The 72,089-nt window shown below is 37.5% G+C and overlaps 1 protein-coding gene and 1 non-coding gene across 2 annotated transcripts; one reads left to right on the top strand and one right to left on the bottom strand.

Annotated features, from left to right (window-relative positions):
* Positions 1 to 23,889: 23,889 nt before the first annotated feature.
* LOC111763029 (U6 spliceosomal RNA) lies at positions 23,890 to 23,995 on the top strand. Its single transcript, XR_002795994.2, has one exon. It is a non-coding gene; the product is annotated as a U6 spliceosomal RNA (small nuclear RNA).
* Positions 23,996 to 27,495: 3,500 nt separating this feature from the next.
* Positions 27,496 to 28,323, bottom strand: LOC131275975 (olfactory receptor 6M1-like). The gene has a single exon (XM_058287841.1). It carries the CDS (start codon positions 28,321 to 28,323, stop codon positions 27,496 to 27,498), a length of 828 nt encoding a protein of 275 aa, XP_058143824.1.
* Positions 28,324 to 72,089: the final 43,766 nt, after the last annotated feature.

Consider the following 72,089-nt stretch of genomic DNA (forward strand, 5'->3'; position numbering starts at 1 on the left):
TGGCTATCACATTGTCAGTCCAGAGATTCAAATCCCCTAAATATATCTTAAACCCCAACATTAACTGCACCTCCAGCACATTGGCATGAAAGTCTTATGAAGGGAGATCCCATCTGAGTCCAGATTCATCACACATAAACACCATTTCCAAAGAGGGGCCATCTGCCCTGGTAGTTAACCCCATCGGCCATGACCATAACTCCCGTGGGTCTCTTTAGCCCTCAAAGGAACCAATATCTGGGGGTTGTATCTGCTTTATCTGTCTCTCTGACTCTGCTCAGTTGTGCATGAGGGCAAACCTTCTGCCAGCCTCCAGACTCTTTTTTAGAAACTCGTAGCCATATAAACTCATTTCTCCTTTCCATTTCCCCCTTACTTTAGGTCAAACAGCATTTTAAAGTCATGGTATTTTATGTAGACATGGATATTCTGCTGATCCGCATTGAACCTTCCGTATAAGGTCATTTTCCAGTTGCATCATCAGTTGGTAGTTGATAGTGGTCCCTCGTTGCCAGGGAGGCTCATCCCCGGGTGTCATGTCCCACGCTGGGGGGAAGGCATTGCATTTACGATCATAGACTTTTAATGATTAAATATTTCAGTGATAATAACATTACAAATTTGATATATTTTAGAAATGAGAGTTAAAAAGTTGCTACCAAAAAGGTTTGGAATGGGTTTTTTAGGGGTTTTTTTTAGTAAGAAATTTTATGTTTAAATCCAAAAATGTGAAAAGTCATCACTTAAATAAGGTGTGAGGGTATTCTTTTCTGGTATAGGGTGTAATTCATCATTGTATATAATAAAATTTAAAAAGAGATAGGCATATTTAAAGGACTCAAGAAAACCTGAGTTAGACTAGGGTCAAGAATGGTATAGTAGTTATTGACAGTGAAGGAGCAGTAGGTGAGTCAATATACAATCAGGTAAAGGTACATATTTGTTTTTATTTTGAACACAAAGAGAAATCCCTGAAGAAATTTGAGATAATGTGTATGAATATTCTTGAGGAACATGAAGTGATAAGAAGTTAAAATAGACAAAGTGATTTAGAAATATCCATTATGAAGGAATGAAGAGAAAAGAAGGACACCAGGTATAAGAATTAAGAAAGTTTGGGGAGATATAATAGTGGTTATTAATAAGCATTGTGGCAGAAAACAAAAATGCATTTTAAGTATATTTTGATGCATAAATATAGGGCAAATGTAGAATTACTAGGCAAGAAACCTGCCAAATTTTTTGGATGTTTTTATTGAAGTTCTTGTGTATTGAGGTGTAAACACTAGAGTCAAAAGCTAAGTGACTTGCTTTTGGTAAAATATCAATTTAGTCACAGAATTACAATTAAGGCTTAATTTTACCACATTTTAGGCTAATATTTCTAATTCATTAATTCTCAACAATGATTTCCAAAGGCAATTAAATTGTATTGCTAATTTTATATATAATTAAATAATATTTTTCTATACTGAGGATTATAGGAAACCCTCAAGTTCAAAAACTGTCTTCTTCAGGGACTCTATGACTATCTGATTTCTCAAAGAATAGATAAATGGATACTACAAGAGTGTCACAACTTTATTCATAAAAGTGCCTAATTTGTTAAATGGCAAGAAATTGTTCTTAGATGGTTGGACATAGAGGAAACTGAAAACCCCATAAAATATAATGACAACAATCATATGAGAAGCACAGCTGGAGAGAAACTTCCACTGTGCCTAGGCAGAGGGTATCCTGACAACCATAAAGCCAATGAAGATATAAGGTGCTGAGTAAAGAAGTGGGAGTTCAGAGGGAGAAATGCAGAACAGATGAAATTAACCATCTCCATCATGTGGATTTCCCCACACACCAATTTTAACATGGGGCAGTGTCACAAAAAATGTGGTCTATTACATTGGAATCACAAAGGAGTAATTTTGTTACAATAGAAGACAGAAGAATGTAAAATAACACTCCCACCCAGGAGGCCATGGTCATTTACCAGCAAATCTGGGGTCTCATGATGGAGGTTCTCTCAAAGGGTTACAGATGGCAACATATAGCTTGAATTACATAATTGTCAGGATGTAGAACTCTATTTTCCCAAAGAAAAAATAGAAGAAAGATTGGGTGATACAGTCTTCAAAAGATGTGGTGTTTATTTTTGAAGTAGTGATGGTCAACATCTCAACAGTCATGAAGGATGTGAGCATCATTTCTAGAATGATGAGGTTTTCAAGGAATAAATATAAGGGTGAGTGAAGGTGGTTATGACTCCACACAAGTAGGATGATGGTAACATTGCTGAGAATTTTCAGCACATACAAAGTCAGGAAGGTGAAGAAGAGGAAGATCTTCTTATCCCAGGTAGTATGAAACCCAAGAAGGATAAATTTGGTCACTAATGAGGTCTGATTGTTAAAGCCATTCCCTAGGAAAGCATTATCTGTAAAATTCCTCCATTATAAAGGATTACAGTAAGGACTAAGATCCACTTTGGGTCAAAGAATCCATTCAAAGCCCCTTCACTAAAGCACTTTAGTCAAAAGTTCCCACATAAAATAGTTTTACATTCACAGGAATGAGTTAATTTAAGAACAAGGTTTTGGGGGTCCACAAAGTTTCAAACTGCTTCACTTGCCATAACCCAGTTTACTTTTTAAAAACTTTATTTTCAAAGAAGACTTAGATTACAGAAAGGTTACACCAAAAATATAGAGATTCCCATACATCCCTCCATCTCCCTCTCTCACATTGTCCCCTGTAAACAACATTTTACATTATTGTGGCAAATTTGTTACTACTGACAAACAAATATTGAAGCATTGCTAATAACAATGATCTATAGTTTACATTATGGTTTACACTCTGTAACATACAATATTTATATTTTAACAAAATGTATAATGGCCTTTATCCATCATTGCAATCTTATTTGGACCAATTCCAAAGCACTGAAATTGCCTTATGTTCCACCTATTCTTCCCTCTCCTTCCCTTTAAACACTTTGGAAACCACTGTTATTATATTAATGGTACAAGTACTTCCATTGCTACAATAATAGTAAGTCTCCTTTTTGTAAGATTGCATTCTCCCCTTGTGCTTTTTCATTCCTCAATTCTTGAGAATTTTGATAGAATATTGTAATATACTTTCTCATTTTTAGTTCGAACATAAAACACACAAGCAATAATCATTTCTTGGTGAAACTACCCCCAAAACAATGTGATTTCATTCTATTTTTATTAAATCTTCGTATATAAAGGTCTCAATCATGTTTTAAAATAAATGTTACCACCTTATAAATTAGTTTCCTGACAATAGAATTTTTCCAACTCACTCATTAACCTGTAGGTGCCAAAGTTGTTTTCCTGTAGTAGACAGAATTTGAGGAAACTCTTTAGATAGAAATGTTTCACTTGTTCCTTATTTGTAATAAATTGTCCTACATTCCTCCCTGCTCAGTCACAGATATTGCTAATAGCACTTTGATACAGAAATAGAGAGTCCAGACTTAAAGGGGATCAAATTAAATTGATCAATATCTGAGTGTTTAATGGAGAGATAGGAATTAGTGGACCTTACTCAAGACACCAGCCTCACCCTGGCCAACTGATACAATGCCTTTCTGAATCTGCTTAATTTCCCATAGCATCAAGATACTGCTTCTCTTTAGATTGATCATGCAGTCATATTTTCATTATGTGGGATACAGTATCCCTACAATTATATTTATTATTTTATTGATTGAATTAGTCATTGTTTCATTGTACATTGCTTTTATTTGTAACCATAAGAAGTTTACCTAAGTTTCCTATCAATCAGCCTCTTATTATAGACTCTTATTATAGACGCGCTGGGCGTCCGTCTACCACATGGGAGGTCCGCGGTTCAAGCCCCGGGCCTCCTTGACCCGTGTGGAGCTGGCCCATGCACAGTGCTGATGCGCGCAAGGAGTGCAGTGCCACACAGGGGTGTCCCCCGCGTAGGGGAGCCCCACGCGCAAGGAGTGCACCCATAAGGAGAGCCGCCCAGCGCGAAGGAGGGAGCAGCCTGTTGAGGAATGGTGCCGCCCACACTTCCCGTGCCGCTGATGACAACAGAAGCGGACAAAGAAACAAGACGCAGCAAAAAGACACAGAAAACAGACAACCGGGGGAGGGGAGGGGAATTAAATAAATAAAAATAAATCTTTAAAAAAAAAAAAGTTATTTTTAACATCTGATTCTGACACCCTTCTCTGGATAGTAAACCAGTTTCAAACATTAATGTCCTGTCTCAGCAATGACTTACTGTTCCTCAAAGACTGTATAGTCTTCTGGGACTTGCCCAATGTATGCACTTTGTCTGCACTTGTAATTTCCCTAACTTTCTCCAAACTGGTTCATACAAACCTTAAAATCTGAGAGAGTAATTACTTCTGGATGTTTAAAGATTTTTCACAAAATCTCACACAATGTCATCATTTATCTTGTTTGGATTCCAAAAATTTAAAATAGTATCTTCTTGTTTATATTTATGGTTATTAAATTAACATATGAAATGTTTTTACCAGAATAACTGTAATATATGTTTTTCTGAATTCATTACTGTTTGCCTACTACAATAAAAGCAATTCCTAGTACTCACAGCCATACAACTTCTACTATGGTTAAAGTCAATATTTACATCATTTTGACATTTCAACATCATAGATATTTTCTAAATAATGGGTTTTTTTTTTTTTGCAAAGTATTGTTAACAGAATAAAATGAACCACAAAAGATTCAGGAGGATTAGTTCTATCCACCATGTGGTAAATTTATATCAAGAAAGTTACAATGCTAAATGAATAATTATTCAAATTGAACATATTAACTGTAAAAAAAGTTGCTTAAATATTATCTTTAGTTAGTATAAATACTGAGTTTAATTATTACTTGCTAGATGAATTATTAAATCTCTGCAATATATAGTTGTTGATTGGAATATAACAGGAGGCTGATTAGCCATTCATTTTACTTCATGCACATTTCATGAACTGCCACTAAAAAGTCATTCACTTTCTCTTATATTTTCTGAACAGTTGAGAGGAGCAATTCGCTTTTCAAAATATGTTTTAAGAAATGCATAACAAAATCCAATTTATAAACAAAAAACATGTATCTATACATCTTCCATTAAATATCATTTCTTGAAAAGTGTATAATATGTATTCTAGTGATTTGGAATCATTAGGACAAATACACCAAAACATTTGTTCCTTGATGATTCTATCAGTCTCATTATTTTGCAAATTCAGTAACCATTATATTCAATAATTCTATTTTAAAATTCATGACATTGATTTACTGAATTTAGTTAAAATAGTATATGCTTCATTTAGGAAATACATGATTATTCTTCAGAACTTAATATATGCAAGTATTGTTTCTGAATAATTGTGATATTTCTGGCACAAATTTTGAAAATATTCTTATTTATTTCTGAGGTAAAATCAAGCATTTTAATGTTAAACTTAACACTCCAAGACATCATCAATGCATGTAATAAAATAATGGTTCAGTTAACAAAACTTATATGTCTATTTAATGTTGTTTAGTTTCAACTTAACAATTTTAAGTTTTTTGCAGAGTTGATCTTATCTTTACTTAACCTGTTTACAGAATTAAAACTTACCATATATTTTCAGAAGTTTCATCTTTTGACAGATATGGTCAATAAAGCTTTTGAATTATTCTGTGCCTTCCATAATTAACACATATGATTGCAGATTGGTTGGCTTCTTTGGAAATTGGCAGTCCATTTTTTGAAGATGTATACCATTTGACATTTTTTAATTCATTCAATTTGTCTAATCAAGAAACTTTAAAGAAAAATAATACAGTGAAACAATCACTTCTGTCATGACAAAACAAGATTAGAGTAACCCCTCATATGAGTCTAAATCTTATCAAAATCTTTCTTCTGTCTAAGAAAAATTCTCTGCTTCCCATATACAGAAATAGAAATTAGAATGCCTAGGTCAGGAACAGAATGTGGCTGGAGAACAAAGGAAATATGAAAAATAATGAGTATTGGTGCAGACTTGAGGCACACATTCACTTTTATAAATAATTTAAAAATTTACTCCTGCATGAAATGAGCTAAGTAAAGATTGCAAATAATATATCTCAGGAAAATATTAAAGAAACATCTTGGGCAGTGGATGTGCCTCAAGCAGTTGAGCTCCCCCCTCCCATATGGAAGGTCCTGGGTTTGATCCATAGTGCCTCCTGAAAAAACAAAAACAAGCAGGCAAAATAAATGAAAAAAAAATTCAGAGAAGGTGATGAGGCTCCTCTCTTTCCCACATAAGAGGCCCTGGGTTCAATTCCCAGACCCCAGTTTCTCAGACAGAATAAAAGTCTCAATAGATTTTATTTTTTATTTTTCATTTTAATATGTCTGAAACTGTTTAGAAACACCTAATATTAAATATTTAATCTTATTATATAACCACTTCTTATGAGTTTTTATATGTCTGTATATTTGTATTATGTAATCATGTGTTTGTGGAAGTCCTTTGTAATTACAAATGTCCACCAAGTTTAGAGTTCATTGCCATTCTCTTGATACATTTCTTATCATTCTTAAGCATAAATTGTACTTTCCACCTATGTCAGTAATGTGGTATTTCCTTCATAGATTCTTGAGAGTTATGATAATGCTAATATAGCTAGTTGATAAAATACAACCTTAACCTCAGTATTCTGAGGTGAAGAGAGTTTAGGTAGACAGCATCCATCTTATTGTTAAGAAAATTTTATCATTAAGAGAAATAAGGAGTGTCAGGTTATTTCAGGGACTCAAAGAAAACTGGATTAAGCAGAGATTCTCTTGAGAATTAACTTTCCTGGAGGGCTATTACACCCAAGAACTCTAACTTCATGCTATGAATAGGATCAAAGAAATTAACTAGAAAAAAGTGGTTGACCAATCTTTGAATAATTTTATTCTCAATAATAGGAATAATAATTTTGGTGTTCTTTGAATCAATAACTAATAGATTTTCATTCAGTATGTTTTATCTCAAGGATATTCATACATTTTTCTTAAAAGAATATGCTGACTCTTATTTGAAAACACTTAAAGAGGAAATAAATGAATCAATTCTCACCATTAAAATTACCCTATAAAATTAAAATCATACCAAAATCCACACCTATCTTTTTCAATATTCTAATTAAAGTCTTTGGGTTTGAGATTGAAATTCACTTCATAATCCTGGGTTTGTGCCATTTGATCAATGGAACATTAATCAGGTGTTTATGAAATCACCTGCTTTATTAATGAAATGCCTAGCTTGAGGATGTAAGCTGAAGAGAAAGTCTAAATAAAATTATTAAACAAACCCATTTTCACTATAACCCTGTGTTTATTATTTATACACCTTTCCTGATGAAGTTTGCTATATACAAATTTTAAATGAGGCTACCCACCAACCCTGCACCCTCCATAGTTTGTAGCTTAGAAAAAATACACCTGGAATGAGGTTCTGTTTCTGTACCAAAATCCTTGAGGAAACTTCTAGCCTGGCCTGAGCAATATTAATATCCCATAATTACTGTAAGGTTGTAATTCTCCTTCTATGAACAAGACAAATCTAGAGGTGTAAAAAAGAAAGAATATTCATTCTGAATACTTCCAGGGAAAAAAATTGAAAGAAGTTGTATTACTCAGTGTTTTCCAGTGAAACTGAAATAAGAGAATATGAATAAGAAAATATGCAAATATTATTAGATTTTTGATATGAAGTAGCTCATGAGGCTGTAAGGATTGGCAAGTCCAAATTCCATAGGATAAGGTACAACCTGGAAACTCAAATGAAGGTTTCCAATGAATTCTCCAGGAGAAACTGGTAAGCTGAAGTAAATATGGGAATTCTCCCTCTGACTGCTGAAATCATCACTGCTCTTTTCAAAACCTTCAAGAGATTGGAAGAGTCTTCTCTCATCACTGAATACAATTGCCTCAGTTGATTGTAACTGTAACCAGCCATGGATACTATCAGCTTAATGATTATTTAAATCCATGAAATAGCCTCATAGTAATAATCATGTCAGTGTTTGCTTGACCAAACCACTGTACACCTTAAGCTGGCCAAGTTGGCACATGAACTTGATGATCTCAGTCCACAACCTATCGAGTTGACATCCAAGCACAGCTCCTTAAAGCAAAATCATTAAATAAAAACAATGTCAGGAAGCAGCCATGGCTCAATTGATTGGGCTCCCATCTACCATATGAGAGGCCATGGCTCTATTGTGAAGGCAAGCTGGCACATACCCTTTGAGAGCTGATGGCCTGCACCCACAGAGAGCTGGCACAGCAAGATGATCCAACAAAAGGAGAAAAGTAGACAAAGAAGAACATGTAGCGAATGGACACAGAGAGCAGACAGCAAGCAAATCATGGTGGGGGGGATGGAGAAATAAATAAATAAAATAATAAATCTTTAAAAAAACAAAAAAGTCATATATTTTATTAATAACACTCAGTGGAAGAGGCAGGGCAAGATGGCATCTGAGTGAGCACACCTCATAATCTCTCCTCAAAGAAGTGGCTGAGTAGGGTTAGAGTCCTGCTGGACAAGGCTGTTTCAGGTGTTTGCAGGGCAGGATGTGTCTGTACATCAATTTGGTGGGATGGTGACAGAGAAGATTCTTTTAAGAGGTAGAATTTTGGGTCTCTTTCACAGAGGTAGGGGTTGTGGGTGTGACCCTTCCCCCTGGGGCCAGCAGCCCGGCGGTGGGGATTCCTAAAGGCTTTGCTGTCCTGGGGAGCTCCCAAGCCCTGAGCAGTCTGTTTCAGGGGCTTGCAGGGAGGAAGGTGTATGGAAGTCAATTTGGTGAGACAGTGACGGAGGAGATTTTTGCGAGAGGTGGAATTTTGGGTTTCTGACTCGGAGGTCAGAGGTTCTGGGTGGAGCCCCTGCCCCTAGGGCTGGTGGCTGGGCTGTGGTGATCCCTGATAACTTTGCTGTGTGCAGTGTTACCAAACTCTGAGCAGGCTATTTTGGGGGCTTTCAGGGTAAGAAGTGTCTGGATGTCGATTTGGTGAGACAGTGACAGAAGAGATTCTTGCAAGAGGTGGAACTTTCGGTTTCTGACATGGAGGTCAGAAGTTCTGGGTGTAACCCTTCCCCCAAGGGCTGCCAGCCTGTCTGTGGAGGTCCCTGAACTCTTTGTAGTGCAGCGGCAACCCGAGCAGGCTGTTTCAGGGGCTTGCAGGGCAGGAGGTGTCTGGATGTTGATTTCGTGAGACAGCGACAGAAGAGATTCTTGTGAGAGGTGGAATTTTGGGTTTCTGACAAGGAGGTCAGAGGTTGCAGGTGGGACCCCTCCCCCTAGGGCCGGCACCCAGCTGCAGGGACCCCTGAAGGCTGTGTTGTGCTGCAGTGCTCCCAACCCCTGTTAACCAGATGCATGGTTCTCAGGTCTGTGTCCCCTAAACCCTGGTGGACCACCCTCCAGAGACTCACACACCTTGAGTCTGCAATATCACAGACTTCCCATCCCTGAATCCACCATGTCCTGAGGTCCATCTGAGGTCCTTGATTACCCTAGCCCTTGGCATTTGTGTTTTTGTTTTTGTTCTTTTCTTTTCTTTTTTTTTTTTTTTTTTGGTCTTCATTGCTAATATTGCATTGTCTCCTGATCTTTTCTCCCGTTTATCCCCCAAGGTCCATTTTCATTTATTCAGTTTTTTTATTCCTTTTCTTTTTCTTGCTTGTTTCCCTCCATTTCCTTTGCCCACCCCCTTTTTTTCTTCTCTCTTTTCCTTTTTCTTTTCTTTTCTTTTCTTTATATTATAGGAGCTGCAGGGAGCGCTTCACATTTGCTGTGTTTCCTCATCCTCCATTTCCTCTTTTCTGCATGAATTAATATTGGCCACCTACACTATCTCCTTTCCCCCACATCCTGCTATCCTCCATCATCTACTGTTTCTCTTACATTCCACCTCCCTTTCTTTGGCACCCAAATTGTCTGACTTTAAATTTCTAATACCTTTGTTCTATTTTCTGTCTTTTATCCACTCTTGATATTATTGTCCTTCTTTTCTCTTTTCCTCTCTCATGAAAAACTGGCCTTTAAATTCATACTATATTCCTCCCCATATTCAGTTAACGGTCTCATTATAGGTACTCAACTTACTGCTATAACTCTACACACCTTACATGAGTCTAATAACCATTCTCCTAGATCTCACATTGTTGCTCTGTTAATATTTATTACCAATACTACTTTATACATTTTATTTTCTTACTCATTTTGATTTCCCTGGCCCTAATATTATCCTTCAAAGTGACCTTAGCCAGCAACAAGAAAATAGAGTAAGAAGAATAAAGTGACAAAGAGAAGACATAACACTTATGCAAGAACAACTAATTAATCCCCAAGAGTAAACAAAGAAGCTAAGGAACTGATTAAACCCATCAAGAAAAAATGATGACCAGACAGCAGCAAAAAATTGCAAACCAAACCAATAAACAGGAAAACATGGCTGAATCCAATGAACAAACTAAAAACCAGGAGGGGAGCAGAACATCGGACATGTAATTAAATATCTCAAAATATATATTAGAGACCAACTTAATGAAGTAAAGGAAGAGATTAACAATATGAAGAAAACACTTGAAGAGGAAATTGCAGACATATGCAAAAAGATAACAGGTACAATGGGGATGAACACCACAGTTCAAGAAATCAAAAATACACTCACAGCAAATAGCAGCAGATTAGAAGAGACAGAGGAGAAAATTAGTGACTTGAGAGACAGCACATCTGAAATGAAACAGATAGTACAACTGACCGATAAAAAGATAGAAAAAATCCAGCTAGGACTTAGGGACTTGAATGACAATGGAAAATGTACAAACATTCATATTATAGGCATCCTAGAAGGAGAAGAGAAGGGAAAAGGGACAATGGTTGAAAACTTCCCAAATATACTGAGAGAGATGGATGTACATGTCCAGGAAGCACAACATACCCCAAACACCATAAATCCCAACAGGCCCACCCCAAGACATATACTTGTCAAATTATCTAATGCTCAAGAAAAAGAGAATATTCTAAAAGCAGCAAGAGAAAAGAAAACCATCACATACAAGGGAGGCTCCATAAGATTAAGAGCTGATTTCTCATCTGAAACCATGGAGGCAAGAAGGCAGTGGTATGATATAGTCAAGGTACTAAAAGAAAAAAAATTCCAACCAAGAATACTCTACCCAGCTAAACTACCATTCAAAATGATGGAGAGTTCAAACCATTCACAGAGAAACAGAAATTGAAAGAGTATGCCAAAAAGAACCCTGCCCTTCAAGAAATACTAAAGGGAGTTCTGCAGGAAGAAAGGAAAAAAACAGGAGAGGCAGAGTGGGAGAAGAGTGTAAGAGCAACAAAAAAGACAAAAAGAGAAGGAAAAAAACAAAATATGACAAACACAAGTCCAATCAAAATATGGCTAACATAAATAATTCCTTGAAAGTAATAACACTGAATGTCAATGGATTAAACTCACCTATCAAATGATTCGGTCTGGGAGACTGGATAAAGAAATATGACCCATCTATATGCTGTCTACAAGAAACACATCTTAGACTCAGGGATTCATGGAAGTTGAAAGTGAATGGCTGGAAAACAATCTTACAAGCAAACAATAACCAAAAAAGGGCAGAGTAGCTATATTAATAGCAGACAAAATAGACTTTATATGTGAAACAATTCTGAGAGACAAAGAAGGATACTACATATTAGTGAAAGGGACAATCTCTCAAGAAGAATGAACAATCATAAATATTTATGCTCCTAACAAGGGCACCTCCAAATAAGTGAGGCAAACACTGGAAAAACTAAGTGAAAGAATAGATACCTCTACTATTATAGTGAGAGATTTTAATACACCACTATCAACTTTGGACAGAACATCTCAAAAGAGAATCACTAAAGAAAGAAAAACTTTGAACAGTATATTAGAGGAGCTGGATCTAATAGATATATACAGATCATTACACCTGAATACAGCAGGATATACATTTTCTCAAGTGCACATGGATCATTCTCCAAGATAGACCATATGCTAGGCCACAAAGAAAGGCTCAATGAATTCAGAAAGATTCAAATCATACAAAATAATATCTCTGACCACATTGGAGTGAAGCTGGAAATGTGCAAGTGCCAGAGGGCCAGATTTCATATTAAGATATGGAAATTAAACAGCACACTCTGGGAAAAACAGTGGGTCAAAGAGGAAATCTCAAAAGAAATTAATAACTACCTTGAAACTAATGAAAATGATAAAATAACATCCCAAAACTTATGGGATGCAGCAAAAACAGTACTGAGAGGGAAATTTATAGCCTTAAATTCATACATCAAAAAAGAAGAAAGAGCAAAAAGTGAAGAACTAACTGTGCATTTGGAGGTATTAGTGAAAAAACAACAAAGTAATCCCACAGGAAGAAGAAAGAAAGAAAGAAAAAAGATAAGAGCAGAACTAAATAAAATAGAAAATAAGAAAGCACTTGAAAAGATAAGCAAAACCAAGAGCTGGTTCTTTTAGAAGATCAATAAAATTGACAAACCCTTAGCTAGACTAACAAAGAAAAAAAGAGAGAAAGTGAAAATACACAAAATAAGAAATGAGAGGAGATTTCACCATTGACCCCACAGAAATAAAGACTATCATAAGAGGATACTTTGAAAAACTATATTCCAACAAAAATGAAAATTCAGAGGTAATGGACAAATTCCTAGAAACACATAAGCAGTCTATATTGATGAAAGAAGAATTTGATGATCTCAAGAAACTAATCACAAGTAAAGAGATAGAATCATTCACTAAAAACCTCCCAACTAAGAAGAGCCCAGGGTCAGATGGCTTCACAGGTGAATTCTACAAAACATTCCAGAAAGAACTAACACCAATCCTGCTGAAACTCTTCCAAAAAATCAAAACAGAAGGAACATTACCTAACTCATCCTATAATGCCAACATTACCCTAGTACCAAAGCCAAACAAAGACACCACAAGAAAGGAAAATTACAGACCAATTTCTCTAATGGACCTAGAGGTAAAAATCCTCAACAAAATACTTGCTAACTGTATTCAACAAAACATTAAATGAATTATACACCATGACCAAGTGGGATTCATTCCGGCTATGCAAGGAAGGTTCAACATAAGAAAAGCAGTCAATGTAATACACCACATAAACAGACTGAAGGAAAAAAATCACATGATTACATTTATATGATGCAGAAAAAGCATTTGACAAAATATAGCACCATTTCTTGATAAAAACACTGCAAAATATTGGAATAAAAGGAAATTTTTTGAACATGATAAAGAATATATATGAAAAAACTCACAGCCAAAATCCTTTACAATGGTGAAATCCTAAAATCCTTCCCTCTAAGATAAGGAACAAGACAAGGATGCCCACTCTCATCCCTTCTATTTAACATTGTCTTAGAGTACTTGCTCAAGTACTGAGGCAAGAACCAGATATAAAAGGCATTCAAATTGGAAAGGAAGAAGTCAAAATTTCATTATTTGCAGATGACATGATCCTATACATAGAAAACCCTGAGAGGTCTACAACAAATCTTCTAGAACTCATAAATGAGTTTAGAAAAGGCATAGGTTATAAGATCAATGTGCAAAAATCAGTAGCATTTCTGTACACCAATAATGAGCAAGATCAGGAGGAAATCAAGAAACAAATACCATTCACAATAGTAAATAAAAAAATCAAATACTTAGGAATAAATTTAAATAAAGATGTAAAAAACTTACACACAGAGAACTACACAAGACTGGTCAAGGAAATCAAAGAAGACTTAAATGAGAGTATGTTACCTGTTCATGGATAGGAAGACTAAATATTATTAAGCTGTTTATCCTACCAAAACTGATCTACACATTCAATGCAATCCCAATAAAAATCAACACAGCATTCTTTAAGGAACTAGAAAAACTAGATATGAAATTTATTTGGAAAGGAAAGAGGCCCCGAATAGCCAAAGACATTTTGAAAAAGAAAAACAAAATGGGAGGAAATACACTACCTGACTTGAAAAGATACTACAAAGCTACAGTAGTGAAAACAGCATGGTATTGGATTAAGGAGAGAAACACAGAGCAATGCAACCAAATTGAGAGTTCTGATATAGATCCTCATATATATAGTCATATAATATTCGATAAAGCCACCAAACCCTCTCAACTGGGAGAGAATGGCCTATTCAACAAATGGTGCCTAGAGAACTGGATATCCATATGTAAAAGAATGAAAGAGGATTACTATCTCACACTTTATACAAAAATGAACTCAAGATGGATCAAACACCTAAATATTAGAGCCAAGACCATAAAGACTTTGGAAAGCAGTGTAGGGAAGCATCTACAAGACTTTGTAATAGGAAATGGCTTCATGAATTTCACACCAAAAGCACGAGCAGCAAAAGAACAAATAGATAAATGGGACTTCCTCAAAATTAAAGCCTTCTGCACCTCAAAGGAGTTTGTCAAGAAAGTGAAAAGAGAGCCTGCACAACGGGAGAAAATATTTGGTAACCATGTGTCGAATAGGAGACTTATAACCTGCATATATAAAGAACTCCTATATCTTGAAAATAAAAAGATAAACAACCCATTTTTTAAAATTGGAAAAAGATTTAAATGGACACTTCTCCAAAGAAGAAATACAAATGGCAAAAAGCACATTGAAAAATGTTCCAAATCTCTAGCTATCAGGGAAATGCAAATCAAAACTCCAATGAGATACCATCTTACTCCCATAAGATTGGCAGCTATGAAAAAAACAGAAGACTACAAATGCTGGAGAGGATGTGGAGGAATGGGAATACTCATCTACTGCTGGTGGGAATGCAGTAGAATCCAGCCATTCTGGACGACAGTTTGGCGGTTTCTCAAAAAACTAGCCATAGATATGCCATATGACCCAGCAATTCCACTGCTGGGTATATACCCAATAGAACTGAAAACAAGAACACAAACTGATATATGCACACCAATGTTCATAGCAGCATTGTTCACTAATGCCGAAAGTTGGAATCAATCCAAATGCCCATCAGCAGATGAATGGATAAATAAAGTGTGGTATATACATACAATGGAGTACTCTTTGGCTATAAGAACAAATGCACTACAAACACACATGATAACATGGATGAATCTTGAGAACCTTATGTTGAGTAAAGCAACCCAGGCATTGAAGGATAAATACTACATGACCTCAATGATATGACATAAGTAAACAAAGCTTCCTCAGAGAGCTAGAGACTGGATAATAGGCTTACTGGAAATTGGGGGTAGAGGAAGGATGTAAGCTGACACCTACATGGTTGAAATCTATGATAAGCTGGAGGTAAGTATTTGTACAAGGAAGGGATAAAATGGGGGCATAGGGTTACCTTTGTGTGGGGTTTTGTGGGCTTTTGTATGGCTAGGGATGGGAGGATGGGTAATATGGCACAAGAAATTGGGAGGAGGGTGGGGCAACATACGAACATAGGAGATTGTCAGGTATTTGGTTGAGAGTATAATGCTGAGAAAACCTTTTCAAAAATATAATAAGGAAAGTCACCTGTTTAAAATGCTTAAAGGGGATAATCTGATGCAGGACAGGCTCCTAGAGAATATGTGACTGCTCATTTTGCCATAGTGGGTTATATCATGAATAGAGACCCTTATAATGAGAGTGAAGGTATACCCACATCCTGGGGAGGACTGATGCCCTCAAATAGAGGGAACTGTATCTCAAGAGAAATGGTGGCTCCCAGTTCATTAGGGCAGTTGAGCATGTCAAGCCCTCAACACTGTTGCAAGTATCTCTGAACATGGCCCTTCAAGCAATGAAGATTGACTCTGACTGTGGGCCCTAAGGGGAGGGGGAAAGAGGTATTGAATAGGTGAAACCAGTATAACTGTGTGGGCAATAGAACTGTTCCACAAGAGTACACAAGGATGTATATAAGACATGTAAAATTACACCAAAAATATATAGGGGCTGATAGGCTAAAATGTAAATCATAATGTAAAACATAAGATAACTAAAAATTTAGAAAATTGTATAGTCTAAAATATAAACCACAATGTAAACCCAAATGTTACCTTGTTTGAAAGCTATTGTCTCAGTATCTGTACATCAGTTTCAGTAAATATACTATGAATATGTAAAAAGATTATTGCTGTGGAAGGGAAAAGGTTTTATGTTGGATATGTGGAAGTACTGTATATTGTATATATGAATTACTGTGATCTAAAACTCTTGTGAAGATAAGCTTAATAATTAGAAAAAAGAAAAGAAAAAGATAGGATGTAGACACTGAGGAAAAGACGAAAGTAGTTGCTTTGCCAATTTGTATACAGTGTAACACTTATTGCAGTGATGAAAGGCAAAACATCAAAAACAAAGCTTTTGCATTTAAAAATTTATTGATACCCCAATTTATTTTTACCTTAATTTTTCCAAATTAATATATATTCTATATCTAACCTTTAAACTCATCACTATATTCCATTTTATTATTAATGGAACCTGGCAATTTATTGGGCTTCACTTTTCAGGAAGTTTTGGATCACAGAGAGTTTCAACAATGGCAGCAGAGGAATACTGGTGTGGGATGTTATTGACAGGGGACACATGTTTGGCAGGGAGTTCTACAGGGTATGTATCCAGGGTACATAAAAATGTTTGCATATTTTCATAGTGAATACAATTAAAAACAACAACTGAGGGAGTGCTGAGCTCCTAGCCATGGGAGCTCTATCACAGTCCCTAAAGGAACAGCAACAATCCCCCAAGTGCAATAGCAAAGACCAAAAAAAGAATGAAGGTCCAACAATGAGCCCTTAATACTAATGACTATGCTTGTGAGCCTGTGCACCTGAAATAAGAACAAGGCCTAGAGCTTCAGGGTACCTAAAAGTTACCTCCTGAGAGCCTCCATGTTGCTCAAATGTGGCCAGCCTCGAAGCTAAACTGAGAATGTAAATGCATTGCCTTCCCCCCAGTGTGGGACATGACTCCCAGGGATGAGCCTCCCTGGTGCCAAAGGATTACTACCAAGTACCAGCTGATGATGTAACTAGAAAGTGACCTTGAATAAAAGGGTCAACTCGGACCAGCAGAATATCTCAGTCTACATATAATACCAGGAGTTAAATTGCTTTTTGACCTGAATCAAGGGGGAAATAGAAAGGACAAATGAGTTGATATGGCTATGAGTCTCCAAAAAGAGCCAGGAGGTTATCAGAGATGTTGCCCTTATGCACACCTCATCAGAGTCCCAGAGACAGATAAAGGAGATACAACCCTGGGTATTGGTTCTTCTGAGGGCTACAGAGACCCACATGTTCTATGGTCATGGCAAACGGAGTTCAATGCCATGTCAGCTGGCCTTTCTTTGGAGTTTGTGTTTCTGTGTGATGGAGATCAACTCAGATTTGATCTTTTTTCACAAGCCTCTCCTGTCACTTTTACCAGAACTGTAGTTGGTGCTGGGGTTTAATATATACCCAGGGGACCTGAATCTCTGGACTGACCATATGATAGCCAGACCCTGAGTCACAACACACTTCAGCTCCTACACTCTGGTTTATTGGACTTATCCCACTCAGCTAACATGGAGTTGAACAAGGCCAACCACCACAGCATGGAGCCAAGAGTGCCTACAACTGAAAGCAGGAGGATTTCATCCAGCATCCATGTGGAATCTAAGCCCCCTCTTGATATAGATGAGGAGTGGACCTAACCATTCCAAGGTCCACAGGATGGAGGAATAGAATATGGATGAGAGTGGACTTACTGATATTCTATTCATGAACTATTGTGATTAGTAATCGAAGAAAATGTGGCATGGGTGTGGAGAAAGTGGCCATGGTGGCTGCTGGGGATGGGGAATGGGAAGAAGAGATGAGATGTGGAGGCATTTTCGGGACTTGGAATTGTCCTGGGTGATGCTGCAGGGACAGTTACCAGACATTGTATGTCCTCCCATGGCCCACTGGGTGGAACTTGGGAGAGTGTGGGCTATGATGTGGACCATTGCCCGTGAGGTGCAGCAATGCTCAGAGATGTATTCACCAAATGCAATGAATTTGTCACGATGATGCAGGAGATTGTTGCTATGGGGGAGGAGTGGGGGGAGGGGGGTGGGGGTTGTATAGGGACCTCATATTTTTAGAATGTAATATTAAAAAATAATAAATAACACTCAGCTGTCCTTTTTTATTTTATTTTATAATATTTTATTTTTGTTTTTATTTTTTAATGTTACATTCAAAAAATATGAGGTCCTCATATACCCCCCATGCCCCTCACCCCACTCCTCCCACATCAACAATCATGGGACATTTTTTGCATTTGGTGAATTCATTTTTGAACACTGCTGCACCACATGGATAATGGTTTACATTATAGTTTATGCTTTCCCCCAGTCCACCCAGTGGGCCATGGCAGAACATACAATGTCCAGCAACTATTCCTGCAGTACCACCCAAGACAACTCCTAGTCTTGAAAATGCCTCCACATCATATCTCTTCTTCCCTCTCTCCACCCTCAGCAGCTATCATAGTCACTTTCTCCACATCAATGCTACATTTTCTTCCATTCCTAATCACAATAGTTCCAGAATAGAATATCAGTAAGTCCACTCTAATCCATACTCTATTCCTCCATCCTGTGGACCCTGGGATGTTTATGTCCACTCCACCTCTATATTGAGAGGGGGCTTAGATTACACATGGATAATGGATGCAATTCTGCTTGCAGTTGTAGGCACTCTTGGCTCCCTGGTGTGGTGGTTGGTCTTCTTTACCTTCCTGTTAGCTGACTGGGTTAAGTCCAATAAACCAGAGGGTGGGAGTTGCAAGTCTGTTGAGGTTCAGGGCCTGACTGTCACATGGACAGTCCAGAGATTCAGGTCCCTGAGTATACACCAAACCCAGCACCAACCACATGTCCAGTAAAAGTAACAGGAGAGGCTTGTGAACAATGATTACATCTGAGTTCACCTCCATCAAACTCAGAAACACAAACTCTAAAATAGGGCCAACTGACATGGCACTGAACTCCATTTGCCATGACCATAGAACCTGTGTATCTCTGTAGCCCTCAGAAGAACCAATACCATTATTAACACCTGTTATTATATGTAGGCTGAGATATTCTTCTGGTCTTAGTTGACCCTTTTGTTCAAGGTCATTTTCTAGTTACATCATCAGCTGGTGTTTGGTAGTAATCCCTCAGTGCCAGGGAGGCTCATCCCTGGGAGTCATGTCCCATGCTGGGGGGAAGGTAGTGCATTTACATGCAGAGTTTGGCTTTGAGATTGACCACATTTGAGCAACATGGTGGCTCTCAGGAGGTAACTCTTAAGCACCCTGCAGCTCTAGGCCTAGTTCTTATTTCAGGTGCACAGGCTCACAACCATTGTCATTAGTATCAAGGGCTCATCATTGGACCATCCTTTATTGGTCTTAGCTTTTGCATTTGGGGGATTGTTGCTGTTCCATTGGGGAACGTGATAGAGCTCTCTTGGCTAGGAACTCAGCACTCCTTCAGTTGTCATTTTTAACTGTGACCACAATGAAAATACCCAAACATTTTTATGTACTCTGTATACATGCCCTGGAGAACTCCCTCCCAACCATGTGACCCCTATCAATAACACCCCACACCAGTATTCCTCCCCTGCCATAGTTGAATCTTTCTGAGGTCCAAAACTTATTTTGAAAATGAAGCCTAATATATTGCCAGGTTCCATTAATAGTAAAATGGAATATACTGATGGGCTTAAAGGTTAGATATGGAATACATACTAATTTAGAAAATTAAAGTAAAAATAAATTGGATATCAGAAGATTTAAAAATGAAAAGCCTTGTTTTTGACTGGAAATGTACCAACTTCCCCCAGAATAAAATGCAATTACTTAAGTAACATTTACTCTTGAATTTTATATTTTCTAACTTAAATACTGTGATAAGAAGTAAATAAAAATGTCCTATGATACAGGAATAAGATAAGGAAGGAAACAAAAATATTGTCTTTATATATATTTACAAACACATAACAAAACAAAGGAGAAATATTAATCATTTCAGTCCTCATTTCTGTAACTAGTCACATGATCCTACTTCTTATTTATAACTACCTTCTTTCTATACCCATTCCATACTCCATTTGCCTTCAGCATACACATCAGCAGGCTGTAGGTCTTTGCCTGGTGAGGTAACCCCAATATCATTCCTGACATTTCTGGAGTTGGGATTTGAAGTTTTCCATTGACTTTAATCAAAGGGTATGTTTGTACTAAAAGACACCCTAAGGATCTCCTGTATTGTAGGCAAACTATCCTTTACCTCCATTGTGTAGTAGATATCCAATTTCCCCTTGATAACCAGGATCTATCACCTCAGCCAGTACAGTAATCCCCTTCTTTGCCAGTTGATTCAGAGGCATGAGGAACCCAAGGTGGCCAGGAGGCAGTCTTAACTTAAAGTTCAATGGAATCACTGTCTTTCCTGGTAGGAAAACATATATCTTACAACTCAATAATAAAGAACAACCTATTTAAAAATGCTCAATATGTTTGAACAGACATTTCTACAAAAAGCAAATATTGATGTCTCTATGAAATATGGATGGCTTAATGAAAAGATAATATCACCAGCAAATAGGGAAATGCAAATCAAAATTAAAATGCGCTATCATTTCCCTCTACTAGGCTGCTGGCTATTACAAAAAACAGGTAACTATAAGTACTGAAGAGGTTGCATACTAATGGGAACATTCACGGCTGTTGGGAATGTAGAATAGTGCAGCCACTCCAGAGAATAGTTTGGCCATTTCTTACAAACCTAATTACAGAATTTCCATACGATCCCACATCTGAGTATATAGTCACAAGAATTGAAAGCACTGACTAGAACAAATATATGCACACCAATGTTCATAGTGATATTATTCACATATGCCAAAATATTGTAGCTATACAAGTGTCCATCAAAAGATGAAAGGATAAACAAAATGTGGTATATAAATATGATGGAATGTTATTTACCTCTAAGATGGAATGAGTTTTGCACATAAGCAACATGGATGAACCTTGAGAAGCTCATGGTTAGGGAAATAAGACACACAAACAGACAAATATTTCTTGATCTCACTGCTATGTACTAAGAATTATCAGCATACTCACAGAAGGAAAGTCTGGAAGATAGGTTGTTAGAGATAGGCAGGGGATAGATATTGGTGAGCCAATAGTTAATTTGTGTGGAAATTGTAATTTGTTTGTACTGTTTTGACAATTGAAGGAGATGATAGGGTTGTACCGAATTGAGTGTAATTAATAGTGCTGAAGTGTAAATATCTTTTTAATGATAATTTAGTGTTGGTTTATACATATTTATAATATCTCTCTGTAATTCATTGTAATTTACCCTCAAATGACATAATGCCACTTCTAATACACTATAAGATTCCAAAATTGTATTATTCCATTTCTCTCCTCCTCCTATTTATACTGTTGGGTTGATATCTTTTACATTCACTTATATTATAATTCCAAGAGTACATTTTTCTCACTTTTGGAAATTTGTTTTAAAGGATTATTACATATTAGTTTAATATATTAAACATTTATAGGTATAGTTTCCTTGTGTATGTTATATATTTTTCTTCTCCTTAAAGGAACTCCTTTTACTCATTTAAGTTTTATTCTAACATAGTAAGATATTTATGGATTATTTTAGAAGTTTTATAGTTTTCTGGTAATTTAAAGATGTTTCTGTAATATATATTGCATTGTTTATTGGAATCATTCTATTTCCTTTGGCTGTTTTAAAATTTGGTACTTTATCACTGGATTTGAGCAAATTGTGATATAACTGAATGGAGGCTTTTTCATCTCTTTTGTGCTTGGGTTTCACTCACTTTTATGGATATGTAACTGGATAGTTTTCATCAAACTTGTGGTAAATTGGCCATATTTATTGAAATATTTTTCTATTCACCCCACTTTCCCTCTGAAATTCCAGCTATGTGTACAGCAGTCCATGTGTATATTATGGTACTCAGTGAATTGAGCATTTGTATTTTAAATTATTTTTAACGTTTTCTTTGGGATTGCTACATGTCCAAATTCACTATTATTTTGATCCTACAATGGCTTTATATATTTTATATAGTATTTTATATTATATATAGTATATATAATATATAGTATATATAAATATAGTATATATTTCATCTTAATTTAATTTCATAATCTGAATATTGTCATGGGTATTTTAAATAATATCTTCTATATCATCCTTAACTTGTTTGAACTTGTTATACAGCTATGCCATCTGCTTTAATGTTCTTGTAAGTTTATTCTAACAGCTTTTTCAATTCGGGTTTGGTATTGATGGGGTAATTCTCCTTATAATGGGTTGTGTTTTTCTGCTTATTTTATGGCTGGTAATTTGTTATTGGATTCCAAACATTGTTAATTTTGACCTTGTTATAAATACTATTGTATTTTTTATGGGCTATAGTAGCATTTGTTGGACAAAATTTAATAATTTATAATGTGTTAGGGAAGTCTGGAGCAGTGAAGTCCAGAAGTCTCCTCTATAGAGACAAGACCTTCCTACTATCTTAATATCACAAAGATTTGAGCTTATCCTTTTGGGTTCAATTCATTTTGCCCATCTCTCAGGGATTAAGTGCTTCATAGAACCATGTCTACTATGGCTTATAATAATAATAAAATTAAACAAGCAGACAAAATAATATTTTTCAAGGCACTAAACATCAACTATGAAGACACCTGCTCAGAAAGTAACCTGTACCGATGGGGTTGGAAGCATGTGTTACTTTGGGAACAACCTACTATACCTGGAGCCTATGAAAGTACTTCAAATTAATCTTATATCTCAGAAGATGATATTTCCCTTCTCATTATCACTTTATACCTGCTTTAAATTTTTTTGAACATATTACACAGCTAAAACTTTGTCAATTCTGGTTTGGTATTGATGGAGTAATTATTTTCCTTATTATGGGTTGTGTTTTTATTTTTATTTTATGGCTGGTAATTGGATTCTATGATAATAGGCCATATTTTTCCTAGGATATCAGGGAAATAGAAATATCTATAATCCAAAATGTGTAAATTAAAAATTTTTATTCATTCTGCCCTAATATGATAGGTTAGAATACTGTTTTCTATATTCTTCTGCATTAAAAAGATTCATAAATAATTTATATAATATAATAAATATCCAGTTTTGAACATTTGTAATATTGCCCTAAATTATATTAGATCAATCAATGATTAGTCTATACTAGTGCAACTATAAACAATATTTTAGAGATTTGAATGAATAAAAGTAATTAAGATATGAGAAATGTTTCAGTTATATGTAGAAAGCAGAAATAAGATTTTAAATTTAGTTTTTTCTCTTTCTATTCTTATCTATATATATAGATATACATCAATTAGTCTGTTTGTTAAGGAATTATATAAAGACCATTTAGTATTTATTCATTTATTTATTAATTCATTCAACGAACATATTGCAATTTCTATTTATTGGCAGGTACTTTAATAAACATACTATTTAGAGTAAATAAAACAAGCAAGGATTACTGTCACAGTGAAGTGTGTGTCACATTTAATAAGATGAGACATACTTATCCAGGACTAGCGGTTCAAATTGTGCAGCATCGTCACCTTTACTGCCTTCATGGAATTTTGTGTCTTCTGGGAAACCACATTGACCCATTATCTGCAACAGGGTGATACATGTTCAACCGTGTATTGGTAGCCAGCAACCAGGAAAGTTAATTTCAAATGAGGATGGGGTGCTCACTTTGGCAGCACATAAACTAAAATTGGAATGATACAGAGATGATTACCATGGCCCTGTGCAAGGATGCCATGCAAGTTCATGAAACATTCCATATTTTTCACTGGTGTGGGTGTTATTGATGGGGGACACATGGTTGGGAGGGAGTTCTCCAGGACATGTACATAGAGTATGTAAAAATGTTTGGATATCTGCTGGGTATTTTCATAGTACTTAGAGTTACAAACAACAACTGAGGGAGTGTTGAAGTTCTAGCCAGGGGAGCTCTGTCGCATTCCTCAATGGAACAGCAACAATCCCCCAAGTGCAAAGGCAAAGTTCAGTGAAGAAGGATGGTCCAGTGATGAGCCCCTGATACTGATGACTATGCTTATGAGCCTCTGTGTCTGATATTTAAAGTAGGTCTAGAGCTACAGCGTGCCTAAGAGTTACCTCCTGAGCGCCTCCATGTTGCTCAAATGTGGTCATGCTCTAAGCCAAACTCAGCATGTAAATGCATTACCTTACCCCCAGTATGAGACATGACTCCCAGAGATGAGCCTCTCTGGCACCGAGGGATTACTACCAATCACCAGCTGGTGATGCCACTAGAAAAAGGCCTTGAATAAAAGGGGGAAATAGTAAAGACAAATGAACTTACATGGCTAAGAGACTTCAAAGTGAGTTGGGCCCTACAATCTGATTCATTGGACTTACCACACTCAGCTAAGATGGAGTAGAAGAAGGACAACCACCACACCATGGAGCCTAGAGTGATTACAACTGAAAGTGGGAGGATTGCATCCAGCATCCATGTGGAATCTGAGCCTTCTCTTGACATAGAGGTGCAATGGACACAACCAATCCAATGTCCACATAGAAAAGGTGGCATTGGATTGGGAAAAGTGGACATGGTGGCTGATGGGTATGGGGAAAGGCAGGAAGAGATGAGAGGTGGAGGCATCTTTGGGACATGGAGCTGCCCTGGATGGTGCTTCAGGGGCAATCACCAGACATTGTAAATCCTCACAGGGACCACTGGATGGAATGGGGGAGAGTATGGGCCATGATGTGGACCATTGACCATGAGGTGCAGAGGTGCCCAAAGATGTACTTACCAAATGCAATGGATGCGTCATGATGATGGGAATGAGTGTTGCTGGGGGGGGGGGGGGGAGAGGTGGGGTGGGGGTGGTGGGGTTGAATGGGACCTCATATATATATATTTTTTTAATGTAATATTATTACAAAGTCAATAAAAAATTGTCTTCGGGTAGTTAATATTATGGGCATAAATTTGTAATTTTTTACTTTTTTATATTATCTGGCTATTCCATGATGAATATGTAATTCATTTATAATAAAAAAGAAAATAAAGAATATAAAAAAAAACCAAAACAAAAAAAACAAAACAAAACAAAGTGAGTTGGGAGGTCATCAGAGGGGTCGCACTTATGCACATCTCAGCAGGATCCCAGAGCCAGCCAAAGTAGATACAGCCCCAGGTACTGGTGCTCCTGAGGGCTACAGAGACACACAAGTTCTTCAGTCATGGCAGATGGCTCTGAGTACAGTACTTTGTCAGTGAGCCCTATTTTGGAATTTGTGTTCCTGAATGTGATGGAGTTGGACTCAGATGTGACCTTTCTACACATACCTCTTCTGTCACTTTTACTGAACCTGTGGTTGGCACTGAGGTTGGTATATACTCAGGAGACTTGAATCTCTGTACTGTGCATGGGACAACTAGGCCCTGAGCTTCAACGGAGTTGCAACTCCTACTCTCTAGTTCATTGGACTTAGCCAGGTCAGCTAACAGGGAGGTGAAGATGGTCAACCACAACACCAGGGAACTGAGAGTACTTACTACTGCAAGCAGGAGAATTGCATCCATCATCCATACGGGATCTAAGCCTCCTCTCAATTTAGAGGTGGAGTGGACATAACCATCCCAGGTCCACAGGATGGAGGAGTAAAATATGGATTAGAGTGTACTTACTGGTATTCTACTAAAGAACTATTGTGACTTTAAGAATGGAAGAAATTGTATCATTGATATGGAGACAGTGGCCATGGTACTTGCTGAGATCAGGAAGAGGGAGGAAAAGATGTGATGTGGGGGCATTTGCAGAACTTGGAGTTGTCGTAAATGATATTGCATGGACAGATGCTTGACATTATATATATCCTGCCATAAGCCCCAGAATGGACTGTGGGAGAGTGTAATCTGCAATGTAAACTCTAAACCCTGTGGTGCAGCTGTGCTCCAAAATGTATTCACCAAATGCAAAGAATGTGTGACAATGATGAAAGAGGTTGTTGATTTGGGAGGAGTGGAGTGAGGAGAGGGGTATATGAGAATCTCTTATATTTTTAAAATGTAACATTTTTTGTGATCCCTGTATCACAAAATAAAACTAGAAAAAAAACTAGAAAAAATAAATCTAAAAATTAAAAAAAAAGGATGGGAATAATTTGCAAACAAAAACCAGATAATTGTAATTTAATTTGATTTCCATTAGCAGAGATTGTTACACTTATTTAAACATTGAATGTCCTATAATTCAGACAGAGATGCCGTATATGAAGATATCATCTTTAACACCTGTATATTTTAATAATCTTCCTTACAATAGTATTTTTTTGAAAGTAAATATTCCTTACATAAGACATTTGTCAACTTTGAAGTACATAATTCATAGTAAAAAGTGTGACTTTTCCTTCTTGTTCAACTTCATAATTTTCTTTTACTAATTTTATCAATTACATGTAATTTAAATAACTACGATAATTAAATCTAATTACTAATCACTCATTCAGGTGGTGACAAAGAAATATACTCTAAGACATGATGAAATTCCAAGATAATTGTTATTTTGAGTCTTTAATAAAACCAGTTTTTTAAAAATTGTGTCAAATTTATGTACCTAATATCATTTCTAGCTTTCTTGGTACAATATACCAATCTGATTATTACTCAACATTTTCCTCTTTGCATGATTAGCTGTGGGTATAAGCACTGATGCATTCCATCTCTAAAGGTAGATATACATTTAGCTTTTATTGCATAGATGTAGGAACATTAACGCTGGAGATTCTAAATGACATGGAGTCTTACTAGATCAGTGCACAAATTAAATTTATAATTAAATTAATAGGATGAATAATTTCATACACAATATTTCAAAGATGATATCAAATCCATTGAATAATTCATTGTAAAGATGTCATATAAAAATATTTTCTTCAAAAAGCAAGAGAAAAATTTTACATAAGGGTAAGAATTTATGTCAAGCAGAGCCACACAATTGTGGTGTTGCATGAGTTTAATAAATTAGGTTCTATGTGAATTTTGTTTTAAAAGGACTAAAGGCAAAGGAAAGTGGAAAATTATGAATTATACATGCATTTGTTTATGTATATTTCTTTATATGTAATAAGGTATGTATGTATTTTGAAATCTATGGGAATCTTGACAAAAATGTTAAGCCTCTTAGGAGAATGTTAGACAGGTATTTGGAAGTACTAATTTTCTCTCAACTGCCTCAATAGTAAACTTTAAGTAGCTACATAATAAAATTTTATTGCCAGACATGTACCATAAATGAAATATATATAAAGATCATTTATGAGAATTTAAATTTGCTAACATAGTTACATATTTACTAATGGCATCTCTCACAGATTCTTTGACTTTCTTATTACAGACGCTGTAAATAAAAGGGTTCAGCATTGGTGTTATGATGGTATTAAGTACAGTGGCAAATTTGTTAACATCCACTACATTGTCCTTTTTTGGGCGAATATAGATGAAAATAGAACTTCCATAAAAAAGTGTGACCACTGTTAGGTGAGAAACACATGTGGAGAAAGCCTTCTGCCTTCCCTGATGAGAAGGAATCCTGAGGCTAGTAATGACAATGTAGGCGTAACAGACAACTGTCGACAGAAAAGAGCCCAAGAGCAACACAGCAGAAGATATGAAATCTGCCAGCTCTGCCAGAGAGATGTCTGCACAGGCCAGCTTTAGCACTGGGGCACTGTCACAGAAGAAATGATTAATTACATTTGGCCCACAAAAGGGTAGAGGAGCAATTAAGATGAATGTAGGTAAAATCAACACAAATGCACTCACATAGGATCCCAACAGCAATATTATACATGTATGCTTGCTCATGATGAGGGCATACCTCAGTGGGTTGCAGATGGCAATGTATCGGTCAAAGGACATGACAGTGAGGATGAAGAATTCTGAGGATCCCAGGAGGGAATAGAAGAAACACTGTGTGAGGCACTCCTCCAAAGATATTGTTTTGATAAGTAAAAATGTGTTGGCTAGCATTTTAGGCACCACTGTGGACATAATGGTGACATCAAGGAAGGAAAGGTTGGCTACAAAGAAATACATGGGTGAATGAAGATGGTAGTCACAACACACGAGAAGGATCATGATGGTGTTGCCCATCAGAGAGATCATGTACATGAGCAGGAACACAAAGAAGAGAAGAAACTCTATTCCTTTCTCATTTTGAAATCCTAAAAGGATGAACTCACTGACTCTGGTTTTGTTTCTGTGATCCATAAAATTCCAGTTCAATCTGGCACAACAGAAAGAGAAGTTTAGGCTGGCTATTGCATTTTAACCCTGGAAATACCGTACCAATGTCAACGGACTAAAGGTCATTTCTCCAGTGTATAAATGGCTCCTGTGACAAACTGTGAAATATGTGTAAGTTCAAGGATGAGATTCACTCAAAATTACAGGATAAGTGCCACTGTAAAATTGTGACAAAATTTGCATTAACTTGTGTCCGCTCCTACGTTTAGGGAATCTAACATTGCATTTAGCTATTCCCAGTTGATGTGGAACACACTCATATTGGACAGACATATTACAGTGGCTTTAATCCATTCAGATGTAAAGGTATTTATCTAGGAGGAAGAGTTGCAATACATGTAATTACACAATTATATATAAAAATGATGTATTTAAAGTGCTTTGTTTTGATTGAGAAGACAAACTATTTATAAAATAACTGTACATGTTTATGTAATAGGCATTTTCCTTAAAGCTCATGGCACAACACGCTGATTCCAATCTCCATATTTTCAGATCAGCAGCTAAACAATGTGAAATCAGCCTGGATGTAATCTCTCTAAAAAAATGCTTCAGTGTGAATACAATTTTCTCAGTTATTTCATGTGTAAAGGAAAAGGTGAAACATATCTTTCTTTTACCCTGTTGACAATATTCCTCTTTGTTTTTTTTTTTTTGTTTTTTTTTTTAAAGATTTATTTATTTATTTAATTCCCCCCCCTCCCCTGGTTGTCTGTTCTTGGTGTCTATTTGCTGCGTCTTGTTTCTTTGTCCGCTTCTGTTGTCGTCAGCGGCACGGGAAGTGTGGGCGGCGCCATTCCTGGGCAGGCTGCTCTTTCATTTCACGCTGGGCGGCTTTGCACTGCACATGGCCAGTTCCACATGGGTCAAGGAGGCCCGGGGTTTGAACCGCGGACCTCCCATATGGTAGACGGACGCCCTAACCACTGGGCCAAAGTCCGTTTCCCAATATTCCTCTTTGAATTAAACAAGACAGTATAAATACTCAGCAAGGAGGAGGATAAAAAGAACATCTGCATTTTGACTAATCCTGTGTAAAACAACAATGACCAAATATAATTCATTCCATATGAGAATGCAAGAGCCAGAAGTATAAGAAAAGTAAGAAACTCTGCAAAGAAGGAGATTTTTACTTGCTCATTTAGCTGATGTTTTAGAGGATGCTTACTGAAGCATAAAAATAGTTGGAGGCAAAAATTAAAGTTGAGAGCAGGAATTGATTTAAAATACCAAATTATAAGACAATGAAGTGTAATATTGACAAGTGATGGGAAAGCTAAATGTAGATGATTATTTTTATACTACTTTTTATAGTTGTTGTATGAGGAAGTCAAAAGCTAGTAAAATTGTTAGCATTAGTTAAGTGTTAGAAACTTTAGCTAAAACTTTAGTACAACATTGAAGATAATTATGGAATTAGGGTAAGACCATAAGTGTTTGGATGTAGAGTTTGCTGTTATTTCTAACTCAAAATATTATTTGTAATTATTTCACTCATGGTTGTTATTACATATTTATGCTTAATGATAAAATTTAGCAGGAACACACATGAATTTCTGATATGCATGGTACATATTTAATCATACAGGGAGAAGTAAGGTTGGATAATAATTTGAGTTTGCATTTTGATTGCTTCAGTAATCTTTCAGAATCCGCTCACACAGTCTCATTATTTTAATGAAAATAAATAAATGTGTCAATATGATGAAAGGTTGTGAAGAAATATAATCAGGTTGCTTTCCTATAATCATGCTAATAAAATGAAGTATTTCTGGATTTGGTAGAGAAGGTAAAGGTAATTTTGGTCTAAGGGGTATTACTGGAAAGAGATTTTTCTGTAATCTGATAAATAAGTGGTTTTAATGTAAGCAACTGTGTGTGTATTTTGGGCAATAGCAGTGTGCTTGTCAGTTAGAAGAAAGGCAAATTCAAAGTGCAGAAATTCAGAGAGTAAAGACATCTCTAAAAGTTTGCATAGGGATGGAACTAAATGAAATGAAGAAGGTAATGAACAAGACATCAGTATAACAGGAAGGATAAGCCAAAAAGAAATGGGATCAAAGTCTTTGGTGGTAAAAGAAGAATATTGTTTCCTCTCTACTTACATGCAGAAGTGTATTTCAAATATTTATGGATGCTCAAGGATGGTTTCAGAATCTTGTTTATAGCAGCATGGTTTGGGTGGTGCCCATGGTTGGAATATCTGCTATAGCTTTCTTCATTTTTCTGAAAGTCTCAGAATGTTTGGAAAGAAAGGAATGGAGGATGTATCCCTGTCTATAGAATGATTTATAAATGTTTTGCTTGGGATAGAGCTATCTTTTTCATTTGCCTTATAGAAAAAACACCAAAATCTGTGACATTTCTCTCATTGTACCTGTGAATTATTGGAACCTGGGAAGAGGGTGAAGCATGAATCCATCTTTGCTACTTCCCCGGAGGTTTCTAGTGAACTAAAGTTCTCCTGGGAATAAATTATAAAAGCAATTGTAATTAAAGGAAATTTAAGTATTTCCTAAATTGGAAAAGAGAGTTAGTAATCACAACTTCCTTAAAGATTATATTGAGTCAAAAATTCAATTTCTGCACATATTTTTGGATGAATATTCAAAAGTTTTCAGGATGTGTAGCATTATTTATAGTCACTGACCTAGGAGCAGGATGTCATCGTCATTACCAAGTCATCTTTATCACCAACTTTGCCATCTACATTTATTAAATACTTATTGTATATGATATTCTTCTAATAATTGTGAAAATATCCTTTTAACCTCACTAGAATGATATGAGATAAATGGTACTTTTACTGATGTATGGTAAATATTTTTACAAAAGTCCCAGAGAAATTTAAAAATATAAATTTGTACAGTATAAAGAATTATACAAAAAGGCAATTACTAACACATATTGAAAGTTTGGTAAACATTCAAATTCCCTGAAAATTGATGATCCTACTGTGGCTGTCAATGAGATCCTGCTGAGATTTGCATAAGCATAACCTTTGGAATGACCGCTCCACTCACTTTGAAATCTCTTAGCCATAAAAATTAATTTGTATTTACCATTTCCTCTTTTGGTCAAGGAATTTTTCCAGTTGCTAGTTGGCACTTAGTAATAATACCTAAGTTCAAAGGAGTGTTCTCCCTGGGAATCATGTCCCATGCCGGGGGGACGGTAGTGCATTTATATGCTGAATGTGGCTTAGAGTCAATATTTGAGCAACAAGGAGGTTTTCAGTTGGTAACTCTTAGGCAGTATATAATACTAGGCTAAATTTCAGTTTCATAGAAAAGATTCATAAATACAAGCATCAATATCAGGTGCCTGGCATCATGGTTTATCTTGTTCACTAGACATTGCCATTGCACTCCAGGGACTCTTGCATTCCCATTAAAGAATGTTGATAGTCTGCGGCGGCTTGCTCGGTCGGTAGAGGTGGGGTCTGGCTGCGGACGAGGGGTCGGTCCAGCTCTGGATGAGGGGTTGGTCCCACTTGGGATGAGGGGTCGGTCCCGCTTGGGATGAGGGGTCGGTCCCACTTGGGACGAGGGGTCGGTCCGGCAGCAGACAAGGGATCGGTCTCACAAGGGGTTGCGCGGTTCGGCTGACGGGGTCGCCCGGCAAAGCCGGCGACGAAGGGGTCGCCCGGAGAAGCCGGCGACGAAGGGGTCACCTGGAGAAGCAGGCAACGAACTGGGGACAAGGGAGGCCAGGCCCTTGTCGGGGGCTCTCAGGACTGGAGGGCACACGGCAGAAGAACTACCGCGGAGACAAGGTAAACACGCAAGTCCAACATTATTGAGGGAGAGGCAACAGTTTTATAGGGGCTGGGGAAGGCTGATTGGTCGAAGCCACGCCCTGTTCTGATTGGTTGCCGGAGAAAGGTCAGTGGGTGGTACTGGATGGGGGAGGGGTGGTGGTTAGGGATTGGTTGTCGCTGTTGCTGGGGGAAGGGGCAAGGTTTAGGAATTGGTGGCTGCTGTTGCTAGGGTGGAGGGCAGACTGGATTTTTCCGCCCACACCTGGCTGTTGCTGCTGTCGGGGGAGGGGAAAAGGGCAGACTGGAATTTTCCACCCTGCGCCTGCGCAGGGAGAAGGAAGAAGGGTGCCCCCCCACAGGCATCGTGTGGCGCCATCCGGGAGGAGGGGCGGCCGCGGAAGCATGGCTGCCGAGAAGGGGAGACCTGAGGGCACTCTGCGCCCATGCCAAGCTCCCTTCAGGGGTGGCGGTGAGTCCGACCAGCCACCCTATTATGGGGGCAGCGGCTTGGCCTGCCGCAGCTGCTCCCCCGCCAGGCCAGCAAATCACACTTCAGCCCGAGGGGTGACCGCAATAGTCAATATGTAAATATATAATTTTAACATGCAAAATATGGTGGGGGGCCAAGGTTATAGGACCTTTGTATGAGTAAGCTATTGAAATTGAGTTGGTATGAAATCATTCATCAATAGTAAAGGTTTAGGATATTTATTTTAAGATCCATGGTAATGACCAAAAATACATATGAAAACAACATGCAGAAGAAAATGTGAAGTGACACAATATGGTACAAAAACAAACATTAAATAACTATATGATTAATTACTAATGGAAAAATTTAAGTGCAAAAATGGTTTAACATGAACAAAAACCAAACAGCAAAATAAGAGAAGAAAGCCCTGTGTTATTAATAGTCAATCTAAATATAATTGGATTAAACTCTCCAGTAAAAAAATTAGAGATTGGAAGAAAGGATGAAAAATAATTAACTATTTGCTGTTTACAAAAGACTTAACTCAGATTCAAAGACAAAAGTTGATTACAAGTAAAGAGATGGAAAAGAAATTGCTTGGAAATTGGAAATAGTAATCAAAAGAGAGCCGAAGTAGCTGTAATAATATCAGATAAAATAAATCATAAGTCAAAAACTGTTAAAAAGGGACAAGAAAGGTCACTGTATAGTTATAAAAAGATCAATTCTACAAGAAGATATAACAATTAACAATTAGAAATATATGTGCACCTATTCATAGAATCTATGCATAAAAGACTGAAGAAAATATTGACAGATTTGAAGGTGGGAAAAGACAGTTGTATATTAATAGTAGAAAACTTCAATGTATCACATTCAGTAATAGATGGAACATCCACAGAGAAGTTCAATAAGCAATTAGAAGACTTAAATGATACTATAATCTTACTATACCTAAAATACATATATAAAGTATCCCAAGCAAAAGCAGGAAAATACATATTCTTCTCTAGTGCACTTGGGTCTTTCACAAAATAACTTTAAACAAATTCAAAATTACAGAAATCAAACAATGTATCTCCTCCAACCATAGTGAAATGCAACTAGAAGTCAATAAGAAAGGGATAACTGGGAAATTTCCAAATGTTGAAATTCAACAACACACTCAACAATGAGTCAAGTAATAACAAGGGAAATTATGAATTATCTTGAGGCAAATCAAAATGGAAGAACAGCAAACCAAATTCATGTCTGTAATTTTTTTGCAAAACTACAATTACTCTAACAAAAAACAAATTCATGGAGGGAATTCCTGTAAGGAGAAATTGGAAGGAAAACAGGGCTCATGGGTCCCAAACAAACCTAAAGCTTAGCAAGGCAAACTCTATTAGAACTAAAGGTTTGTGAGCAATACATGGGTAAGTGATTTTACCTATTGGCCTAAAGATGAAGTGGCCACATTCTTTACAAGCACTTGCGCAATGATTATTTTCTCCCCAAACACTGGGCCATACTCTCTGTAATCTCCAAGCACCTAGATGGCAACCAGGCTCTATACAAACCCTGGGGCAAAAGCCTCACTCTCTGGGATTTTAGAAAGCTCTCCACAAACCTGAGGGCATAGGCCATACTTTCTCTTAGAATTGGATGGTGTTTAGGCTCTCCCAAAATTTGAGGCATAGTCTTCACACTCTAAAAGAACTTAGGTGGTGGCCAGGCTGTCTGAAAATAGGGGCACATGGCCCACATATCTTATCACTGGTGAAGCAGCAATCTACTTGAAAAATGGAGTGCAATGCCCAATCCATTCAAGAGCAGGAGTGGACCCACATTTTCCACATACGCAGTGGGCCTACACTCTGTTTTTTGCCCCCTCTCACTTTCCCAAATTAACAACATCCTTCATTAGTGTGGTACATTTGTTACAATGGATGAAAACATATTAAAACATTGCTGCTAACAGTGGATATTGTTTGCATTATACTTTACACTCTGTCCCACACAATTTTGTAAGTTTTGAAAGAATATATAATGGCCCAAATGCTCCCATATTACAACTATTTATCCCTCTCCCTCCCTTGAGGACCTCCAGTGGCCACTACCTCCACATCAAAGATAAAAGTTCCTCCAATACTAAAATAACAATGTCTATAGTAGAATACCAATAAGTCTACTTTAGTCCATTGTGCATTCCCAAATCTTGAGGATTTTGGCACGGTGATGCCCACTCTGCCTCTAATTGAGAAGGATCTTAGATCCCACGGAGCAGATGGGTAGAACTATTTTGCTTGCAGTCGCAGATTCTCTCTATTCCTTGGGATGGGTGTTGTCCATCATCATCAGGTTTTAGTTGTTCTGGGTGAGTCCAATGAACTGGAGAATAGGTGTTGTAACTCTGCTGAGATTCATGGCCCAACTGGCACATGGATGGACCAAATATTTAAGTCTCTTAGACATAACCTACAGGAATAGTACTAACTATAGGTTCAAATAGAAGTGGCAGAAGAGTCATGTGCAGGGAAACCACAAATGGGTCCAACTCTGTCACACTGGGAAAAATAAATTCCAAGTTAAGGCCCATTGGCAGGGTGCTAAACTGCTGAGCTGTCTTGCAGTGTATCAATTTTTCCAAGTTCATTGCCATTTTATAATAAGGGTTGCCAGTAACACACCATCCTTTATCTAAATGATCATTTGAAGTTCCTTTAGCATCCATATTTCTACCAACAGTCTCTTCAGTGCAATCTAGGCTTTTTCTGTGAAGCACCTCACAATTCCCTCAGCCTTGTCCCATTAGTCAATACCAAAGCCATTTCCACATTTTTGTTTCGGTACTTCAATAGTGCCATTCCATTCTCTAAAAGCAAAATCTGTTTTAGTGTCCTAATGTTCCCAAGCATATATAATGTCATGAATTGTTTTAAAATAGAAATTTATTGGCTAATGGTTTTGAAGATAGGGGAAGTTCAATTCAAGGACTCATTAAGATGAATCTTTTCTCCCAAGGACTGGCAATCTGGATCTGGCTGCCTGTCATCCTTGGTCCTTGTCAACTCTGTTATGTGACAATTCACATGACATCCTTTCCTAGACTCTCACTTCTCTTCCAGATTCTGTTAATTTTCAGTTTATGGTTGCTTCCTCAGTCACTTTTTCTCTGTCTTATTTTCATATTCAGACATAATCTATTTATATTTTTCATTACTTTTTCTTTCTGCTCCTCAGCCTGCTTATAAAGAACTCCAATAATAGGATTAAAGCCCATCCTGATAGAGTTGGGTGAAATCTTAATATAAGTAACCTCACCAAATTTTCCTATTTACAAAAGTTTCACACCAAGAGGAATGGATTAAAATTAAGCACATGCTTTTCAAGGGTACATAGGTACAAACCATTATAGCATGTTCATTGTTGACAAACAACCTCTGCTTTTATTTATCTGTGGAGTCTTACTTTCTCCCTCATTTTTGAAAGATGGTCCCACAATAATAAAATGGTTGGTTGGCACATGTTTCCTTTTCAGCATTTTATTTTATTTTTTAAGATTTATTTATTTTTTATTTATTTCCCCCCTCCCCCCAATTGTCTGCTCTCTGTGTCCATTTACTGTGTGTTCTTCTTTTTTTTTCTTTTTTTTTAATTTATTTTTTAATTGACTTTGTAATAATATTACATTAAAAATATATATATGAGGTCCCATTCAACCCCACCCCCCCACCCCACCTCTCCCCCCCCCCCCCCAGCAACACTCATTCCCGTCATCATGACACATCCATTGGATTTGGTAAGTACATCTTTGGGACCTCTGCACCTCATAGTCAATGGTCCACATCATGGCCCATACTCTCCTCCATTCCATCCAGTGGGCCCTGTGAGGATTTACAATGTCCGGTGATTGCCTCTGAAGCACCATCCAGGGCAACTCCATATCCCAAAGATGCCTCCACCTCTCATCTCTTCCTGCCTTTCCCCATACCCATCAGCCACCATGTCCACTTTTCCCAATCCAATGCCACCTCTTCTATGTGGACATTGGTTTGGTTGTGTCCATTGCACCTCTATGTCAAGAGGAGGCTCAGATTCCACATGGATGCTGGATGCAATCCTCCCATTTTCAGTTGTAATCACTCTAGGCTCCATGGTGTGGTGGTTGTCCTTCTTCAACTCCATCTTAGCTGAGTGTGGTAAGTCCAATAGATCAGATTGTAGGTGCTGGAGTCTGTTGAGGCTCAGGACCTGGCTATCACATTGTAAGTCCAGAGATTCAAATCCCCCAAATATATCTTAAGCCCCAACATTAACTGCACCTCCAGCACATTAGCATGAAAGTCTTATGAAGGGAGATCCCATCTGAGTCCAGATTCATCACACATAAACACCATTTCCAAAGAGGGGCCATCTGGCCTGGTAGTTAACCCCATCGGCCATGACCATAACTCCCATGGGTCTCTTTAGCCCTCAAAGGAACCAATATCTGGGGGTTGTATCTGCTTTATCTGTCTCTCTGACTCTGTTCAGTTGTGCATGAGGGCAATCCTTCTGCCAGCCTCCAGACTCTTTTTTAGAAACTCGTAGCCATATAAACTCATTTCTCCTTTTCATTTCCCCCTTACTTTAGGTCAAACAGCATTTTAAAGTCATGGTATTTTATGTAGACATGGATATTCTGCTGATCCGCATTGAACCTTCCATATAAGGTCATTTTCCAGTTGCATCATCAGTTGGTAGTTGATAGTGGTCCCTCATTGCCAGGGAGGCTCATCCCCGGGTGTCATGTCCCATGCTGGGGGGAAGGCATTGCATTTACATGCTGAGTTTGGCTTCGAGACTGGCCACATTTGAGTAACATGAAGGCTGACAGGAGGAAATTCCCAGGCACAATGTTGCTCTAGGCCTTGTTCTTATTTTAGGTTTATCAGCTCACAAGCATAGTCATTAGCATCAGGGGCTCACTGTTGAACCCTCACTCCCTCCCGGTCTCCGCCACTGTACCTGGGAGACTGTTGCTGCTCCCCTAGGGACCACGACAGAGCACCACTGGCCAGGAACCCAGTACCCCCCCCTGCTGTGGTTTTTAATTGTTGCCACTATGAGTATATCCAAACATTACCATGCACCCTGGACATATGTTCTGTACAGCTCCCTGTCAGCCATATATCACCTGTCAATAGTATCCCATACCAGTATCCCTCCATTGCTATTGTTGAAACACTCTGTGATCCAGAACTCCCCGAAATTTGAAGCCCAATATAATGTCATGGTCCCTTACTAGGGAATGGCATATAGCGATGGGTTTAAAGGTTAGATAAAGAACTTGGATAAAGTTAGATAAAGAACTTAGATAAAGAATGTTCACTTGAAAAAATTCTACATCCTATCTTTTTCTTTTTTTTTTTTTTTCCCCTAATTATTCAGCTTCTCTTCACAGGAGTCCTAGACCACAGCAATGCCTATATATAATATACAGCACTCCCATACATCCACCACAAAACCTTTTTCCTTCCACAGCGATACTCTTATACCCTATTCACATCATATTTACTTAACATGATGTACAGAGTCTGAGACATTAGCTTTCTAACAAGGTGACATCTGTGCTTACATTATGGTGCATACTTTAGGATACACAGTTCTTTACATTCTTAGTTATCCTATGTTTTACATTATAGTTTACATTATCAGTCTGTCATCTATATGTTATGGTGTAATATTACAGGTTTTATATCCATCCTTGTGTACTATCATGAAACTCCTCTCTTCCCCCCATTTACCTTGGTTCCACACATTTAACGTCCATTTTCCCTTCCACCTTGGTGCCCACAGTGACAGCCAACCTCCATTTCCCGAGGAGCCACTTCCAGAAATAGATGGAATAGTGTTCAGGGCCTAACTTGCTCAACTGCCCCAATGCCCTGGGAGCCACCCTTTCTCTCGAGGGATACAATTCCCTCTATTTGATGGCATTAGTCCTACCCAGGATGTGGGTCCACCCCCACTCTCACTACTTCGGTTTCTACCCCATGGTGTCACCCACTCTGGCAGAATGAGCATTTAGACATTCCCCAGGAGCCCGTCCTGCATCAGACCCTCCCCTCCGAGCATTCTAAACAGGTAACCCTCTTTATTATATTTTGATATGATTTTCTCGGCATTTTACTCTCAACCAACACCTGACCCTCTCCTGTGTTCGTATGCTACCCCTCCCTCCCCCCACTTTTGGGCAATGTTACCCATCCGTCCCTCCCCAGCCACCCTCAAACCCCCAAAGCCCCAACCAAAGGCAATCCCTTGCCCCCCTTTTATCTCTTATTTGTGTTCATACTTACCACCATCTCGTCTTAAATTCCACCCCTGCAGACATCGGCTCATATCCTTCCTCCACCCTCCTATTTCCTGTAAGCCTATCGTTCAGTCTCTTGCTATCTAGGGCAGCTTGTTTATTTCATATCATTGAGGTCATGTAGTATTTGTCCTTCAATGTCTGGGTTGCTTCACTCAACATAAGGTTCTCAAGATTCATCCATGTTATCACATGTGTTTGTAGTGTGTTTGTTCTTACAGCCGAGTAGTATTCCATTGTGTGTATATACCACATTTTATTGATCCACTCATCTGTTGATGGGCATTTGGGTTGATTCCAACTTTTGGCAATAGTGAACAATGCTGCTATGAACATTGGTGTACATATATCGGTTTGTGTCCTTGTTTTCAGTTCTTCTGGGTATATACCCAGCAGTGGTATTGCTGGGTCATATGGCAAATCTATGGCTAGTTTTTTGAGAAACCGCCATACTGTCCTCCAGAATGGTTGGATCCTTCTGCATTCCCACCAGCAGTGGATGAGTGTTCCCCTTCCTTCACATCCTCTCCAGCACTTGTATTCTTCTGTTTTTTTCATAGCTGCCAATCTTATGGGTGTAAGATGATATCTCATTGTAGTTTTGATTTGCATTTCCCTGATAGCTAGAGATTTGGAACATTTTTTCATGTGCTTTTTTGCCATTTGTATTTCTTCTTCGGAGAAGTGTCTGTTTAAGTCTTTTTCCCATTTTTTAAATGGGTTGTTTATCTTTTTATTTTCAAGATATAGAAGTTCTTTATATATGCAAGTTATAAGTTTCTTATCAGATATATGATTGTCAAATATTTTCTCCCACTGTGTGGGCTCCCTTTTTACTTTCTTGACAAACTCCTTTGAGGTGCAGAAGGCTTTAATTTTGAGGAAGTCCCATTTATCTATTAGTTCTTTTGCTGCTCATGCTTTTGGTGAGATATTCATAAATCCATTTCCTATTACAAGGTCCTGTAGATGTTTCCCTACACTGCTTTCTAAGGCTTTTATGGTCTTGGCTCTTATATTTAGGTCTTTGATCCATCTTGAGTTGATCTTTGTATAAGGTGTGAGATGGTAATCCTCTTTCATTCTTCTACATATGGCTATCCAGTTCTCCAGGCACCATTTGTTGAATAGGCCACTCTCTCCCAGTTGAGAGGGTTTGGTGGCTTTATCGAATATTATGTGGCTGTATATGTGAGGTTCTATATCAGAGCTTTCAATTCGATTCCATTGGTCTATGTGTCTCTCCTTATGCCAATACCATGCTGTTTTCACCACCGTAGCTTTGTAGTATGTTTTGAAGTCAGGTAGTGTGATTCCTCCAATTTCATTTTTCTTTTTCAGTATGTCTTTGGCTATTCGGGGTCTCTTTCCTTTCCAAATAAATTTCATAGTTAGTTTTTCTAGTTCCTTAAAGAAGGCTGTGTTGATTTTTATTGGGATTGCATTGAATGTGTAGATCAGTTTTGGTAGGATAGACATCTTAATAATGTTCAGTCTTCCTATCCATGAACAAGGAATAGTCTTCCATTTATTCAGGTCTTCTTTGATTTCCTTGAACAATCTTGTATAGTTCTCGGTGTATAAGTTCTTTACCTCTTTAGTTAAATTTATTCCTAAGTATTTGATTTTTTTATTTACTATTGTGAATGGTATTTGTTTCTTTTTTTTTTTATTGACTTTGTAATAATATTACATCAAAAATATATATGTGAGGTCCCATTCAACCCCGCTCCCCCACCCCCCCCCTCTCCCCCCCCGGTATTTGTTTCTTGATTTCCTCCTGATCTTGCTCATTATTGGTGTACAGAAATGCTACTGATTTTTGCGCATTGATCTTATAACCTGCGACTTTACTAAACTCATTTATGAGTTCTAGAATCTTCGTTGTAGATCTCTCAGGGTTTTCTATGTATAGGATCATGTCATCTGCAAATAATGAAATTTTGACTTCTTCCTTTCCAATTTGAATGCCTTTTATTTCTGGTTCTTGCCTCAGTGCTCGAGCAAGTACTTCTAAGACAATGTTAAATAGGAGCGGAGACAGTGGGCATCCTTGTCTTGTTCCTGAGTTTAGAGGGAAGGAGTCTAGGATTTCTCCATTGTAAACAATATTGGCTTTAGGTTTTTCATATATACTCTTTATCGTGTTCAAAAAATTTCCTTGTATTCCAATCTTTTGGAGTGTTTTTATCAAGAAAGGGTGCTGTATTTTGTCAAATGGTTTTTCTGCATCAATAGATATAATCATGTGATTTTTTTCCTTCAATCTGTTTATATAGTGTATTACGTTGATTGATTTTCTTATGTTGAACCATCCTTGCATACCTGGGATGAATCCCACTTGGTCGTGGTGTATAATACGTTTAATGTGTTGTTGAATACGATTAGCAAGTATTTTGTTAAGTATTTTTGTGTCTAGGTTCATTAGAGAAATTGGTCTGTAATTTTCCTTTCTTGTGATGTCTTTGTTTGGCTTTGGTACTAGGGTAATGTTGGCATCATAGAAGGAGTTGGGTAATATTCTTTCTGTTTCGATGTTTTGGAATAGTTTCAGCAGGATTGGTGTCAGTTCTTTCTGGAATGTTTTGTAGAATTCACCTGTGAAGCCATCTGGCCCTGGGCTCTTCTTAGTTGGGAGATTTTAAAATAACTGATTCTATCTCTCTGCTTGCGATTCGTTTGTTAAGATCATCAATTTCTTCTTTCGTCAATATGGGCTGCTTATGTGTTTCTAGGAATTTGTCCATTTCCTCTAGATTGTCATTTTTGTTGGAATAAAGTTTTTCAAAATATCCTCTTATGATAGTCTTTATTTCTGTGGGGTCAGTGGTGATATCGCCTTTCTCATTTCTTATTTTGTGTATTTGCATCTTCTCTCTTTTTTTCTTTGTTAGTGTTGCTAAAGGTTTGTCAATTTTGTTAATCTTCTCAAAAAACCAGCTCTTGGTCTTGTTTATCTGTTCAAGTGCTTTCTTATTTTCTATTTCATTTAGTTCTGCTCTTATCTTTGTTATTTCCTTCCTTCTTCTTCCTGTTGGGTTACTTTGTTGTTGTTTTTCTAATTCCTTCAAATGTGCAGTTAGTTCTTCAATTTTTGCTCTTTCTTCTTTTTTGATATATGAATTTATGGCTATAAACTTCCCTCTCAGTACTGCTTTTGCTGCATCCCATAAATTTTGGTATGTTGTGTTATCATTATCATTTGTTTCAAGGTAGTCATTGATTTCTTTTGAGATTTCCTCTTTGACCCACTGTTTTTCTAAGAGTGTGCTGTTTAATTTCCAAATCGTGGTGTGAAATCTGGGCTTCTGTCCCTTGCAAATCTCCAGCTTGACTCCACTGTGGTCAGAGATAATGTTTTGTATGATTTCAATCTTTCTGAATTCATTCAGCCTTTCTTTGTGGCCTAGCATATGATCTATCTTGGAGAATGATCCATGTGCGCTTGAGAAAAATGTATATCCTGCTGTGTTTGGGTGTAGCGATCTATATATGTCTATTAGATCCAGCTCCTCTAATATACTATTCAGATGTTTTGTTTCTTTGGTGATTCTCTTTTGAGATGTTCTGTCCAGAGTTGATAGTGGTGTATTAAAATCCCCCACTATAATTGTAGATGTATCTATTTTTTCACTTAGTTTTTCCAGCATTTGCCTGACATATTTAGAGGCACCCTTGTTAGGGGCATCGATATTTATGATTGTTTGATCTTCTTGACAGATTTTCCCTTTGACTAAAATGTAGTATCCTTCTTTGTCTCTCACAATTGTTTCACATTTAAAGTCTATTTTGTCTGATATTAATATAGCTACTCCTGCCTTTTTTTGGTTATTGTTAGCTTGTATGATTGTTTTCCAGCCATTCACTTTCAATCTCCATGCGTCTCTGGGTCTAAGATGTGTCTCTTGTAGACAGCATATGGGTGGGTCATGTTTCCTTATCCAATGTCCCAGTCTGAATCTTTTGATAGGTGAGTTTAATCTGTTGACATTCAGTGTTATTACTATCAAGGAATTATTTGTGTTAGCCATATTTTGATTGGATTTGTGTTTGTCATATTTTGTTTGTATATATTTTTTTGTCTTTTTTTTTGTTGTTGTTGGTCTTATACTCTCCTCCAACTCTGCCTTTCCTGTTTTTTCCTTTCTTCCTGCAGAACTCCCTTTAGAATTTCTTGAAGAGGAGGTTTCTTGTTGGTATAATCTTTCAGTTTCTGTTTGTCTGCGAATATTTTGAACTCTCCATCATGTTTGAATGCTAGTTTAGCTGGATAGAGTATTCTTGGTTGGAAATTTTTTTCCTTTAGTACCTTGACTATATCATACCACTGTCTTCTTGCCTCCATGGTTTCAGAAGAGAAATCAGCACTTAATCTAATTGAGCTTCCCTTGTATGTGATGGTTTTCTTTTCTCTTGCTGCTTTTAGGATTTTCTCTTTGTCTTGAGCATTGGATAATTTGACAAGTATATGTCTTGGGGTGGGCCTGTTGGGGTTTATGACTTGTGGAGTGCGCTGTGCTTCTTGGATATGTACATCTGTCTCTTTCAGTAGATTTGGGAAGTTTTCAGCCATTATTTCCTGCAACACTCCTTCTGACCCCTTTCCGTTCTCTTCACCTTCTGGAATGCCTATAATACGTATGTTTGAGCGTTTTGCATTGTCATTCAGGTCCCTAAATCCTAATTGGATTTTTTCTATCTTCTTATTGACCCCTTCTACTATCTGTTTGATTTCTGATGTACTGTCTTCCACATCACTAATTCTCTGCTCTGTCTCTTCTAGTCTGCTGATATTTGCTGCAAGTGTATTTTTGATTTCTTGAACTGTGGTGTTCATTCCCATCATATCTGTTATGTTTTTGCATATGTCTGCAATTTCCCCTCCAAGTGATGTCTTCATGTTGTTAACCTCTTTCATTACTTCATCAAATTTGTCGGTGATAAATGTTCTGAGATCTTTCATTGCTTGTGCCAAGTTTTGCTCCCCTTCGTGATTATTGGTTTGTTGATTGGATTCAGCCATGTTTTCCTTATTACTGGTTTGGTTTGTAGATTTTTGTTGCTTTCTGGTCATCTCTTTATTTTGACTGATTTAATCAGTTCCCTAGCTTCTTTGTCTGCTCTTGGAGGTTAATTAGCTGTTATTTTTGCATAGGTGTTATATCTTCTCTTTGTCACTTTTTTCTTCTTATTCTAGTTACTTGTTGTTGGTTAAGTTCACTTTAGAGGAAAGTATTAGTGTTGGGGAAAGGCAATTGTGTAAGCAAGGGAAAAGTGTAAAGTAGTATTGGTGATATATGTTAACAAAGCAAGAATATGAGATCTGGGAGGATGGAGGTTAGATTCATGTAAATTGTGTAGAGTTATAGCAGTAGGTAGAGTACCTATTATGAGGTAGATGATTGAATATGAGAGGAATATGGTATGAGCTAAAAAGCTATTGATTTCATGAGAGGGGGAAAGAGAAAAGAAAGGTTATAGTTTCAAGAGTGGATAACAGACAGAAAACAAAACATAGGTATTAGAAATTAAGACTTAGACCCTTTGTGGATCGAAGAAAGGGAGGTGGGAGGTGGAATATAGGAGAGCCAGTAGATGGTGGTGGATATCAAGATGTAGGGGAAAGAGGAGAGTGTAGGTAGCCTAAATCAGTTCACACAGAAATGAGGCAGTGAAGGATGAGAAAACCCAGCGAATGTGAGGTGTTTCCTGCTGCACCTATTGTATAATTGAGTTAAAATAAACTAAGTAGAATATGAGGGACAAGAGGGAGAGAGACAACAGAAAAAAAAAGGGAAAAAAAAGGGGGGGGAGGAAGGGACAAGAGGAAGAAAGGAAAAGAGGGTGGGCAAGGGGTGGGGAACAGGTAGGGGAAAGAAAATAAAAAGTAAAAAAAAACAGATATACATGAACCAGAATTAAAACACCCACTACACAGCACCTACCACAAAAAAAAACCCTTAAATAACTGAGTAAAAAAAGACTTTGGGGAATACGCTGTGGGAGAAGACTAGGAGATAATGCAGTGTTAGCAATCAGGAAATTGAAAATGTAAAGAATAAGTCAAAATGAAAATAAAAACAAAACAAAATGAAACGATAAAGAAAAAACACCAACGTTGAAGGCTAGGGCATTTAAGGACCTCAGATGGACCTCAGTGCGTGATGGATTCAGGGATGGAATGTCTGAGATATTGAGGACTCAAGAGGTGTGAGTCTCTGTAGTGTGGGCTACCAGAATTTAGGGAATTCAGACCTGGCAGCCTCCAATCTGGTCAACAGGAAGCCTGGGAGCCCCGCAGTGTAACATAGCCCTCAGGGATCCCCACAGCTGGGTGCCAACCCTATGGGGGAAGTCAGATCCGCAAACTCTATATTGTGACTGAACCCTGCAATTCACTTTGCTGGGCTCATTAGTACGTTATCCTTCAGTTCAGCTTTTGGACAGCTCCCGTTCTGTGATTCCAAACCTCTGCCACTAGAGGGCGCCTCTACACCACAGCCACTTTGCTAGTACAGATCCCAAGCCCGGCCAGTGACGTGGAAAACAGATTCCAATACCAGAATTCTCAAGCTTCGCAGAATATTCCCTAATCGGCTTCCAGACGTGTCCCCCCCCCTTGCCGCACCCTAGATCAATTTTCCAATTACTTCTCTTTATTGTCTACAGCCTATTTGGGTTGGAGAACGGTTGCCGGGCTTTTGGGGGCGGGAATTCAGGTGGAAGCACTATTGTTTATATTCGCACTCAAAAGTTTCTCCCGCTTCACAACAAAACACCGTCTATCTTCCGAAATCGATCCACAAAGGCAATCTGTCACATCAACCTGTCAACAGCTCACCCAGAGCTCCCGAACTCCTTAGCCCTTCAGAGCCATCCAAAAGCGGAACCCCAGGACAGGACCGCGGTTCCCCCCACTCCCAACAGGGAGGAGCCCGTGCGCGGGTCTCACCTGCGGGCAATAGAGCCCAAATTATATCTACTAGACCAATCCTCTCGGTTACCTTTCCACCCAATCGATGTCCCGACACTTCTGCCCTGCAAAAATCCTGAAAAAGCCTTGCCTTGGAGAACCTGCCGCCGCGCCCAGCCATCTCTTCCCGGGACAGACCACAAAGGCAAGTTTACTCAGCGACCATCTTGTCTCCAGCTCTACTGTGTGTTCTTCTGTGACCGCTTATCAGCGGCACCGGGAATCTGTGTTTCTTTTTGTTGTGTCATCTTGTTGTATCAGCTCTCCATGTGTGCAGCGCCTGGGCAGGCTGCACTTTCTTTCATGCTGGGCAGTTCTCCTTATGGGGTGCACTCCTTGTGCATGAGGCTATCCTATGCGGGGGACACCCCTGAGTGGCACGGCACTCCTTGTGCACATCAGCACTGCACATGGGCTTCTCTTTTGCCTCCAGAGTTTCTTAGGAGAAATCAACACTTAATCTTTTTCAGACCCTCTTGTTTTTCTTTTGCAGCTACCCCAATACTCCTCTTTTCATTGATACTTAACTGTTTTAATATGTTGTACCTGTGAATAGTTCTTTTTGAGTTTATGTTGTTTGTGGTTTGCTGGTCTCCTTGAATGTGCATATTAAAGTCTTACACTAAATTTTTGCTGTTATTACTTGCAATATTCCTGCTGTCCCTTTCCCTCACTTCTTCTGGCACACCCATATTGCACATATTGGCATGCTTGCTCCTAACTCTCAGATCTTAGGCTCTGTATTTTTCATTACTTTTGCTTTCTGCTCCTCAGCCTGAATCATTTCTCTTGTCTTCTATTTGAGTTTGCTCATTATTCTTCTGTCGGCTACAAACTCCTGTTGAAACTCTCTGGGATATTTTTAATTTATTGCTTGTCTTCAACACCAGTATTTCTAGTTGCTTCCTTTGTAAAATGTCTACCTCTTTTCTGAGATCCTCCTAATGTTCATCATTCTTTCCTGATACCCTTGTTCTTTCTCTATTATTTCTTATATCTCCTTGAGCATGAGCATCTTATGTTCAAAGTCTTTGCCTGGTCTATCCAAAGTCTATTCTTATTCAGCAGTGTTTTCAGGAAGTTAATCTTGTTCATTTCAACCAGTCATCATTTTCTCTTTCTTTGTCTTGTAATCCTCTATTACATAATTCACATTGTAATATTTAAAAGTGTGATCTCTGGAATTTGTCTCCATCCATGAATCAATATGAAATCTACTTAATACTTATAGCTTAACAATATAAAGATTTGATGCCTGATAGTGTGAATCCTCCCACTTTGTTCTTCAAGATTGCCTTTGGCTCTTAGTACTCTGCATTTCTATAGGAACTTTAAATTTTCCTTCTCAGTTTTAATTTAAAAATCCTCAGATTTGGCTGACAATTGCCTTGAATCTACAGATCAGTTTGAATGGTGGTGAAATGACAAATTTACACATTTGAGTCTTACAATCAATGAACTTGTTATATTCCTAATTTATTTAGATCTCCTTTACTTTCAGTAATGCCTCTAAGTGTTCTGTGTAGCAGAATTGCACGTTGGTAATGCCTAGATAGTATTTATTGATGCTGTTAAAAATTATACTTTTATGTCATTTTTGTTAACATATAGAAAAAAATTATTTCAGTATATTGAATATGCATTCAAAAGTCTTGCTAAATTTATTTTTAATGATTCAATTTACAAACAATAAATTACTCTTTTTACGTAAAAATAAATCGTTCAACCAGAGTTGAGGGTAAACTAATCAGGTATTTTGCCATTTTAGTTCCAAGTTTTAAACAAAATCATTTTTGTTTCAGAAAGGTTTTTTCTTCTTTATTTTCTTTTAAATGTTACATTTAAAAAAATATGAGGTCCCCGTATACCTCCTACCCCCCTCACCCCACTCCTCTCACATCAAAAACTCCTTCCATCATCGTTGCACATTCACTGCACCTGGTGAATACATTTTGGAGCACTGCTATGCCAAATGGACAGTGGTCTAAATTGTAGTCTACACTCTCCCCCAGTCCACCCAGTGGAACATGGCAGGACACACAATGTCCAGCATCTGTCCCTGCACCACCACCCAGGACAACTCCAAATCCTGAAAATGCCTCCATCTCATACTTCTTCCCTCTCCCTACCATCTGTAGCTACTGTGGCCACTTTCTCCACATCAATACTACAATTTCTTCCCTTACTAATCACAATAGTTCCCCAGCAGAACACCAGTAAGTCCACTCTAATCCATACTCTATTCCTCCATCGCATGGACCCTGGGATGGTTATATCCAATCCCCCTCTACATCAAGAGGGGGCTTAGATTCCACATGGATGATGGATGCAATTCTCCTGTTTACAGCCATAGGCACTCTTGGCTCCCTGGTGTGGTGGTTGGTTTTCTTCACCTCCTTGTCAATTGGCCAGGGTAAGCCCAATAAATCAGAGGGTGGGAGTTGCAAGTCTCTTGAGGCTCAGGGCCTGGCTGTCACATGGACAGTCAGAGATTCAGGTCTCCTGAGTATACACCAACCCCAGCTCCAACCAGGTCCAGTAAAAGTAACAGAAGAGGCATTTGCAGAAAGGTCACATCTGAGTCCAACTACATCATGCTCAGGAACACAAACTCCAAAGTAGGGACAACTGACATGGCCCTGAACTCCAGAGCCATCTCCCTTGATCATAGAACCTGTGGGTCTCTGCAGCCCTCAGGAGAACCAGTACCTGGGTTTCTGTCTACTTTGGCTGTCACTGGTACCCTGCTGAGGTATTCGTAAGCATCACCCCTTTGATGACCTCCCAACTCTTTTTTGGAGATTCATAGCCATATAAACTCATTTGTCCTTTCCATTTCCCCCTTTTATTAAAGGTCAAAAAGCAGCTTTTAACACCTGATATTACATGTAGGCCGAGATATTCTGCTGGTCTGAGTTGACCCTTTTATTCAAGAAAGGTTTTTAACATATACTTTTTAAAAAAGATTTATTGTTATTTATTTCTCTCCCCTTCCCCCAACCCCACCCCAATTGTCTGTTCTCTGTGTCCATTCACTGTGTGTTCTTCTGTGTCCACTTCTATTCTTGTCTGTGGCACCAGGAATGTGTGTCTCTTTTTGTTGCATCACCTTGCTGCATCAGCTCTCCATGTGTGTGGCACCACTCTTGGGCAGGCTGAACTTTCTTTCATGCTGGGTGGTTCTCCTTACAAGGTGCACTCCTTGCGCATTTGGTTCCCCTATGCAGGGGACACCCCTGTGTGGCAGGGCACTCCTTGTGCACAGCTGCACTGTGCATGGGCCAGCTCCACACAGGCAAGGAGGCCCTGAGTTTGAACTGTGGACCTCCCATGTGGTAGGCAGACACTATCTGTTGAGCCAAGTCCACTTCCCTTAACATATACTTTAATTCAATAAATTAAAACAATTTATTTTAAGTTTCCTATATGAGACTGGATCCATAATAAATGATGAGAATTGTTAGAAAATGTGCAAGGTTTTCACTCTAGTGGAATTTTCATTTGGAGGTAGCTAACCATTGATCATGGGATGAAAACAGCAAAGTGGAGGCCTGGAAGTCTTCTTTCAAAAACTGTTCAGGCCAAACTCAGCATGTAAATGCAATGCCTTCCCCCCAGTGTGGGACATGACACCCGGGGATGAGCCTCCCTGGCAACAAGGGACCACTATCAACTACCAACTGATGATGCAACTGGAAAATGACCTTATATGGAAGGTTCAATGCGGATCAGCAGAATATCCATGTCTACATAAAATACCATGACTTTAAAATGCTGTTTGACCTAAAGTAAGGGGGAAATGGAAAGGAGAAATGAGTTTATATGGCTACGAGTTTCTAAAAAAGAGTCTGGAGGCTGGCAGAAGGATTGCCCTCATACACAACTGAGCAGAGTCAGAGAGACAGATAAAGCAGATACAACCCCCAGATATTGGTTCCTTTGAGGGCTAAAGAGACCCATGGGAGTTATGGTCATGGCCGATGGGGTTAACTACCAGGGCAGATGGCCCCTCTTTGGAAATGGTGTTTATGTGTGATGAATCTGGACTCAGATGGGATCTCCCTTCATAAGACTTTCATGCTAATGTGCTGGAGGTGCAGTTAATGTTGGGGTTTAAGATATATTTAGGGGATTTGAATCTCTGGACTGACAATGTGATAGCCAGGTCCTGAGCCTCAACAGACTCCAGCACCTACAATCTGATCTATTGGACTTACCACACTCAGCTAAGATGGAGTTGAAGAAGGACAACCACCACACCATGGAGCCTAGAGTGATTACAACTGAAAATGGGAGGATTGCATCCAGCATCCATGTGGAATCTGAGCCTCCTCTTGACATAGAGGTGCAAATGACACAACCAATCCAATGTCCACATAGAAGAGGTGGCATTGGATTGGGAAAAGTGGACATGGTGGACGATGGGTATGGGGAAAGGCAGGAAGAGATGAGAGGTGGAGGCGTCTTTGGGACATGGAGCTGCCCTGGATGGTGCTTCAGAGGTAATCACTGGACATTGTAAATCCTCACAGGGCCCACTGGATGGAATGGAGGAGAGTATGGGCCATGATGTGAACCATTGTCTATGAGGTGCAGAGGTGCCCAAAGATGTACTTACCAAATCCAATGGATGTGTCATGATGATGGGAATGAGTGTTGTTGGGGGGGGGAGAGGGGGTGGGGTGGGGTTGAATGGGACCTCACATATATATTTTTAATGTAATATTATTACAAAGTCAATTAAAAAAAATTAAAAAAAAAAACTTTTCAGGTTTACCATTAATTTACATTTACCCATAGTTGCTGGTTCACAAATAATTTACCTGATGCTGTTTAAAAATTATTTTTTGGATATATCATTAATTTTAAACCATAAATGGGAAAAGCATATCAGATTTACAGCAAATATGTTGCTTCTAGATTAACTTTATTGTTATTACAATGGTATGCAATATTCTTACATTGATTTTTACTGTTAGTCATGAAAAAATCCATTAGATTCACAGAAAGAATAATTTTCCTTAACTGAGGATGTTAAGGTCTCAGTTTTATGGTAAATAAAATGAGTCCCAAATATTTACAAATTTGGGGTTGAGTTACAATTACATGCATACAGGTCTCTGATTTCACACACAGGGCTGTCTCCTCAATAGACCATTGTGTGAGGACATTTAGTTGTCCATTTTTCAGACCATTAGCAGCTTGTGATATTTCACTCTGACATGACTGATAGGACTCAATTCTTATAATGAAATGGAGCACCTTTGAATTGTATAAACTGAGAAGCTCTGGGGTATCATGATAGCCTATTTCTATAAATTCAGCATTTTTGCCTTTCACTATCCATTAATATCTTTTGTATCTCTTTCATGTCCAAATACAGGGAAACCTCAAATTCTGCCTTACCATTGTGAGGCAATGCCATGTTGTTCATATAAGCTTTTGGAACCTTAATTATAATTTCAACTAATATCAATGTTATTAATCTTTTTTATTATTTGGAGCAGATTTATTAGTAAAATCCCCAACCTGGCAACCACCCAAATGTCTGCCAACAAATGAATAGATAAACAATTTGCAGTATATCCATACAATAGAATACTACTCGGTAATAAAAAAAGAATATATGATACAAAATGGATGAATCTCAAAATAGTTATTCTAATGAAATTAGTCAAGTAATATATCATAATTCCACTCATATTGCATTCTTTTAAAATGCAAAATAATCTCTAGTAACAGATAGGAAATCAATGGTTGCTCCAGGTTGAAAGAAGAGGTGGAGGAAAGGGGGAAGGGAAGGTTTATAAAGAAGCAAAAGCTAACTCTCTTGAAGCTCTGTTCATTATCTTGATTTTGATGATTTTAACACATGTCAACATGTCAAAACTTTTCCAACTATACACTTTAAATTTATGCAGTATCAATGATCAATTTTTTCTAAGTAAAGCTGGTGAAACAAAAAAAAAAACCCCAAAAGAATAAAAGAAAATGGCAACACATGGAAGGTGCCATATGAGAATATGATTCTTTACCACTGTGTTCAAAATATATACGAATAGCTGGAATCAACTTTTGCTCTCAATTCAGAAAACTTTCTAGGTTCCTGTGAAGACCCTTTGTGTATATGTTTTTCCCTCCAATACAGATTCTGCTGATGTTAAAACTGTGGCCTCTGTAGGCAGTTTTAAAATTTATTGTATTGTAGTATTGATTGCATAATACTATTACATGGTTCAAAATCTAAACCACATAAAGAATATACACTAAAACATTTATTTCCACCTATATACTCATCTACATTATTTTCTTCAAATAGGTAACTTTTAATAGTTTCATATATATTCTGGCAGTGTTTCTTTAACAAACATCTGGGAGATTGTTTAGTAAATAAATGAGAAAAAATATATTTTATTTCCTCTTATACAAAAGGTACCATACTAAACAGACTATCCTGCATCTTACTCTTTCTTCACTTAACTCTATCTTAGAGACATTTCCTTTATGAGGACATCTTTTTTTAATGTACAGAGAATCTAAAGTACACATTTATTTAAGCAATCTCCTGAAAACAGATGATTGGATTGTTTTCAATCTTTCATTACAAACCACATTGTAATAAAAAAAATTTGCACATATATTTCATAAATGTACCTACAGAATAAACTTCCAGAAGTGGGATTGAAGGTTGAAGAATAAACACATTAGTCATGTTGAGATTATCAAATTACCCTCTGTGGAAGTTGTATCATTTTTAGAGAAATGTGTAAGAAGATTTGTTTCCTCATAGCCTCACTAACAAATCATATTGTCTAACATCTGAATTTCTGTCTATTTGTAGGTAAGAAATGACATCTCAGTGTACTTTCATCTGACATTTTTCTTTCTAGGAATGAAGTTGAGCATCTTTCCAAATACTATTTGTATTTCTTTGTCTATGTATTATTTATTCATATCCTTTGCAAATTTTTCTTTTAGAATGTTCATCTTTCCCTTTTAGTTGCTCTTTGTTCATTAGGGAAATTCACCTTTTGTTGATATGGTATAAATTGCAATTTTTTTCCCATTTGTCATTTATTTTTTAAAATAATTTTTATTAGAACAGTCATAAGATTACAAAAAATCATGCAAAGTACAGAGTCCTATATAATCTGCCCCCCTCAGTTTTACCTACTATTAATATTTTATATTTTTAGTGTGGTACTTCTATTATAATTGAAAGAAACAATATTATTATTATTATAACTCTAGTTCATTAGGTTTTACTCTAGATAATGTACAGTTTTATTTTTCAATTTTTATTCAGGGAACATACATATAACCTAAAGTTTCCCACTTTAAACATTGTCTAGTATACAATTCAGTGGTATTAAATTACATTCACAATACTGTACTGTTCACCTTTTGAAATTTTTATACTTTTTTTTCAGCTGGATCATTCTTTTAGTAACTACAACCTGTCTTTAGCTGTAGTTCTTGGCTTTCTCTGGTATGGGAAATCCCAAAGTTTTCTTGTGTCTACAAACTTCATCTTGTGAATAGGGTAATGATGCCCTCATTTGATTCTTTTTCACTGTCCAGAAGGCCAGGAACATATTTCCTGTGATATTAAGGATATCTCCTCCAAAATAGAGCACATCTGTCTTGTGGATGGCAAGCAGGATGCCCTGGACTGTGGAAAGCTCAGGTTCCAATGCCTCTGGTTTCCTGATGACCTTCAGTTCAGGAAGCAGTGCCACCAACTGGGCCTCCACTGGCCACAGAGGTGGTGCAGCCTAAATGTGATTCATCTTCTGGTGGAAAAATTGCAAAAAATAAGTTGTGATATATCCTATACAGTCCTTTTGTGACATCAGTTATGACTTCTTATAAGATAGTCACCTTTGACCTTTTGGTTACAAAGTAGATTCTAATTTTAATGTTGAACACTGAAATTGTATTAATCAGCATTAGAAGACAAAAGCTAATCTACTGAATTCAGTTAAGTAGGAGGAATTGATAATGAATAATAAAGAAATGAGGGTGCTGTGTATTTATTATTATGAAATTAAAGTAAGAAGTAGGATTCCCCATATTGTTCTAAGGTCTTAGATCCCTCACCAGCACAGCCAGTACAGTTCAGTTTATTTGTTATCCCAGTATAGCCATCTGCAGTGTGTCTTTTCATTTTCTAAAGTGTTTCAGGTCAGAAAAAGACTGTTTACCTGTCATATAAGACTGTTTCCTGTTATGATTCCAGGAGGCCACCTAAGCAGAATGAGGTCATATCTCTCTTCTGGGTGCAATTATTTTATCCAGGGATAGTCAACTCACCAAGCCAGACCTATAAATCTCTCCCTTGGACTTCTCCAAAGTGTAATATAGAATCAGAGTCAGTTTCCTTTTGTTAGCATCAGTTGTAAGAGGTTAATGCCACATTCATTACTGGCAGTACCTAACCCTATGGATGGATACCATTTTCTCCAGAGAGAAAGGAGCCAAGAAGCAGAGAGATACAGGGAAGAGCAATCTGACTTGAGTGCTGGTCAACACAGAGGTCTGGGGTTTGTTTGCTGAAATCTTAGCAGGTATCTCTGGGCCATCAAAATATTTTCTTTCCCCTGAGCAACTTAGAATTGACAATTTTTTTTGCTTGCATAACCCGTCCCATCTAGATTTTGGTTATTAAAATCAATGCACTGTAAGTGATAAGACCAAAATTATGGATCTAACAGTATTATATTATGCTATAAGATAGTGATGATTTTGCTCAGCATTGACCATATGTACTTTGGAGATGTACAGAGTTTCACCAAGTTACCATCCATTGTTTCTTGTTTTACAGTGAATTCTGGACTTATTAGGAAATTTGTTAGGAAATGTTTAGTACATTACAGTTACTGAATAAATCTTGTGACCTTCAGTAAGGAGGGAGTCAGGTTGGCAGAGCAATTACTCAAGCAAGCACATCTGAAAGAAAAAGAGCAGAAGGAGGACTGCAAAACAGCATGGTTGAGGAAAAGCATTTCTCCTCATAGATAAATTAGTTTGTTATTGATGGTGAGCAGCTTCATATGCCTGTAGAACTGTACAATTAGGTTGCAGCAGTGACGTATAGACAGTTGTTACAGTAAATTCTGGGAAAATCCAGTAAATTTTCCACCTAACTTCTTACTGGGTGCCTCCTGACTGACAAATTCGAGATGGCTACATTATAAATCATACCCTAATTCTATGAACAATATACCAGGAAAATGTATTAGTATCTGCCACCCCCTGCTGTGCAAAGCAATTGTTATCACTTGCTTCACAATGCCAACTAGCTTTTACCAACACTTAGAGGCCAGGCAGAAAGCCAAGACACATTTATGGAAGCTAAGATCAAAGAGGTTATGTAAAACCTTGGGTGATGTTATAGGAATCCAAAATGCACAGCAAATAGACAATGGAAAAAACCTACAACTTCTGTGATGATTCTCTTTAGCAATCTGAGTCACCCTTCCCACCAAACCCCCAACAATAAAATGAACTGGACCTATATCCCACTGTTTCAGTGTACTGTATGATCAGGAAACATAAAGGCTAGAGTGCCAACATGTTGGCTGCAACTGAAAACCCAACAGAAAGCAGGGTACAGTATCATTGCTGAACTTTCCATTGCAAATTACTTATTCTAAAATGTACCTTGAGTAAATAGGAGAGGAACACTTAGAAAATGATAAATCAGGGGTAAACAGGTTAATTAACAGAGAAAATAGTTTTTCTGAAAGACAATGGCCAATAAATTACTTTGATTATTTCTCTTCTGTGATTGGCCTTATTTTTCCTATATTGCAGTATATGAGTATAATGTGGAAGAAGTAACACTTTATATTGCTTTCACATTTTTTCTTCAACTAAATGGGAGGCAAATTATTCCCCTATATCACACACCATACGTGTTTTGAAATTTTTTCCATCAATTATTTTGTTCAAAGATGGTACAACTGAAAGCCTCCCTTTGGGCTCCTCCAATAAGAAAGTAAATCATCTATTGTTCCTTGTTTAAAACAGAATACCATTTGGAGTGTTCTTTCATTCTCTTATTGACAGGTTGGGCACAAGATCAGATATAGGAAAGTTCTCCTTTGCAACTGTCTTTTCTCAGCATAATAAGATACAGAGCCCCATTTTATTCTCAAAAGGAGTCCAAATTTGGCAATATTACATGCTCACCTTATTTGCTGTGAAAAGGTTAGGTGAAATATATGCTTTTATATGTGATAATACCATTATAGAAGTCAGTGGTAGATTTTGTTTTATGAGAGTAAAGCTACAAAGGGAAACTGATGTCTTCTTAGCATACTCAGTGCAAGGAAAGCTTTCCTCCTAGAAATTAATTCTTATTAAAACTTCACAGATATTTGATTGGTGCTGGTAAGATCACATGGAAAAAGTCAGATAAACAAGTTATCTGCATGATTGCCAACTTGAATTAAATCAATCTCAATTAATTAATAGATATGAATATAAATCTCAGGACTTACCTTGATTGGATTACTACATGTGAGTCAAATCATTTTGCCAGATATCTGAAGAAAGTCTCAATGAATAGAGAAATTATAGACAGAAGACAGCAAAACATGCAGAGCACCAGTTAGTGTTCATGGATTTTTATCTAGCAATGGAATTGATGTTCTTATGAGAGGCAATGTTTTTCTCAACATGGAATTTATAATTTATTGGGAAAGGTAAAAACTAAATACATAAACTTTAAAGTAAAATGAAAATTTAAAAGGATAAATATGTATGGTTTGATGTAGTTTATTTAAGTAGGTTATCCTTCCATCTCTAAAGTGGTGAAATTCATAGTACAGATATATATCAATTTCATTGGGAAAAGAAGTTTTCCTTTCTAACTGGATAAGAATAAGGTCTTCATGTAGTAGTAGATGCTTGAGTTGACATAAAAATGAAGTGCAATGATTAAAGGGCAAAATGTATGGAAAAGTATGAATCATAAATATATGTAAAATTAATAATAAAAGTAATGATTTTAATGATAGTTGATACTAGGTTACAGCCAAAATTTTTTAAAATCTCACAATTCATTGATTGCATTTCATTGTGTGTATGTATGAGAGAGTTTGAGTGTGTGCGTGTGCATCTAAGTATGCTTCCTATGGGAAAACAGAATGGAACTCCTTTTTTTTTTTTGCATTTTTTTTGTCTTTATTCTTTTAATGTTACATTAAAAAAATATGAGGTCTCCATATACCCCCCCCACTCCCTCACCCCACTCCTTCCCCCATAACAACAACCTCTTCCATCATCATGAGATATTCATTGCACTTGGTGAATACATCTCTGAGCACCGCTGCACCTCATGGTCAATGGTCCACACCATAGCCCACACTCTCCCACAGTCTACCAGTGAGCCATGGGAAGACATACAATGTCTGATAACTGTCCCTGCAGCACCACTCAGGACAACTCCAACCCCTGAAAATGCACCCATATCACACCTCTTCCTCCCACTCCCTACCCCCAGCAGCCACCATGGCCACTTTCTCCACACCAATGCCACACTTTCTTTGATTAGTAATCACAATAGTTCATGAATAGGATATCAGTAAGTCCACTCTAATCCATACTCTATTCCTCCATCCTGTGGACCCTGGAATGGTTGGGTCCACTCCACATCTATATCAAGAGGGGGCTTAGATTCCACATGGATGCTGGAGGCAATTCTCCTGCTTTCAGTTGTAGGCACTCTTAGCTCCCTGGTGTGGTGGTTGACCTTCTTCACCTCCACATTAGCTGAGTGGGGTAAATCCAATAAACCAGAGTGTTCTTTATAAATGAAACAACAATGTACATATCAACTCAAATAATAATGTATACAAACATAGGTCTTCATTATACTCTATGATTAATTTGTCTTCACCTAACATAAAGCAATGCCACCATATCAATTAATGGCCACTATCAAAACCAAGAGAAATTTACTCTTTTGAATATTTGTTCATGAATTTTAAGAGTAAGATGCATATGTATCCAGTTTGACTATATTTTTATGATAGGTCATAATATGAAGAATTAGCCTAGACATACTGTCATTTATTGAATCAACTCCTGGACTCATTCTCTAAAAGACTGAGAATCTTCAGATCTGGAATTATTCTCAGACATTCCCTTACTTGGATTTCATCCACTTGATGAAGTCCTTACCTTTATCTAAGGCTTTCTTCAGTGTATCTTTCATAGTTTCATTCTGTAGACTGAAGATGAAGGGATTTAGGAGAGGTGTGATGACACAGGAGAGAATAAAGAGGATCTTTTGAGTCAGAGGCTACTCTTCTGTGAGGAATGAACATACACAAAGATGGAGTTGCCATAGCCCATGGAGACCACTGTGAAGTAAGAGGCACAGGTGCCAAAGGCTTTACATTACCCTTTGCCTGAAGAAATCTTTAGAATGGTGTCAATGATGTAAGCATAGGAGACCACTGAGAGTGAGAAAGATCTGATGAGTAGGACAAGGGAGCTGAGGAAATCCAGTAGCTCAATGGCAATATGTGTCAGGACAAGACAAGTAGGGGGGGGCACTGTCACAGAAAAAGTCATCAATTTCACTGGGGCCACAGTACGGTTGGGAAAGTAAGGGAAAAGCTGCCTACCCAGGAGAGTATTACAAGTGGACACAAATTTAAGTGGCTATAACTATATGGTACTGAAGGGGCCTTCAAATGGCCACATAGCAATCATAAGACATGAGGGCAGAAAGCATAAACTCAGAGCATTCAGAGGGGAAGTAGAAATTGAATTTGGCAAGGCATTCACTAAATGAGGTGCTCTTCTTCCCTAATAGAAAGCCTGCCAGCAATTTAGGAACAACACATATGGTGGTAAATATTTCACTGAAAGCAAGATTGCTAGGGAAGAAATACATGGGTGAATGGAGCCTATTATCCACAAGAATCAGGTGAATTATGAGAGTGTTTCCAAGGACAGTCACCAAATAAGTAAATAAAAAATTTAAGAACAGGATTCTCCCAATGCCCCAAATATTTGTCACCATGGTCCAATTGCCTCTCCATGTAGGTTCAGGATCTCTTCTCTGAAGAGAACCAAGGAAGGGGTCAAGACTGAAATGCAACACTCAATAAAACAGAACCCTCTAAGATAAAAGGAGTTAGGTAATTTTATTAATTTTTCCATTTCCGTGAAAAAATTAGCTATATGAATGGAAAATACAGCTGATTTAAAATTTTTGTAACTTTTAGAAAAATTATGAAAATCAATGTTCCTAATAAATAAGACATATAAAAATTGAGTTGCATAACAATTTTTTCCTAGTCCCTACATCTGTTTTATAACCCAGATGACAACAAGACTGACCACTGAAAATGAATTTGCTAGTCATCCTTTACATATTTAAAGTTGTTATCTCTAAAGACTCTTAAATTCTACTAATATCTTCTTTAAGTGTTATGGTAGTCTGTGGAATTTTTTCTATTACTGGAAATCTTTTAAATACTAAATGAATAAAAACTAAGTGGAAATATATTGATGTGGGCTATGGGTGGGAGGATCTTTGTCTCTTCAGATATAACCTAAGCTGTCAGACTTGTGGGTGGGAGATTGTAAGAGGCTGCAGTCCTGTCCTTGGTGACCATGGCAATGACTCCAATCCCAGGAAACAGTTTAACAATGCAAGGTCTATAAATTTAAGTATTCAGGGGAAAAGCAAACCAAATATGCTAAAAGCTTATCTAGAATGTATAAATTCCATGCTAAAAGCTTACCTAAGATGTGGAAGATATATATACTAATTCAAGCCTATTGAGAACTGAAACAAAGGGATCATTTGGCCTTTCTTCTCTGTATAAAAGGAACTCAAAAATCTTGTTCAGGGCTCGGGATTGAAACAGAAAGCTCCCGAGTCCTGTCAGACGTAAATAAACCATTTTTCCTTCTCAAAATCACTCCTGAGTCCTGGCCTCTCTATATGCAAATAATTGAACCTCTCTCAAATTCTACAACAATATCATTAGGCAATTAAATTTTAAATTTTTGAGATTTTCTTGAAACAAATTTTTAGAACAAATGAATCATTTTTGGCTATAATTTTAGAATGCCTCCATATATGTGTGTGGCTACATTAGGCAGAAATGCTTGAGAAAACTCTTCTCTTCATAGAATGATATATATTTTGACAAACACTTAAAATAATTATTAGTGACAATTGATAAAGAAAATTCCAAATTTGAAGATGACATTAAAAATTTGTGATATGAAATGAAAACAAATAATATACCTTTTAGCTAGGAAAGAAATAACTCACAGGATATCCTCAAGCCAAATGGAACTTGGGAAGAGCAATAAGAAAATTTCTAAAATAATAAAGTGAAATAAAAGGAAAGAACAAATAATATTATTTTAAAAAATAATGAGGCACCCAATGTAATCTAATGCATCAGTTATATCAAAACACACACATTGATTAAGCTCACTTAGTCTATCAGAAAAAAAATTTAAAAACACAAACAGTAGTTTACTTTATTCATTTTGTAAGATATGAACATAAATACGATGGATGAAAAAGTCATTCTTTTTTAATTAGTATGATTATGTTTAGTAATTAAAAATTAATAAGCATAAAAGCAAGTATCACAACAAAATTGGAAATAAATTTCAATAAAAATAAGAAATCCAACAACATAAGAAAAAAGAATATATTGATGTACAATAATAAATTTCCAGGGCAGATGCAAATATGAAGATATGAGACAAGTAAGATCACATAATTACTGTCAAAGTGTATGTAAGAAATACAAGGAGTAATAGAGAATATTGGCACAATAAAATAATTTTACTCTATTCATGTTTTCTGATCAATAAAGGAAGGAGAAAATGAGCTACTTTAAGAATTATGTAATGTTGAAGAAGTCAAGCATGTATAATTAAATTATGAAAATAAATTCAGTCTTAGGTGTGAGTGACCATTATTTGAATGAGTAGAGATAAAGACAGATTTTATTCATTGATTTGAAATCAATTTTAAAATAATTAAATAAATCTAAAATATGTGAACATATATAGTAATTACAATTATGTACTAGCATGATTTTTATTTTTCAAATTAGACAAAATAAATTAAGTCCTATATTGCAAAACAATTAATACAATTTTAATACCTACCAGTTTATGCTTAGATAAAGTTAAACCATAGCAATTTAGGACAAATATCCAAAACTCCATAAATACATTACTAATATTATTTCATATTTTGGCTTTAAAACTGGAAAGCAGAAAAATTTCAACTCACATAAATGAGATTCCAATGTAGCATATGATTTCATACACCAGTTGCCTTAAGAACCTGGTTTTATACTGTGACCATGGAAGTAATGTAAGGAATTGTAAAATAGAAGGAAGATCAGATTCTCAAATATCACTATATTACTGCATAGCACTGAATGAATCAAGATCTTTCTTAATATGACTCAGAGCAGGGTAGTGAGGGGACAACTGAGGGAGAGAGCCAGAGAAAGAGAAAATAAGGGAGAGAATGAGGAACAGACAACGAGAAAGACTGAATGAGTAAGGGAAGATACTGGTGTAGGCTATGGGGCTATGGATAACCTGAGCTGTATGTGTCCTGAGTTGTGCATTTGGGACAGTGAGCACTGCAGCCCTCCCCTTGGTAATTTTGACAACTCCAGTCCCAGAAAAGCAGTTTAGCAATGCAAACTCTATAAACTTTAAATATTCAGGGAAATGCAAACCAAATGTGCTAAGAGCTTATCTAGAATGTATGAAGTCCATGTTAAAAGCTTACCTAGGCTGTGGAAGATATGTTAATTCAAGCTTATTGAGCACTGAAACAAAGACCCATTTGGCCCTTACCCTGTATAAAAAGAACTCAAAAATCTTGTTCCAGGCTCAGATTTTGAATGAGAAATTCCAAGCCCAGCCAGTCATAAATAAATCTTTTTTTTCCTTCTCAAAATTATTCCTGAGTCTTGGCCTTTCTATACACAAATAATTGAACCTCTCTCAACTTCTACACCAATACATGGAATAAAATCTTTAGGCATAAGGCCTTTCAGCAGGGCCTAAGGAAATTGATGAGGAAGCATGATTGCTAGATACACCAAACAATGCGATAATGTCAGACAGCTTAAAAAATGTGAGATTCTTTGTGTTATTAAATCACTAATTTAATTTCCTTACTATTATTTAAAATTAAAATTAAAATTAATTATTCAGACTTTTCAAGACTATACAAACTTTCCCTAACATCTAACCCTCAAAGAATACTCAGACAACTGTGACAGGTTGAAGCCATCTTTTTTTCAGGACTTTGGTCTTTGTATAACTTAGGAAATACTCCCAATAATTTTCCATGCTTCTTTTCTAAGACATCCAACTTTTCCCCTTAACAAACTCTCTTTGCTACACTAAATATCTCCATGCACAGCAGAAATTTATTAGTTCAGGAAAAAGCATGAGGAGGTTAGACTTTGTTCTATTTTTCTTTCTTTTGAAATTAGTCTTCAGAGACAAAAGGAGGGCATTTCCATAGAAACTGTTGAGACCAGATCAATTCTGAGATTGAGCTCCTTGTAAATTGCCCCAGGACAATTCCACAGAACACACCTGAAAGAAGGTCTCCGCTCCCTGAGTTAAACAAAAGGCTTTCAAATTAGCTCAGGATACCTCGAGGTGAACCTTTTTTCTAGGAAAAAAAACACCTATTTTCTTCTCTTTACAAATTTTGCATTTTAAACTCCATAATCAATCTAATCCACATAGACTCAAGTAAATATAGAAAACAGTATTTCCCAAAAGACTTTTTAAAAGCAAAGGGCCAGGGAGTTTCAAATAATTGGAATGATAATTTTCATGCATATATGCACGCACATATGTATGCTTGCATGCATGTGTTTGTGTATGTGTATTTGAATATGACCTATAATCATTTAGTACCTCAAAGTTGCAGCTAGCTATCCTTCAATATTGGAGAGAATGGAATTCAGTCACTGCTCATTTTCTGTGACTCTAATGAATATGGAGGATTATTTCACAAACAGAAATCCATGAATATGAAATCCTAAGATCTAGTATTAGGGCTACCTTTTATTGTTGAATATATGTATCCTGCACTAGACCACTAGACCATTAGAGAGTGCTGGAGATAAACAGTGCTTACTGGGACATGGAGACTGATATGACCACAGGCAGAAATTTACTGAGAAGCTCTTCCAGTGGAGGTGGTCTGAAGAACAGACTTCAGACCACTCCTGAAAGGGGAAAAGTCAAATTTTTAAAATGTGGTTTCTCTTCTTTATTTTCTTTTAAATGTTACATTAAAAAAATATGAGGTATCCATATACACCCACCTGCCTACCCCACTCCTCCCTCATCAACAACCTCTTCCATCATTTTGGCACATTCACCGCATCTGGTGAATACATTTTGGAACACTGCTGCACCACACGGACAATGGTCTACATTGTAGTCTACACTGTCCCTCAGTCCACCCAGTGGACATGGCAGGACACACATTGTCCAGCATCTGTCCCTGCACCACCACCCAGGACAACTCCAAATCCTGAAAATGCACCCACATGATATCTCTTCTTCCCTCTCCCTACCATCAGCAGCTATGTGGCCACTTTCTCCACATCAATACTACAATTTCTTCCCTTACTAATCACAATAGTTACCCAGCAGAACACCAGTAAGTCCACTCTAAACCATACTCTATTCCTCCATCCTGTGGACCTGGGATGGTTATGTCCAATCCCCCTCTACATCAAGAGGGGGCTTAGATTCCACATGGATGATGGGTGTAATTCTCCTGCTTGCAGTTGTAGGCACTCTTGGCTCCCTGGTGTAGTGGTTGACCTTCTTCACCTCCCTGTTAGCTGGCCAGGGTGAGTCCAAAAAACCAGAGGGTAGGTGTTGCAAGTCTGCTGAGGTTCAGGACCTGGCTGTCACATGGACAGTCCAGAGATTCAGATCTCCTGAGTATACACTAACCCAAACGCAAACTGCTGGTCTGGTAAAAGTAACAGAAGAGGCATGTGTAGAAAGATCATATTTGAGTACAACTCCATCACACTCAGGAACACAAATTCCAAAGTAGGGCCAACTGACATGGTCATGAACTCCAGAGCCATCTGCCATGACCATAGAACCTGTGGGTCTCTGTAGCCCTCAGGAGAGCCAGTACCTGGGTTTCTATGTACTTTAGCTGTCTCTGGTACCCTGCTGAGGCTTGCATAAACAATACCACTCTGATGACCATAAACAGTACATTCCTAGATGGGGAAATTATAGTTAGTGGGAGGGGGCTTGAGGGTCTGAATGAGGTGCAGGATCTAATAGGAAGCCCTAGAGGTGAATTTTCCCTGATTAATTACTAGATAGTGAGTTAGAGTTATGGTTTATTGAAATGCTGCAGGAGCAGATGTTTCTTTGATCTGTAGGGATTAAAGGGTTTATCTCCCTTTAATATGTAAGTAGTGAAGGTTTCCACCTCCCTCTGATATGCAGGTAGAGTTAGTAAAGATTTCCATCTCCCTCTGATATGCAGATGGTGAAGATTTCTATCTCCCTTTATTCCTGTCTCTACCTGGTTTCTTTGTTTAACCTGTGGGAAAGTACCATGCCCTTAGACCTGGGGGGGGGGGGCATTTGCCTTTTCCCAACACAAATCAGGGGAAACTGAGCTACAGTTTGCTAATTATTGCAAACCTCTAACAGAGAGGGATTTGAGAGGGACTGAAATCCACCCACAGGGCAGTGACTGCCTCTGAACTAGGGCACTGGGGAGACTTTCATGTAAGCACTTGCTCACTTGGGTTTCTTTTCAAACTTTTCATAAACAGAGGGATCTCTAATTTCCACTGAAACTAAGTATGCACTAGTGGTAGCCCTGCCTAACGTATACATAAGCTTGTTTTTACCTTCTTCAAATTTTTATGTCCAATCATAGTATATCATGCATTACATTGTTGATATACCAATATTATTTGTGATGGACTATATAATAATATTCCTTGGTTTTGTTTATGCATATTGTTCTTTCTATAATATTCACTGCTCCTTCTCTCTGCAGATAGAATGAAATTACCTCTTCATTATCCAACACTAATTTACACCCCTTTTATATATTCTATGGTCACAAGTTGAATCATTAGTTACTTAAGTCCCTATAATATTCCATACACAAACACACAAACATACACATGTATTTTTGGCATTTTGTCCTTCGATGACATTATACATGTTTCAAGCTTCTCTTAAAATTATCAATGATGTTGATCATCAGAAAATAGTTTTACTCACTTTTGAAACATCTGCATTTAGAAGAGTAACACATAGCATGTGGTTAAAATATTTGATTAATGAATAAATGTATTAGTGAATGAATAAAAAATGAACAAAAACATAAAAAGTAAGATTAGATCCATTCTAATTCTGGTACCTTTATAGAAAAGCAACATATGGGGACATTTAAAGGTTTTTCCATGAGAATTCCAAATGAATACACTGCATATTACCTTAAAAAGCTAAAATATAGTATTGTTTTGACACATCATCCATGAAGAGTCTGGAGTTTTAAGAGTTGAAGATATAATAAGCAGGATGTAACTTGATAGATTCAAAAATAACATACAGATTCAGAAATAAACATATAGGGTCCTGTGTGCAAGATATGAGACAGGGGATTTCATGTGTCTTCAACTTCAGCAGTCTTCAAAACTGACTTGAAAGAAAATATAAATATAAAAGCATATTAGGGGATTTTTGTATTTACACATTCTTTTGAGTCAGTTGAAGACCAGTGATTACAGTTCTATTTGTTCTTTCCTCATGCCAACCACAGACACTGGTAATTTTGATAACACATATACAGAAAATGTGGGTTATGAAAAATTCTCTACATTAGGCTTGAGTTTTCATATAGTGTTGTAGAATTTGAGAGAGGTTCAATTATTTGCGTATAGAGAGGCAAGGACTCAGGAATGATTTTGAGAAGGAAAAATGGTTTATTGACAGCCAGCTGGACTCGGGAGCTTTCTGTTTCAATCCCGAGCCCCGAACAAGATTTTTGAATCCCTTTTATACAGAGAGGAAAGGCCAAATGGTCCCTTTGTTTCAGTTCTCAATAGGCGTCAATTAGCATATATATCTTCCACATTTTAGGTAAGCTTTTAGCATGGACTTCAGACATTCTAGATAAGCTTTTAGCATATTTGCTTTGCATTTCCCTTAAACACTTAAAGTTTATAGACCTTGCATTGTTAAACTGTTTCCTGGGACTGGAGTCGTTGCCATTGTTACCAAGGGCAGGACTGCAGCCTCTTACCATCACACCCACAAATCAGAGAGCTTATGTTATCTCTGAAGAGACAAAAAGCCTCCCACCCATAGCCCACATCAATAACAGACAATTTACCCACTTGCAGTTCTTCAAGAATTTCATTTTCTTCCAGCTATGGCTTAATACAGTGCTTATCAATGTGAATTCCAATCTCCAATCCATCCTCAATTATTCCATAACTGATTTATATTACTTCAAATTCCAGAATCACAACATTAATGATTTGGAGAGATGTCTCTACACTGTGTATTTCATATGTTCTATTTTAACTCTGAAAATAAATTTTACATAATTTAAGAGATGAATCTGATTTTGTATATCCTCCATTCTACATAAAAATGTCTGGGAAAGAGTAAAAATAAAATATAGGGTCAATTCTATAATGCTTGATGGACCCATTTTGGAAGACAAGAAGTGTTTCCCACACAAGTTTAAATCAGGGAAGCTCTATAAATAGTTTACTGCAAAAACAGCAAAATGACCTCCACTAAAATATGAAGAAAACTCCATAAATTCATTTTAATTAATTAATTTCTAAAAAGTGATGATTTGTCTTACTATACTAAGGATCTTGTAAGAAAACACTATAAAATAGATCACTGGAAACAACAGAAATTCATTGTTTCACTGTTCTGAATGGTAGAAATTTAAAGTCAAGTTTCCAGCAGGGCTATGATTTCTCCCAGGCCCATATGGGAAGAATCCTGTCTTGCCTCCTTCTAGCTTCTTGTGGTTTGCTGTTAATCCTTGGTGTGCCTTGACCTGCAGCACTTCAATCTCTGCTTGAGTAATCATGTGGTATTCTCCTCTGTGTTTGCTTTATCTCCACTTGCCTAATAAGGACACCAGTCATAGTGGATCAAGGCCCTCCCTAATCCAGTTTGTCTTCATTTTAGCTAAAAAAATCTTTGAAGATTTTATATCCAAATAAGCTCATGTTCACCTGACTGGAAGTAAAGATATCAACATATGACATATGTTTCCAAATACTATCTAAATTCCTTGATACCACATCAGATGTTTACAAAATAGTCTATCTGTGTCACCATCCATTACAAGGAGTTGCTGAATGTTATACCAGACATTCCCATATAGTATAATAGTGCCCACATTACTCATCAGAAGTGTCCTAATATTAAACCTTTGCCCTCATCCATCACTGGATGATTAAAGTATGTTCTGGTTATTGTGGATCACCTGACAGGATGGGTAGAAGCGTACACTCTTGCTTCAGCTACAGCATCAGGGACTTCAAAAATTATCCTTGAACACATCATTCCCCAATATGGGTTAGTAGAAAACATAGATTCAGACAATGGTAGTCACCTTACATCCAGAGTGTTGCAAAATATTATGCAGGGTCTAGGTGTAACATGGAATTTCTATACTCCCTGGCACCTGCCATCTTCAGGAAAAGTGGAAAGAATGAACCAAACCTCAAAAAAAAATCTCTCTAAGTTGGTCTTAGAAACCAAATTACCATGGGTTAAATGTTTACCTATAGTTCTGTTAAGAATCCAAACTGCCCCTAGGAAAGAACTGGGAGTTTCTCCTTATGAAATGCTTTTTAGTTTGTCCTTCCCTAGGAAGCCTGGAGAAATCCCCTCCTTTGAGTTGAAGGATCTCTTTCTTCAAAGTTATATACTGTCCTTGTCTTCTTCTTTGTCATCCCTCAGACATTTGGGTTTTGCTGGCTCAGACTCTGCCTCTTGAATTTGCAATCCACCAACATGGACCTGGCAGCTGGGTCCTAATCAAGTCATGGAAAGAGTCCAAACTCCAAATGACCTGGGAAGGACCTTATCAAGTTTTGCTGACAACTGAAGCAGCAGTCCAAACAGCAGAAAAATGCTGGACTCACTACACTCGAGTAAATGGACCAGTACCTGAACTGGATGATAAGTACCCAACAACTTCATCTGAGTCTTGGAAAATAATTTCAGCCCCAGATCCCTTAAGGAGCACACTAAAAAGACAATAATTGAGGGGAAGGGGGTTGAGCTGTGTACAGTCCTAGTCAACAATGGCTCTAATCCTATCAGAATACCAAAAGAGGAATTCAGACCTTAAATTACAGGTGAAAATAATCTTATTAGCCATGATGTTTCAAACCTGAGAAACAACTAGTCCCATCAAAGTAGTTATAAATGTGACTGAAAGTCTGGATTCCCAGACATTGCAGTTTGATGTCTGCCAAGTAATAGAGTAATAGACTGGGAATTTAGAGCACCAGCGGTGGCTGAGAAGGGAAAATAAATACCTATGTCCAGAGCCAGTGGAGAATGGTTACAGTCAAGCCCTCTTTTACCCCTCCTGGGATGATGTATGGTGGACTACCCAGTATAAGTGGTGGACCATGAATATGAGATGGCTCTCACCAAGTTCAAGGCTATTAAAGGGTAAGATAAACTTTCATAAAGGTACTACCTTGCCAGACTGCAAATCTTCAGTGCATTCCAGTAGTAATAATTATTAAGAAGGTAGACAAATTAAAAACTGGAAGCAGGACCAGGGACCAAGTAGTTGATAGAGTATATGGAATGGGAGCAGATGTTACAGGTAAATATCCTCTGGGGAGATTCCATATCTGAGTCCTTCCACCCCCTGTAGATATGATATAAACAACACCCTCTCCAGCTAACCCTTCAGAAAGACTACAGGAAAACCAAACAAAAGCCAGTTCCCCAATTCAAAGTGATCCCAAAGCAGTCAGGATACTTAAGGCTTTAAGAAGATTTAAAGCAAACCATGGAAGTAGAGACAGGATAAGGAGACACAAATGCCTGGGTAGAATGGATCAGATATGCAATCCAGAGTCTGAACAAAAACAACTGTTATGCTTGTGCAATAGGCCAACCCACAGCTCATGTTGTACCCTTTCTGCTAGGTATGGAAAAGCATGAAAGGGAGTTTAAGTGCATGATACTCCTTTTCCAGAATGCTACTCCTGGTGAAAATTGTAGTATGTTGTCCTCTCTCTTCCCACAGGTCAAAAATGGAAACATCAAGGCCATACCCGCCTCCCATCTAGGCCCAGAGAATCACTCTTCTTGTCTCTCTAGACAGGGGGAAGGATTCTGAGACCTTGGAATCATGGCCTCATATACACGAGTGTGCACTTTGAGCAGTGATAGTACTGACAATTTCTCCAGTTTAGTCACACTTTGAGCAGAACTGTAGTGGTACTGTGAAAAGGGTGTTCCCTGACCAATACTGCATGAGAGGTGGGGCAAAACCTGTGCTCTGGTCCAATTGGCTATCCTATTCACCTTGGCATTTGAAAAAGAACCAAAAATAGCACCCCAGGGATGGAGAGAGAAGAGAAGTCTACTTGGTTCTTTTGACACAGATCCATCTAGACAATATAGGAGTTCCTCAAGTCCCAGATGAATTTAAGGCTAGAAATCAAGAAGCAGCTGGGTGTGAGTCATTCTTATTCTGGTGGATCACAATTAATAAAAATGTATCTTGGATTAATTACATTTATTATAATCAACAGAGATTTAGTAATTATACCAGGGATGTAGTTAAGGGAATTGCAGGACAATTAGATGTTACTAGCAAAATAGCATGGGAAAAGAGAATGCCCTTAGATATGATCCTAGCTGAGAAAGGGGGGTCTGTGTTATGATTGAATGTAGTGGCTGTACGTTCATCCCCAATAACACTACCCCTGATGGAACTACCATTAAAGCTTCACAAGGCCTAACAGCCTGAGGAATTAGCAAAGAAATATGGCATTAGCAATTCACTCATAGGATGGATAGAAAATTGGTTTGGAAAATGGAAAGGGTTGTATTGTCCATCTTAACTTTCATCATTATCCCAGCTGGGGTGTTTACCACAGTCTGATGTTATATTATTCCATGTGCCTGAGGGCTAGTTCAAAGACTCATTGAAACCACCCTAACCAAACAAATGCCCATACAGTATAGGGAAAACAATCTGCACCCCCTTAAAGAAGGAGATCCTTATAATGAAAAGTGTGAAATAGCTCACAGAAAATTTGAAGAACGGAAATGGAAAACTAAAAAGAGTTTAAAAGAAAGAGAGGTGATTGTAAGAGATGGGGATCAGTTTAGTTTTCACATAAAGATAATATACAGCAAGGAGGAAAAAATATTAATTAATGTAACTGGCAGCCTACTGCCTCAGTCTCCCACTCCTGGGTTAAGCAGGAGCAAAGGAAACCAGCTTAAGCCAGCCAGTCCTATAGCTGATAAAAAGGATGCACAAGAAAGAGCTAAGTCAATATGAAGTCAGCATTAAATTCCATTCCTTACTTGGCAAAAGGAGCCGGTAAAAGTCAAAATGGTTGGAATGTGATGGGAGAAACTGTTAAGTAAAAACTGAGGGACCTGTGTGGGAAAGTTAGGCCTCTTGGATAGGTTGTAATCTCAGAAGTATTCAATCTATGGAAACAGAGGAAGGGCTTGTGTGTTGGCTTAGGTGTATAAATTGTGTCATTTTCCTTTGTTTGGGACACCAGCAACATTTTCTGGTTGTGTGCCCCTTCTTGGAAGATTAAGAATAAGTTCTTATCTTCTCCACAATCGGGTGAGCCTTATTTTCTTCCAGAAGAAGATTTCTTTCTTTCAGGATGAAGGCTGAAGTTAAATGAGCACTAGTTCCTTAGGGCTGAAAGTTGCCTAGATATGGATTGTAAATAACAAGCAGCTTTCACAGATTCAATTTTGAGAAGTAAAAAACACAATTATGATCAAAATGCTTACTAATTCTCTGAGAATAAGAAAGAAATAAAATAGTTTCTCTATTGAGAAATGTATTTTTTTACCTTTTACGTGGGATAAAATTTATTGTATATAATAATAAATATCAGATATTCTGCAATCAAAATGCATTTTCACTTAATGATACATCTCATTCCACTCTACCTACTTAGTCTTCATCATGAAGAAATATTGAATGCACTGAACTAGGTATATACCTAATCAGCTAGATCACAGGGAGAGATAAAATTTTACAAAGCATATTCTGGGAGGATGGCAAGCTTTTATAGTCCACTTTTCAATGAAGGAAACAGCTCTAACATTCTGTGCTATATCATTATTGTGTTCTTAATTCTGAAGTTGTGCCTCAATTTTAATCACCTTTTTACTAGGTCACATGCATTGTAGAAAGCTGAATGCAAAGAGAGCAATTGAATTTAATTAACTAATTCAAAATACTCAATATTCTCTTCCAGGGTGGCAGTATCCTGTAATTTTAATTTCTGTCTTATGCACATACACTTAGGGTTCTTACCCATAGTCCTTTCCACATGATACCACTCTGATGCAGGATAGAATAGGGACCTGAGGAGGAAGGGAGCAGAAAGCCTAATAAACTTAGTGAGAGAAACTGAAGCAAAGACCTGTTTATCAGCATTAGCCTGTTGAATCACAGAGGCAACTTAGAAAAAGATAGCTTACAAGCACACACCATGCAGTTTACAGCACACACACCCAAAGACTGTGTTATTAGAAGGCAGCCAGCAAAGAGGTAAGGGGTGAGAGAGGTCACCACCACCCACCCACCTAGTTTTCAAGTTACCTCATGCCTTGTGGTCAGTGACCAGAAGCTAATCACTGCTGGCCAACACACCCTGCAGAGGTCATGGACAGCAGCCAGAAGCCAACTGGCACTGGCCAGAAACCCCCACACCCCTAGATATTCCACATCCCTAGGTCCTCA

The sequence above is a fragment of the Dasypus novemcinctus genome, chromosome 25 (genome assembly GCF_030445035.2).
Source record: "Dasypus novemcinctus isolate mDasNov1 chromosome 25, mDasNov1.1.hap2, whole genome shotgun sequence".
In the NCBI taxonomy this organism is placed as follows: Eukaryota; Metazoa; Chordata; class Mammalia; order Cingulata; family Dasypodidae; genus Dasypus; species Dasypus novemcinctus.

Bases quoted from the DNA above. Each gene is read 5' to 3' on its own strand.
- LOC131275975 (XM_058287841.1), bottom strand. From the start codon at position 28,323: ATGATCCTTCTCGTGTGTTGTGACTACCATCTTCATTCACCCATGTAT.